The sequence below is a fragment of the Pyrus communis genome, chromosome 4, assembly GCF_041283825.1.
Source record: "Pyrus communis isolate YQ-2024b chromosome 4, ASM4128382v1, whole genome shotgun sequence".
Lineage (NCBI taxonomy): Eukaryota > Viridiplantae > Streptophyta > Magnoliopsida > Rosales > Rosaceae > Pyrus > Pyrus communis.
In genome coordinates, this window is record NC_142568.1 from 18813316 (window position 1) to 18883453 (window position 70138).

The window sequence follows — 70138 nt, forward strand, 5'->3', positions numbered from 1 at the left end:
TGGAAGATATTGTAATCTCTTTTGCTCATGGAATCATTCATCGATGTGTCATCCACTTTGCAAGGAAGTTAAATTTTCTAAACCTTTTGAAGTTTTTGTTTTTTAGTATAGAAACCTTTTGAAGTTGTTTAACTCTAAAAAGTACTATTAGAAAGGTGAAAAAGTAGATTAAGGGATAATCAAACAATAATTAAGATAATGTAGAAAGGAGATTGAGTCGAGAATAACTAAAGAAACAACTTTTGAAGTTGTTTTTGAGTCAGTTTCTATTATATTTGTTATTTACTTAAAAGAGATAGATTTTGCTACTTAGTACTAAGTTGATATTCCTCCTTACTGATAAGTAGAGATTTTAGGTTCGGTTATCACTAAGATGAATTTAAACCATATTATTACTAACCCATTATGAGACGTAGCCCACTTCATCTTCTTAGTGTAGATAACATTATTTGTTCGAAGAAAGAAAACAAGAGATAGATCTTTAAATAATTTTCAATCCCTTTCACCTAGTAGGTACGTAACTAAAATACAAAGGATGAGCCAAGAAAAAACAGAAAACAAATACATACAAAGAAGCTTAGGTGATGATATATATCTCTGTTTGCTTCAAAATTTTAACTAGTTTTTATACTTTATTTTGGGTACGTGATTTTTTATTTCATTTTTTATTTTTTATATTTAATAGACAAAGATAACTCATCACGATTTGCAAGTGACCATTTACCACAATGATAGAAAGATATTAAATTCTTATATGACGACATAAGTTCAAACTACCGACAATCAAAAAATAAAAAAATAAAAGGTTTACACGTGATTCACATGATTTATGTGTCACTTTTTGGTTGAGAAATGTGTCATTAATTTTCATTTCTGCAAAAAACATGGTTTGTGGTAATTGCCTCACACTACGAGTCCAACTCCATCGAGTCTCAATTATGTTTTTCTTAGGAACCTAGGTTGTATGAGAGAATTTTATTAATATGAAAGAAAAAAATTACATCCAGTTGGGGAATGAACATAAATCTTACAAAAACAAAATATAGAAAAAGAGAAACATAAACTTTACTTCTGTCAAAAAAGAAAGTACAAGAAAAATGGGACATAAAGAAAAAGAAAATAGAAGAAAAAGAAGGAGGGGGGACATAGGAGTAGGACCAAACCCCTCTAAAATTAAACATAAAAGATAAAAACCTGCAAGACAAGTTGCAAAACAAAAAAGAAAATCCAAACGAATTAGGTAAAAAAGAAAATCACATATTGGGGAAACAAACTTATAGGCTTGCATGCACAATAAATTTGAATGCAGAAAAAAAAAAAAAAAAATCTCTATAGAAGAAGCAACATGCTAAACAAGTGAAGACAAAAGACACACTAAATTCCCTTTTCTCAATGGCCGCAACGAATCCTCATCAATCTTTATCGGGCCAATATTTTGTAACTTGACACTTAATTTATGATTATTTTAATTTCTGATGTATAATTTTTTGTTTAAATTTGGTATACTTCAATGAAATAAGTGAAAATACATATCATGGTCCAAAGAGAACTAGTGTGTGTGTGTGTTTTTTATTTTTTGTTTTGTTTTGTTTTGTTTTTTTTTTTTTTTTCTGAAACTGAAATGTCTGTATTGTGAAAAAATTAGTTTATGGTAATTGCCTCACGATCACGCATAAGTTCATTTTACGAGTCTGGTCAACTCCATCAAGTCTCGATCAGCTCAAAAAATCTTCATCAATCTTTATCAAGACTGAAATTCTCGTTGTTTAATTTTTAGATGCATTCCAATCATATTCTGCTTAACATGCTATAAGTCGTGAAGTAGTCAAATGGCGACGAAGTTTGAAATATTATCTTAAAATTAGAATTAGTCAAGAGTTCGATTTCGTAACTATCACGGGGGTTCAGTGGTTAAGGATGAATTTCAAATTCTTTTTTCATACGGCACATTCTGAGTTCGATTCTCAATGAATCACATCATGATGATCAGGAGATGCTGAAATGTCTCTTTGAGTCTTCCTAACCTTCAAAAATATGGACTACTATGACCAAATCACTAGCTGGTCTCTCTTTTAAAAAAAAAAAAGAATAGTTCGATGTCATGATCGAAAAACAATTAGTTGTATATGTGGTAAAGATCTATCATTGCATCTTATGCTTGTTTGATTCCATGCACAAGAAATGATTACACAAAAGATGGGTTTGTTGGCAAATGGTGTTGGTATCTGCAGAGGTAATGTCTTTTAAGTTGGGAAAATTCCGATAATATTCCTTTTTTAGACCAACTTCAATGGTGGGCTAAAAGCCAAATTACCCTTCAAAATTTTCCCCTAAAGCCACTCCAACCCAAGGGGAAAATTTTAGCTAAATGCTAAATGCTAAACCAATGTCAAATTTCCTCCAAAATTTAGCCCAGAAATCGGAATGGACTCCACCCAATATTTATCGGAATTTAAATTTTTTTAGATTAAAATGTTCATAAAATTAATTTACGATAGTCTACATATTTATTATTATTTTTAAAAAGTTTAATTTAACAAAAAAAATAGCCTAAGTTCATTCTTCAATAATCCCGGGCTAAAATTTTAGGCTAGAACGGTTGGAGCAGAAAAGTTGTTTCTGGGGTAAAAGCTAAATTTTTCAGGCTCAAATATTTGGCTTTTAGCCCAACCATTAGAGATGGTCTTAGGCAAGAGGGTCAGTGCTAAATGGGATTGCGAATTGGATTCCCTTTGAGCATACGTAGGAATCTAAATTCCTGAATAGTAGAAAGGAAACATGAAGATTGTGAAACAAGGAAGTATATATTAGGGAATTAATAGGAGGGAATTTTTGCAGAAGCACCAAATGGATTTTGTTGAATGGGAAATCGAGCATCTTTTTATGTTGTTAGGAACATAGCTCGATATACCAGGTGTTATACTATTATTGATTGAAGTTTTTTTTATTTCAAGTTTCTAACTAGTTGTGTTGTTACACTTTATGTACCGTGGCTTTTTCATGGCACATAACAAAGATTGATTGAGGGAGAAGGGAGGGAGAGCGAGATTTTGGCATAAGGACCGGCTTATTCTTTTAGGTTTCCATTATATGCTCTGATTGGATCAAAACAGATTTTGATTGATTTTATTTTTAATTGAACTTATTTTTTTTAATATTTTTTTAACAAACGATAGTTAATTAATTGCACTTTCTAGAATTGAGGCAAATGTGAAACCCATCTTATATTTTGCCTCAAAATTAGAAGGCAACCGAGGTGTACATTGGGTCACTCTCTCTACTCATGTGTAGGGATGGGCAACGGTTATGGCGGACGGGTAACTGCGGTTATTTATCCATAATTGTTTATTCTCGTACCCTCATTACCGTTTACCCATTGGGTAATTGCCTAAACGATTATACTCATACTCATAACCATTTATAAACGGTTAACCATACACATAACTACGTACCTATTTAACCGTAACCGTTTAGTACCCGTTTACCCATTTATCCTTTCTTTTTAACCATTTACTCTTTTTTCACCTGTCTACGTGTTTTTTAACAACTTGAAAATTTAAAAAGAAAAATTTGTCATAATTTTCTTTTTCTAATAATATATAAAATAAATGATTTGAACGATTTGAATCGTGCGTATGCAACTTGAGAGAAGGTAATTTGTCCCATATACACACTTTAAAAATTTATCCTGAAATTGTAATTCCAAACTTTTACAGATTCAATCGGGAATATATGTCACAAGTTGCATATCTTTTGTATACAAAATTTGTGTCAAATTTTTACAGTTTGTAATTCCAGAATCTGGAATATATGTGATCGTGTTTATATGTGACAAATTTTTACCGTGTGTATACACAATCTGGAGTATAGCTATCATAATTTGTCACAAATTTTTCATATACAATAAAACCATTTACTCCTTTTTCATACATTAAGAGAAAGTTACAACTTGAAAATTTAAAAAGAAAAATTTGTCATAATTTGTCATAATTTTCTTTTTCATCCGTCTAAGTTTTGTCTGATAGGGAACATGGTTTGTGTTAATTTTACATATATAAAATACATGGGTAAACGATTACTCATTTATAACCACAGTTAATACCCATAACCACCTATTTAAATTTCACGGGTAAAAGGTTGTACCCATAACAGTTTATTTATCCAAACGGTTACCCATAACCGTAATCGTGAAATTTAAATGGACGGTTAACCACGGTTACTCGTAACCGATGGGTATTTGCCCATCCCTACTCATGTGAGATCATGTGAGAAACAATGGTGGCAGAATCAAAATATGTAACAGTGACATCATCGTTTTTTTATTCTTATTTTTTTATCGCAAGTTGAAGATTTTGAGAAGCAAAAGATAATAATAATAATTCTACAGTAATATGAGAATAAGAGAGAGTGATAAGATGGAGATATACAACAGCCACACCTAAATATTTTTTTGGCATAATAAGATCAAATATTTCAAAAGTTTAGTTGAGCGTCGAAGATAATGATAACAATACCAAAGTAAGAGTGCACGACGGAGATATGCAGTTGTGGACCAAAAATATTTTGCATAATAAGATTGGAGGTTTTGGAAGCTAAAGTGACATTCGAAACAATGTTGTAATAATGTAAAGTTACTGAAAAGTAAACTAGCATTATTACTTGTATAATGCAATCATTGTGCAGTCTGCATCCGGAAAGAGATTTTTTCTGAATCTTTTCTTCCAAAACTCAAGGATTAAGTGATTCGAGCTTTTAAAATTTGATCCAACAATAAAAAATTATTATAACTTTTAATTTCTTTTTTACTAATTTCTTTATTTTTAATCGTTGAATTAAATTTTAAAAGTTCAAATCATTTTATTTCTGAATTTTGAACAAAAAGATTTGAAAATGATCACTTTCCGTATGCATCCTTCTATCCTTTTCTTGATTCATTGTTAACACAAAATCCAAAAATCCTTTTGACTCAGGATTCCAAAATCCCGAAAAGTTAGTGGCATGCGAGTAACTTTCTGACAGAGATTTTCTTAACAAATTATGCTCCCTAGTCCCCTATTAGGCTAGTACTTGGTACGTTGAATACAAGTCAGCCTTATTTGGGCTTTATTCTAAATACTGGTTACAGTGGGAGCTCGGCGTAATATGCACGGTCCAATGAGCCCAACTATATTTAGAACTTCACTTTTTGTTTGTGACCCATGGACATCAGAGCAATTCGACCAATTGTCGACCAATTGTGCGAGGATAAGCCAAGTTCAAAGACGGTTATTATTCACCATGTCTGTAGGGACGATTACTATTTATAAATATATATATATATATATATTTTTTTTTTTTTTCACATTTGTTGCACTTTTATCTTATTTTTTGTGAGCGAATCATGAGCAACATGCATCAAAGTCTCATATAATGCAACTTCTTCTCTGATCGACCAATTTGACCTATCACTTTTTTTTTTTTTTTTTTTCTTAATAACAAAAGGTTTTGAAAAGTGAAAATAAATATAGGAGTTTCTAGAAAAAATAAATATTGAGTTGTTGTGTGGTGAATTAACAAAATGGTTGGGAATTTAAAATAACAAAAATTACAAATTTTCTATTTCTCATCCTTTTTTTTTCCTTCCATTTTTACATGTTTGATTAATCCAGAATTTAATTTTTCTTATTATTGAATTCGGCGCACCAGAAAGCTCTACGTGGACTAACGATAAGAATTTTTAAATTTGTTTACCATTTAAATTCAACACCGCAGATCATCAGACTATTGAAATCCAAAAAATCTCATCGCACCAAGTGTCACATCCCGGCCCGGGGTGGATCACTTCCTCGGCCCGCTCCACCACCATAGCACGATATTGTCCGCTTTGGGCTTACCATTCCCTCACGGTTTTGTTTTTGAGAACTCACGAGCAACTTCCCAATGGGTCACCCATCATGGGATTGCTCTAGCCCCCTTCTCGCTTAACTTCGGAGTTCCTACGGAACCCGAAGCCAGTGAACTCCCAAAAGGCCTCGTGCTAAGTAAGGATGGGAATATACATTTAAGGATCACTCCCCTGGACGATGTGGGATGTCACAATCCACCCCCCTTAGGGGCCTGACGTCCTCGTCGGCACACTCGCGACTAGGGTTAGGCTCTGATACCAATTTGTCACATCCCGCCCTGGGGCGGATCACTTCCCGGGCCCGCTCCACCATCGTAGCACTATATTTTTCACTTTGGGCTTACCATTCCCTCACGGTTTTGTTTTTGGGAACTCACGAGCAACTTCCCAGTGGGTCACCCATCATGGGTTTGCTCTAGCCCCCTTCTCGCTTAACTTCGGAGTTCCTACGGAACCCGAAGCCAGTGAGCTCCCAAAAAGCCTCATGCTAAGTAGGGATGGGAATATACATTTAAGGATCACTCCCCTGGACGATGTGGGATGTCACACCATGTCATAGAGTAGTTGGCTCTTCCATTGGGAACCAGATCCCATTCGGATCCCCAAAAACTAAGCATGCTGAGCAACGATCTTGGGCCGTTGAAATTTGATCCAACGGCTACAAACAGGGGGTCCCCCTAAAAGTTATAATAATTGTAGTCGTTAGATCAAATTTCAACAGCCCTAATTTATTGCTCAGCATGCTCAATTTTTTGGGATCTAGAGAGGATCTGGTTCCCTTCCATTGGAGCTGTTGCAATGGGCCCACACTAGCCGGCCTTGTTCGCTCCACGCCCTTGTTCCGCGAGTGTGTTGCAACTAGGGATGGGAAAATACCCATTGGTTATGGGTAACCGCGGTTATGCGTCCATTTAAATTTGACAGTTACGGTTATAGATAACCATTTAGATAAATAAACGGTTATGGGTATAAATGTTTACCCGTGAAATTTAAATGGGCGGTTATGGGTATCCCCCGTGGTTATAAACGGGTGCACATTTAACAGTTTATTTTAATACATGTAAAACTAAAAATAAAAAATAAGTTTCTAACTAGGTTTAGTATCTCGAGATATATTTGATTATAAAGGGTCATATAATATATATATATATATATATATATATATATATATTTATGCCTCACAAAATATAGTTGATAGAACAAGCTAATGTTTAATATATGTGATTGAATGTGCTACAACATTAGAGTGTTCGACATTTTTGTTTTGGAGTCTTTTGTAGCTTTGACCACTTCAAGATAATGATTACCTTGAGCATTTAGAAACATGTTATTATTAGATGATGCGTACCTATATATATTATCAGAGTTGTTAAAGATTGAAGTGAAACGGGAGCCATGTATTATTCTGTTTATTTTCTTCACTAGTATCAGATAAGAGAAATGAACGTAGAGAGGGACAAATGAGGAAAACATAATTATTACTTTCTGCTTTTCATCTTTTTGTACTACCCATACGATACAAGCATACGTCTCTTTTAATGCATGTAAAAGGCTTACACACCAAAACAATAAAAACCAAACTTTTATTATTTAAGCAATATAATTTTGACTTCTATTCTTCCACTTTCCACCCTTAGCCATATGTGGTTGTTTTCTTTATGTGGACATTCACACCAATTTCACAACAGAAATCATTACTTGAGTATTTATAGTCTCAACAACTACTAATGTTAATGAGAAACAATTCAAGAATTAATTACAAAAAACAAAAAGGCACAACTTTGTATTACTTGTAGGGCAAGTAACCCCATTATTTTTCTTAAAAAAGGCACAAGGTACGGAGAAATATTATCATAGTAATTCCTAAGCCTATATTTTCTCTTTATGCAGCTGCACCCCTCTCTCTCCTTCAGTTAAATTTAGGCCACAACGCATTGTTAAACACACTCCTTACACTGAGCTAAGGAACTGAATGTTTGTTTACTACAAAGCCGTTCACAATATTCATTAAGCAATCCAAGTAATCTATAAAACATGGTTTCAATTTCGATATTTTTTTAGCAATGATTGCATGAAACATTCACCATGAAGCATGAACTCTAATTTTACGTTTTTTTTTTTTTTCAAATTATAGATTCAGCTTAAATTTATTGTTCTTATAATTGTGGTGAATTGAATATGCGTGAATAAGAGAAGGAAAAAAAAAAGGATTGTTCCAAAAGTCTCATTCTACACTCCAAACTTTCTATATTTGGAAAAAAAAAATACACTTGTGAGGAGTGTAGAATGAGATTTTTAGAGTGCCAATAACATTTCCCTTTTTCAAACCTTACACGCATGGGAGCCGCATCCTGAAGCTGCGCTGCCCAAGCCACCAAGTCATTCCTGCTCCAAAACTCTAAGGTCCAAAACAAAGCCGTTTTGCATCACCTTTCTTATGAACCTGGGCTGCCTGCAGTCGACTCGCAACCCAATTGGGCATATGCACCAAACCGTCCCACTTGTTTTTTTTTTTTTCTTTTGGGCCTTGTTTTTTTTTTTGGCTCTCATGAAATAACAAGCCCAATAATTGGGTATATAATCTGTTAACCCATTTACTTCTCCTTTGTTGCCCAGCAACCCAACAACCACCCTTTTGGGCCTGTTAGCCATGACAGCTGTGACATCTCGTCCCTAATTTTATGTTTTTACAAATTTTTAAAACGTGATTTTACGAAAATACCCTTAGAGGCGAGGTCTTGACTTTTGTTGATTAACGTATAGTGAGGTGTATGAATTAATCCTTTAGTGTTTTCCTTAAGTACTCGACATTACGGACTCGTAGGCGCAAGTAGAAAAGGATTTGGGGTTACTGTTAAAGTTTTACGGAACTGTAAACTCGAGAAGTACTTTTGTTTTAGTCACTATTTATATATTTTATATATTTTTATAATGTTTATATTTATTTATCATTTAGTTATTTTTTTTTTTAAGTTGAAGAAGAAGAGAAAAAAGAAGTGGGGAATAGGAGAAGACAAGAAAGAGAGGCTAGTGCCCAATCAGAAAGAAGAGGGAGTGAGTGACTAACCAGAAGAAGGAGGTGAGGAGATGGCCAATCGGGAGAATGGAAGAGAAGGCCAAGGATGGAACGAAGAACAGGGGATCAAGAACCATTTCTCCTTGACTCGTTTCGGACCACGACTTGCATGTAGACCCGACGGCTCCAATCCAAATTCTAGGGTCCTCTAGCAATTTTTCAGGCAAAATTCACCGAGCTTTCACCTGGGAACTTGTTCAGGACCCCTCCTTTCCTATTTCTACCAAAAACCTGAGTCAATTGGGGCTCCAATTTGTAGAAATCGAACCGGGAACCCGATGGGTGCACAACGGCGAATCTGCCATTCCTACAACCATTTCCTTCGATGACCACCACAGTTAGCCTTCCCTTGGACCCAGGAATACGACCTAACCGGTGGTTGGGGCGGTGGAGCTTCGGAGACGACGAATTGACAACCACCATTTTCTAGGGTTTCGGTGGGTTTGAGCAAAATTGGAGCTTTTTCCGGCCAAATTAGACTTGGCCGCAGGTATAAATTTTACTTTACTCATTAAGATCTTCAATCCTATAAATTTTGGTAATTTTTGGAAATAGTTGGATTTTCCGGCGAGTCTGGGTGGCTGACCGCCACCCACCGCGGCGCATGGCCAAGGGGCCGTCGATGTTATTCTTAGGCTAAATTAGATGTCTTGAGTTCAGTTTTGGTAATTGTATAATGTAGGTTGATCGTTTGGACCTAAATTCATAAAGATACGTTACTTAGTAAAGATGTGAATCGACGATCTGACCGTTGGATTGTCACCAAACTTTAATACGTTATAGTACGTAATATTTGAAGACCATAGGAACTTACAGATCGGGAATCCGATATACGGATTTTCCTGAATTGGATTTGTAAGTTCATAAAATAACATATTAACCGCCACTTGGTTTTGGCAATTGGCAGAGATCTGACCTTTGGATCGTAATGGAACTTTAGGATGTTGTTCTAGAAGTATAATGTGGATCTTTGGAAGTAATGGATCGGAAATCCGTGATGCGGATCTTCCGAATCGAACTACATAGGGATGTGTGTTATGTAAGTTACGTATTTTATTGATAAGAATTCTAAGTTGTGATTTGATAATTGTTCTAGGCGCCAATCGTTCGTAACGCCTTTATGGTTATGCTAGGGAGTTGTAGCGTGAACTCCAGGTGAGTGGGCTTTTATTTTCAGTATATATATGTGGTAGTTTTAACGAAAAACCCGTTGTATTGTTCACTTTAACGAAAAATCACATTTTTACACTAAAAAGTCAATCCTGGTACTATTCACTTTACCCTTTATTTTGTCCTTATCGTTAAAACTCAAAGTTTTCAAGCTCTTTTCATTAGTTTTCCTTATATATGTATGCTTGGTATTTTTTCCAGAAAATGCGTTTAAATGGAATTATGTTTTGAAATGCTATGCCTGATGATTTATACTTAGATTATTAGTTAGTAAAGTATGCATATTGTGATTTGATGATGTGGACGCTCAGGTAAGTACCATGTGAGTTATAGATTGTTAATCTAAGTTGATGAGTATGTTGTGATGCATTGAGTGCTCATAAACTTGCATCTCGGTGTTAGTGCTCCTGCCCGTGGTTAAGGCACAGTCCTTCACGTGATGTTCACCTCCCGCACCATATGCTCACCTTGGATTCAAGTTAGGTGCACAGACCTATTGTACAGACCACTATAGGTGGTTCCGATTCATAGGTGATCCGCAATTATTCGCACAGTCTTCACGTGATCGTAGCACTTGAGCGTATTTATTTACACCTAGTCTTGTTGTACAGATCACTATAGGTGGTTCTGACTTGTGTACAAGCATACTTGATGAGCTATGGGTTCAACCGTACATGCCACAATAGGTGGATCCGGCTGACATATTACTTTCATTGATTTACTACACCTGGTTTACTCGTTATTGATGCTGAGATATTTGACATGGCATATATGTGGATTTTTCTAATTCGAGTATGGTTTCGATATATGTATATATTATATTTTCTGGGAAATTATACAGGTTTTATGGCGAGGGGTTACTAACTTTGATAATTGAAATGGTTTTTAAAAAGCTTTGTTTTTGCCCATTCACACTTTCTGTTTTGCGCCCCTCCAGGTTTTAATTGCTGAAAGTTCGTATCGACGAGGATTCTTGGCCAATCTCAGGATAAGTGGTTACTTTTGAGGGTATAATTCTTATCCATTCCACTGTACTTACTTATGCTTTAACGTCACGTGTAAAGTTGGTTCATTCTTGCTCTCCAACGCACTTTGGTATTTAGGCACTCTTAGGTTTAAATTTATTCACATTTTTCCACATCATCACACTTTATGGCTTCGACACCTTCCAGGTGTCGGCTAGCATAACTCGATTCGGAGTCTTAGCGGACATTCCGGGTCGGGGTGTGTCAATAGCCCCATGTTTTGGGTCGTCACTCATTCTTTTCACACATAGGTCCCGAAGCTATTCCCGTTCACTACATATGTATATTGTGTTTGTTTGCAGGTATCATGAACCTAGAGTTCGTACTTAAACTCAAACTTGAAGTTTTGAAAATAAGTGCCATAGAAATTCGAAGTTTCATACAACAATACACCCGTAAAAATCCGGAGTTCTTGTAGGTGATTTGTTAGGACTACATATAGATAATGCTTTTAAAAGCAACTGTAAAATTTAGTTTGTGCAAATTACTTTATTGTCCATAATTTTATTTTGTGATAGAAGACAAAAATGTTTTTTCACCCTCTTATAGTTGACAAAAAGAGTTTCATTAATATGTGGTTTAAATTAACTTCTTCCTTACAAATCTGTTATGTGTAAATAAACTAACTTGAAATAGGTCCAATTTTATGGAAAAAGATCATCTCCAAATCCATTCCACCAAATCCACCCAATCAATCAATTCATGCCTTTGAAATTTGATCCAACGACTACAAACATGGAGCCCTTTAAAAGTTATAATAACTTTAGCCGTTGGACTAAATTTCAAGGGTCCAAATTAGATGATTTTGTGGATTTGGTGGAAGAGATCCGGAAATGATCAATTTCCCAATTTTATGGCCTAACAATTAAATTAGTCCAATTTTTAGTTATTTTTTTTATTTAGGTCCATGAATAGGATTCCATGTGTCAGCACTTTTTGTTGTTAGGTTGATACTTTGCATTGTGATTACTATTTTACTCTACTATAGCTATTCAATGGAAAAAGAAAAAAAAGAAAAAAAAAAAAGAAAATGATACGATCGGTACTTTGCTAGCTATTCTACTTGAGAATAATCGGTAAAAAGATAGCGACCAGTACCCCAAAAAGTCGCTATCTTCATACCGATCCCTCCCTTTTCAATTTTTTTTTTTTAGTTTTTTATTTTTATTTTTTATTTTGTTAATGTTTCTTTTATTTCTCTTACCATAACAACAAACTATCATATTCGTGTTTTTCAAAATATATTTTTTCCGTGCAAAATATATTATAATTCATTTTTAAACACTTGTAATCAATGATTTAAAACCTATATTTAAAGATTTTTTTTCTCACTTTAAGAATCAATAAAAAATAGTTTCAGGACCTAATAATCGATATGATCACATCTAAAGGTTTTGCAATATTTTTCTTAACTCCAACGCAAAATATTTCTTAAAGCTAAAAATTTCAATTTTTTTTTTCACAAAAAACTGTGTGTTATAAGCCAAAGCTAGAGTTATTCTATTCGCACCACATATTTCCTAAAATTAATTTAGGACATTTCCAAAATTTCGGACACCTATGAATCTTTTGGGGGGCCTTGCTAATAGTTCTATTATTTTTCTATTTTTTTTTCAACTCAAGTACCCTATTAGTCGGTATAAACCCATATTTCAGCTGATCTTTTACAATCTAAATTACCTATCATATAAGTACTTTTACAGTCTGAACTACATGTCATATAAGTACTTGTACAAGCTAAACTACCTATCATATTATAATATTAGTTGGCATAAACTTAGATTTCAACTGATTTTTTATAATCTAAACTACCTATTATATAAGTACTTTTACAGTCTGAACTACATGCCATATAAGTACTTGTAGAAGCTAAACTACCTATCGTATTATAACTACCTATCATGGTGGAATAAGTAATTTTACATGATTCAAACAGTAAGATGTAGCCCTCCATCTTGGTAATGTTAAAAGCCCCCGAAGCTAACACAATCAATGTCAAAAACCTCTTGAGCAATTACTTACATAAGACAATCAATGTATAATGCTAGCAAATCATGTAACAAATACCAGCAAAAATGAAGCTTACTGTTGTAAATGACTCAACGAAAACATGTAAAATTACTTGTAGTTCTCATAGCTTTATATGAATTCAAATTCAAATTTGGATACTAATCTGCAGGAATCACGAGGAAAATTCAAAATAGGAGTCGGATAGAGTTTTTGATGAAACGACGAGATTTTATGAGTAACCTTTTTTTTTTTTTTTTTTTATAAATACAACGATATATTTTACACTAAAAAAGATGAGAGTTTTTTTTATTTTTTATTTTTATGAAATGATGAGATTTGATGTGTAACTTAAAGTTCCATGTTAATTCTAGAAGAGTCATGATAAAACATTCAACGACAGTCGGTGCAATTTTGTTTTCAAATTATGGACACTTTAATTGCTCTACTTATTAGACCCTACCTATGACTGTGCAATACATTAGACCCATACCAAAACATGCGGATCAGGATCCTCTTCTGAGCAAAAGGTGAGAATCCTCTTGACCAAGCCTATCGAACCGTTGAAATTTTATCCAATGGCTACAAACAGGGGGTCCCTCTAAAAGTTATAATAACTGTAGCCATTGGATAAAATTTCAACGGCACGATGAGCTTAGTCGGGATGATTCTCACTAGGGATGGACAAATACCCATTGGTTATGGGTAACCGCGGTTATCCGCCAATTTAAATTTGATGGTTATGGTTATAGGTAACCGTTTAGATAAATAAACGGTTATGGGTATAACTGTTTACCCGTGAAATTTAAATGGGCGATTATGGGTATTACCCGTAGTTATAAATGGGTACCCATTTAACCATTTATTTAAATATATGTAAAACTATAAAAATAAAAAAAAATTAGTTTCTAACTAGGGTTAGTATCCCAAGATATATTTGTTAGTTGATAGAACGGGCTAATGTTTAATGTATGTGATTGAATGTGCTAAAGCATTAGTGTTCGACAGTTTTGTTTTAGAGTCTTTTGGAGCTTTGACCAATTCGAGATAATGATTATCTTGAGCATTTAGAAACATGTTATTATTAAATGATGGGTACCTATATATATATTTAATTGGCCTCGAGTTTTCAATAAATATTTGACCTCAAAATTAGAAATCGATTAAATGGCTTGAATCGATGAACATATGTTTCTAAATAAAAATCCAAATATTTATCAAATTAGCCTATTACTAGACTGATGCGTACTTACATACATATATATATATATATATATATATTTGTGTATACAAGAGTATTAATTAACCTACAACCATGCATGATTCTTGTAATAGATTGATTGTCAAATAATTGGGGGCATATGTTCATAAATAATATTGCCGTTAATATAAAAATACATGTTAAATGTACTTATAACGATATTTAATAATTAGAAAAAAAGAAAATTATGACAAATTTCATTTTAATTTTCAAGTTCTTAAGAAAATAGGTAGACGGGTAAAAAAAAAAGAAAAAAAAAAAGTAAACGGGTGCGCGATTATGGGTAAATGGATATGGTTAACCATTTATAAATGGTATTAGTATGAGTATACCCATTTAAGTAAATACCGAATAGGTAAACGGTTATGTGGGTAAAAGTTTAAACGGTTATGGGTAAATAATCACGATTACTCGTCCGTTATAACCGTTGTCCATCCCTAGTTGCAACAGTAAATTATAATTTCAATCCAAGAATCCAGCATTGGGATTTACTCTTTTCTGGGATCTTTTCTCTTTTTATTTCCTTTTTATTGTTCTGGGAAAAATTGCTTTAACTATTAACTTTGAGACGACAGAGCGCATCAACGGTTATGGTACTTCGTCCAAGGATTTATTACATCAGCCTCGTTCGATCCGCCACGTGAGCAGTCACAGATAAAACTCCGTACACACATCACACCGGAACTACGCTCTTTTTCTCAGCTTCGACAAACATTTATCACAGGTAGGTAGTAGGTACTAGAGTTATCAGCTAGTCCGTGCAGTAGCTCGTCCGCTTCTTCTCTCTCCGTGCTCCGCCAGTAAGCTCCGTACAGCTCCATCAATGGCGTCCGTACTCAATATGGTGTCGTCTATTAGCCTATCGAACCTCAACGCCGACCGAGTTCGGACTCAGTCCGCCTTCCCGCCGGTTTCGGTTTCGTTTACCAGTGAGTCCACTTGCTATTACGCTTCGTTTGGTTGCCGAGAAATTCAAATTCCCCTATGAACAGCGTTCGAATTGCTTTTCTATCTTTCAATTCAATTGTTCCTAATTTGATTTAACTTCGGTTTATTTTTCCTTTAGCAATCTATTGACAAGTGAGATTTATTGGTTGAGATTTCTAAAATTTTGACATTTTTGAAATTTTCAGGAAGGAGGCTTACGGTTAGGGCTGCGGAGACCGATACCAACGAAGGTTTTTAATGATATTAAACTATTAAGATTCTACATTTCGATTTGTTTTAGTCAAATTTGATAGAATTAAAGTGGATTATAGTGAGATTTTGGTTTAGCAGTTGAATCTTCAGTGCCGGATAAGGCACCGGCTAAAGCCGGTTCGAGCGTCAATCAGCTTCTTGGGATTAAAGGAGCTTCTCAAGAAACTGTAAGTCATCACTGTTAGTTTAGTATACAAGTTCAAAGCTTGAGTCCCTTTTCTCTATGTGCGTTGGTGTTTTTGCATAATGTGGGTTTCCTCAGATGATGCTAGAAGCTTAACTTTGTTGAACCGAGCTCGAAAATAAATTCTTTTCGTTTTATGGTTGCGGTTGGAAATTCGTTTACATGCATTTTGTGTAAGAAGCGGGTGAATGTTTAGAATTTCTTTCGGAAAAGAAAAAAGAAAGTAGAATATGGGTTTTTTGGAATAGTTTGATTAATATTACACAATGGCATATTGTTTGCTGCAATTATGATATCGAATTAGTAAAGTGGATGGTTTGATTTCGGGTTTTAGTTAATGTGCTTTTTTTAGTGGATAGTAAGTTGATAGAATCATAGTGGCAAGAAATGTGAGACAGGAGTTGATCTGTGAGTTAAACTGTGCAGAACAAGTGGAAGATTCGTCTTCAGCTGACAAAGCCTGTAACTTGGCCTCCACTGGTATGGGGAGTAGTTTGCGGAGCTGCTGCTTCTGGTATGCTCGTCTGCAAAAGTGGTCAATGAAAATTTTTTCAGTCTTGTAAAATGTAGGAGATCCGAATCATGTTCTGAAAATTCTAAGATAAAACCAACTCCGAAATTTTCGATAAATTTCGATAATCCTAAATTCCAAAATTGGAACTAATATTTGATTCCGAAAGTTTTTCGGATTGGCATTGGAATGCTTGTTTCCGATCGGATCCGACCGAAAATCACGCCTATATGCTTATACTCTGTCCATGAATTACTTTTGAGAAAATATTTCACGTTGCAGGAAATTTTCATTGGACTTTTGGAGATGTTGCTAAATCAATAATGTGCATGTGTATGTCCGGCCCTTTACTCACTGGCTATACCCAGGTATGGTTTACTTGGGATGGAAAGTTCATTTCGGTTTTTGGTTTTGGTTGATGAGATCTTTATAGTCCAATAACTCCATGGCCTTTTCTTTAGACCCTAAATGACTGGTATGACCGAGAGATCGATGCAATTAATGAACCTTATCGTCCAATTCCCTCAGGGGCAATATCTGAGAATGAGGTAAGGGTACTAGCTGTATTTTGCTTTATTGTATAAAAATTCTTTCATGAAGATTGCATTTTTAATCTGGTTCTTTGTTTTTCTTCAGGTTATTACTCAAATCTGGGTGCTGCTTTTAGGAGGCCTTAGTTTCGCTGGCATATTAGATGTGTGGGTAAGTATTTGCATGATGGACTGGCTCTTTCTTACACCTTCAAATATTTAGATCAGATGTCAATCATGAATAGCTGTCCTTTTCAGGCAGGACATAAATTCCCAATATTATTTTACCTTGCTGTGGGTGGATCCTTGCTATCGTACATTTATTCCGCTCCACCTTTAAAGGTAGTTTTTTACCCCACCTATCAACAAATCAAACGATTTGCTTAGTTTGATGTTTGAGAAGAAACTTTGCTTAAGACTCTGCTTCATGAGTTATTGCTTGCAGCTGAAACAAAACGGATGGATTGGAAATTTTGCCCTGGGTGCAAGTTATATCAGCTTGCCATGGTGCGTATTCCCTGCCTTATCCTTCTTTTGTGAACTTACAAGAATTAGATCTTTCATATAAAGGGTCAAGAACTCTTGATTGAGGGATCCTTCTGTAATTCAGATTGATATTAATTGTATAAGAAATGCATTGACTTAATTGTTTATCATCTTTCCTCGCTCACGTAATTGGATACTTCTTAGGAGTCTTGTTATAACAGTCTTAAAGTCTATTCAAGAACCGTGACCAATAAATTCATATGATTTGGTTGAATGTTAGAAACTGTTTTGATGTCCATAGTGCTGGGTAATGGATTTCAGTTCAATCTCTTATTGATAGGTGGGCTGGTCAGGCATTATTTGGGACCCTTACGCCCGACATAATCGTCCTCACACTCTTGTACAGCATAGCTGGGGTATGTTTCTGAAAGAAGCATCTTAACATGTGCTTACATAGCATGCTCCAGTCCAACTGACTGCATATTTTTTCTTCCCACATTTCAGTTGGGAATTGCTATTGTAAACGACTTTAAAAGTGTTGAAGGAGATAGAGCAATGGGGCTTCAGGTTTTAGTCTTCTCTATTACAATATTGTTAACAATCTTAGTTGCAGCAAACGTAACATTATTTGTGGCAATCCTGTTTGCAGTCACTCCCTGTAGCTTTTGGTTCTGAAACTGCCAAATGGATTTGTGTTGGCGCCATTGACATCACTCAGTTATCGGTCGCTGGTATGTTATCTTCGTTAAGCAGACCGTTGAAGCTGATTGCTGTGACCATCAGACTTTTGGATTGTGTTGTTTATGATAGTTCCGATCGTCCTGTGATAGTTTTGAATACGAATTAGAGTTAATCGTACAAATGAAGACGATTCATCGTGCTGTCTATTGACTGGTTTGCAGGTTATCTGCTATGGGCTGGTAAACCATATTATGCATTAGCTCTCCTTGCTTTGATAGCTCCCCAAGTCTTTTTCCAGGTAGATCTCTTTTTCAAATACTCTTGATTCTGCTGAATGGTGAACGTAATCTTATGCTATTTTTATATTAAATCTTAAATGTTTCTTTTCCCGGTTTTATAAGACAGATTTTGATAGACATCATAGCTCATAAGTACTTTGTTTATGCAATTTGTGCTGTGCAGTTCAAGTACTTTCTCAAAGACCCTGTCAAGTACGATGTTAAATATCAGGTATTCTTTCAAGAGCTTACGTTGCCTTTTAAATGGCTCAGATTCATCCGTTATTTTCATTAGATTCTTGAGCGCATGTTCAGCCGTTAAATTCGACAATTTATGTTATCCATTGATATGTTCTAGGATTTTCATTCCTTCGAACCCCTACTTAAATATCCAATTTTGTACCATCGAAGAATGAGATATTCAAATTTGCTCTGCGTGTATTCCAGGCAAGTGCGCAGCCGTTTCTTGTGCTCGGTCTTTTAGTAACAGCGTTGGCGACAAGTCATTAACATTTTGAAGCACTTGGGCAAAAGATGTGAAGAAAAGAGAGAGAGATCGAAAATTACACGACCACCTGATGCAGTGCTATGCGAGTCAGGTAGAAGAATCAATGTCAAAGTATGTCTTCTTCACTTGTAGTAGCAAAGTTATGCTCACGCCGACGATTAAGAATTATCATCTGTTTTTCGTTACTGCCTTCTCAAATGGAGGTTGCTGCTGTAAATATCCCAAACACAACTTAGGCCTTCTTCGGTAGCACTCTCTTGCTTCTCCCAATCCCCCATGCGGCGCCGATGGTGCTAGCTGTATAGCTGGACAAGCCCAGGTTTAGACACAAAGAGGATGCGTCGTGTTGCATGATTTCCGACACTGAAAACATACTTGGACAACAATCACTCTTACTACAACCACATACGAAGGACAAAGACAGTAGACACCATGCACTCCTACAACCCTGGTGAAACCAAACTTCGTAACCCTAATAAAACTTAGAAACCCTAATAACAAAAACTACAAGTCGGATGCCTTGAGCTTGGAAGCACTGGTTAATGATCCATATTAGCGGCTCTTCGTTTTGTACTTGGGCTCGTTAATTTTGATGCCTTCCTCGGCAGCACGCTCTCCTCCCAACTTGTTCTTGGTGCTGAGCCCTCCCTTTTTGCCCATCCCCTGATACCCTTCCTGTCCAATCTGTCCGAGCTGCTTCTTCCTCGCCTCGCCTGCACGGTGGCCCTTCGCCTGGTACCTTTCATGACCGAGCTGCTCCTTCCTCATCTCGCCTCTGTGGTGACCCATCTCCCGGTACCCTTCATGACAGAGCTGCTCCTTCCTCGCCCCACCTCCGCGGTGGCCCATCTCCTGGTACCCTTCATGACCAAGCTGCTCCTTCCTTGCCTTGCCTCCACGGTGACCCATCTCCTCGTACCCTTCACTTCCCAGCTGCGCCTTCCTCGTCTTGCCTCCGCGGTGGCGTCCTTCAGGGCCATGCACACGCATCATTAGGCAGGTACAAAAAACTACACATAGTAAATGGTAATTTAGGGTGCATGTTTTAAGATTTACCTTCACCAAGGTGCTCCTGAGCGTTGAGGGTTTTGCCGCCGGATCCACCGGGGACAACGGTGGCTCCCTGCCTTGCCTTTTGGTCCAGTTCTTGCCTTATGAGTTAAATTGGATGGAAATGGTGGTTACGGCTGAGCCTAGTACTTCACCATTGGACCGAGCCTCGTAGCCTCATTTCTAGGTTGTTTGAAAGGCTGTCAACCAACTCGAACCAAATCCAGGCCTCAACAGTTTGATGAAATAAGAAGATCGATATATGAAAGATAGGATGTTGGATTCTGCGATTAGATTGTTTCCATTTAGATTTAGAGATTAGAATCTTTTGCTATTATCATAGATACAGATTGTACAACTTTGAACACCAACCCCAACAATCTAATTACACTCTTACGATGGATCGTTAGCTTGATTTAGATACAAAAGACGACGCAGTGGATGTATGATTTCTGGCGCTGGACATGCTTGGACAACCAGCATTCTTTCAACAACCACCTACGAAGAACAAAGACACTAAACGCCGTGCATCCTAAAAACCTAGTTAACCAAACTTAGAAACCCTAATACAAAAACTACAAGTAACGGACATGGAGCTAGAAAAACTGCTTAATGAATAATGATCCATATTAGCGGCTCTTCGTCGTGTAATTGGACTCGTCAATTTCGATGCCTTCCTCGGCAGCACGCGCTCCTCCGGACTTGTCCTGGTACCCTTCCTGTCCAATCTGCTTATTCCTCGCCTCGCCTCCACGGTGGCCCATCTCCTGGTACCCTTCACTTCCCAGCTGCTCCTTCCTTGCCTCGCCTCCACGGTGGCGTCCTTCAACACCATACACACACATCATTGCCCAGGTACAGAGGACTACATATAGTAAATGGAAATTGAGGATGCTTGTTTTTAAGATTTACCTTCAGCAAGGTGCTCCTGAGCGTCGAGGGACTTTTTGGTCCAGTTCTTTCCTTTTCTGAAGGTCTCGCCTTTCCTGTTCGGAGGCCATTACTCTAGTTCACTCTTTTCTTTTTGGTCTCACACTTTTAAGTTAAATTGGATGGCAATGGTGGTTTTTATAGGCGTAGGGATGGAAGGAGAGTGAGAAGGCCAAGGGAAGGAGGAAGTGACACGTAGTGGGGTAAATGCAGTTGATGGGGAGGTTCGGAGCTTTGGGTTTATGCCACGTAGGTGTTTTGGTCAGTGAAGAAGTTGCAGGGAGAATGCCACGATCCATGGCTTGATGGTCATCCCTGCTATAACTCTATATTTTCGTTTCACAGTAACCAATGTGCAGCTACAGTGCACCCACACGCTTGCCTATAGATTCCAAAATGATTATCGTTCTCTCTTTAACGTATCTAGTACTGAGTGAGTAGTAATATAAATAAATGACAGATTAAAAACAAAATATTCAGTTTGTGAATCAAATCTAATGAAGGAACCGAGTCGGCAAAAAATAGTCACGGATATTAGTGCGGATTCAATTTCAATCTGTTTTTTTAGTAACTTGTAAACCTTTATTTATCATCATCATAACAATCAAGCAATTAATCTACGTTTTCATATTCCAATAAACCCTAATTAGAGAAGAAATTAACTTGTAGTTGAAGACATCACAATAAGGTTGAGTGTTTGATCTTCCCTTCTCCAAAATTCTTTAGCATTCCTTGCTCTCAATAGAACTAACAATCATATGAGAACGACATTGATTTTAGAAGAGGGATCAAACTAGTTATACGATGCAACTGCTCTTTCTATTGTAGAGACAGTTGCCATCAGTTTTAGAGAGTTTGTAACCAACTCTAATTCTAAAAATTAATTATATTAATTCATTTTATTAAAACTTTTACATAACCATCTATCACTCTAGTTTAAAAACAAACAAAATTACATGTAACCCAAGTGTTACGTAGCATTGAAGTCATTTTTCAATTGAAACGAATCTGAATCTCCATAAGAACAAATGAAATCATAATCTCAAAACCTTAGACAACCAATAAATTACTTTAAAAAAGTAATTACCAACAACACGGTTCTTTTTATGGATATCGGTTTTCTGATGAATATGAGTAGAGATTTAACCATTTTTGTTCTCCCCCGGACCCCAACTAGTCGTATAGGGTGGGGTGCTTGTGGTAAGCTGCCTTGGATATGAGGAATTCTTAAAAAAGGTATGTGACGAAGATCTTTCTGCTCTCTCTAAAAAGAAAATGGTTAAATCTCTAAAAAGAATTTAGTGTTCGATACAAGGGAGAAGATCCATCTGCTCTCTCTAAAAAGAATGGATGGGCTCTTGATTAACCTTTTGAATGAAAAAAAAAAAAATTAAAAAAAGGTAATGGGCATTGATAAAGAAAATAAACATACAGGTTCATTGCAGATGTGAGTTAAATTTACTGGCTAGTATTTGTTTTCCTGAGCTCCAAGTTCTTTTTCTTCACAAAATAATTTAAAATATCTCATTGCTTTTTCAGAAAATTGAAAAAAATAAACATGTATACGACATAATCTGCAACATATTGTAGTCAACTAAAAGAAAATATCCCTGACATATACCTTTTTAAAGAAAAATTCTATTCGCACAGTCGTCACTATCAAATCCACACTTGTTTAAATAGTGTCGGTTCAATTCCTTTCATCTTCCTCAACGTAAGGATACGCTCTCATATCCATATTTTATGCTGTGTTCTGTGTCTTGTCGCCTGAGTTTGACGAGATAAGAAGAAAGATGTATGAAACATGGACTCATGTGTTCAAATTTCTTCTGCCTTGCCTTTGTAATGCGCTACAAAGGTTTCTTCATCTGCCCTGTACACGATAAATTTTTTGTTGTGACGGGAACATAAATAATACACTACGTGTTTTAATAATAAGAATGATGAGAAATTTTAATTTTTAAGTTATTAAAATTTTAGCACACATATCCCATCATTTGTTTAATGATACATGATATACTATCTCGTATAATGATCACACTGAAAAATCTCTCCTCATACACAATGTTCGTTCAAGAATTCCCCGACAGCTACAAACAAAATTTTGTTGCACACGAAAAAAGGCTCGGACGTATGAAGAAAACATATTATGAAACCATGGAAACATGCCATTAATTAAACAAGAAGGAGATTACAAGAGTGGTCTACTACAAGGGCAAAATAAGCAAAACACCGTTCCTAGCTACAACTTCATGCAAAAAGACACTATCGGTAACACTACTACAAGGGAAAAATAAGCAAAATAGTATAACTTTATGTTACAGACACTGACGCAGCAAGAAATATCAAAAACCAAAGAGGGTTTGGAGTTTTGGGAGCCACCCATGCTGCTCCAAAATCATGATCAGCGATTCTTGGTCTTGAACTTCGACTCGTCAATCTTGATGCCTTCCTCAGCAGCACGCTCTCCTCCGGGCTTGTCAGTGGTGCTCAGCCCGCCTTTCTTTCCCATCTCATGGTACCCCTCTTCCCCTATCTGTTCCTTCCTCGTCTGCCCTCCACGGCTCCGCCCTAATCACCGCACACAAAAAATTCCGACTACGTAACTAAAGTGTCAAAACTTACTTTCACCTGGAATGCAAAGGGAGCAGTACACACACACACACACACACACATAACCCTTATCACTCACTACCACGTAAATTACCATATGTTTTTTACTTTCAGGTCTCGAGATACTGCTACCCTTGCATATAACATACTATGTGCATGAAAAGTTCTCTCTCTCGGGAGAAGTCGAAAGACGAGTAATTTAATGAATTAGTTACCTTCAGCAAGGTGCTCCTGTGCTTCAAGGCTATGGCCACCAGTACCACCGGAAACGACGGTCTCTCCCCGCCTTGCCTTCTCGTCGAGCTCCTTTCTCTTCTGGGGGTCTTGTTTTTCCTGTTCCGATGCCATTTCTTAATTTCCAACCTCTAGTTGTTCTCACAAAGTTTGATGCAATGAAGTAAACACTCTTTTTGGTATTCGGTTTCTGTTTGGAGGGAAATCAGGGTTATATAGAGGGAGGGTTGGAAGGTGAATGAGGAGGCAGAGAGAGGAGGATGTGACATGTGATGGGGTGAACGTGGCTGATGGGGGACTCTAGAGGTTTGGCGTAATGCCACGCATCTGCTTTGCTATGTCAAAACGGTTGTTTAACTTGCAGTAAGAAGGACACGAGTCCATTGCTCAACTCGGTCGCACCGTTGCCAAGGAGATGATCATATGCAAAATCATCGTCTACATGCATATCCACTACACACCTTAAGAATACCAAAGTGATAGGGAGTTACAACAGTTATCCCCAATTCAATGAGTTTTTTTTTTTTAACATGATATTATCTTCATTAAGGAGGAGAGAGTGAGCTGAATCTCACAATAAATTAGTAATAATGTGGTTCAAACTCACATCTCTACTTATAAGAAGAATACCATTAGATTGTAGTACTAAGTGGCACTTAATTCAAATAAGTTTTGCAACAGCTTTGAATTTATGCTGTAATTAGTGTAGGGCTGTTACCATAGTTAAAAGCTGGTTAAGGATAGTTTAAAGTCAATGAATGCATGCATATATTATTTTGTCATTGATGTTGTTATAAGGCCATCATTGTATGTTTCCGTTATGTTGTAAATGTTGAGCCAAAATGCATATAGTTTTCTGTGTAATTTGTGCATCAATAGATTGTAATCTTACTTTGATAAAATATAACGAAAGTCAATTTCTACATAAATATTTAGTATTCTGTTAACGTGCCTTCATGTAGTGCTCGTCCATAGAGCACTATGCCTAACAATGCATGCACAGCACTGCATGCACAGTACTACATTCCTAGCACTGCATGCCTAATCTTCTGCTTAATATTGCGATCTGGTGGTCTAATTAGAGCACTCTTTTGGTGGTTGGTGGTCAAGTTAGAACACCCTTCCAGTGGTCTAGTAGTCTAATTAGAGCATCATTCTCTTGTCGTCTCGGTAGAGCATATCCTCGTCTACCTAGCACTGTGCGCCTAAACATTGTAAAGAAGCTCTATCATGTGCCAAAAGGGTCCCCTCGAACTCCTTCTTGGGCCTTGGTCCTTGGTCCTCCTTTCTTCCTTTGGGCCTTGGTCTTCCCTTCTTCACAAGTCATCAAGTTCTTTTTTGGGTTAACCATAAATCATGAAGTTTGAAAACTCTTGCAGGCTTTTATCATCGGGCCCTAAAACTTCCTGCACACCAAAACAAACGGGCCATCAGACCCAGAAACACAGAGGCGACCTGAATTTAGAGGGCTGCCGAATGTCAAAATATAAATAGTTCGAAACTTCGAAATACTTTTTCTCTTTTAAGGGCTTGTTTTTTTTTTTTTTTTTTTTACTAAACGGTAAATTTTATTAGATTAGAGATTAAGTTAGGGATCAATATGATTTGAATCCATACATTCCCACTATTATAGTAAATGGTCACTTGTGTTTCTCTTCAAATATTAAACCCTTTAGATATAACACTTATTTTTAGCACCCTAAAAAATATCTCATGCATTTGGTCAAATGACGTCTCCAAGTAAAAGATTCCACCCTTTTATTTGACATCTGTTTATGCAGAAAAACACGTGTTTATATTCTAATCCACGCACTTTAACTACTAATTAATTAGCCCCTAATTATTCTGACAATCCCTGCATGTTCACTTTGAAGAAGTGACGTTAGCGCTCATTAGTAAGAAGAAGAAGAAGAGAGGGGAAAGGACTAACTTCTCCTCCTCTTCTCCTTCTTCGCAAAACCCAGATTTCAATATCCAAATCCAGTTCGAAATTTGGAATCCAATTCCCGAAAAGCATGGATGAAAACCCCAACCCGACGAGTCCGCCACCGCCGCCCAAGAAGCCGCCCATTCCGCCGTATGTGAAGGCGCTGTCGGGCTCGCTCGGGGGCATCATGGAGGCCGCATGTCTTCAACCGATCGATGTAATCAAGACCAGGCTCCAGCTCGACCGGACCGGCACCTACAAGGGAATCGTCCACTGCGGCGCCACTGTCGCCCGCACCGAAGGCGTCAGGGCTCTCTGGAAGGGGCTCACCCCATTCGCCACCCACCTGACATTGAAGTACGCGCTCCGGATGGGCTCCAACGCCATGCTGCAGGGCGCGTTTAAGGACGCGAAGACCGGGAAGGTCAGCAACCACGGCCGGCTCATTTCTGGGTTCGGAGCTGGAGTTCTCGAAGCTCTAGTCATTGTTACTCCTTTTGAGGTCTGTGCATTGTTTTGAAGTGTTCAATTGAAAAAGTTGACAACTTTTCTGGAATTTCGTAACGTGGATTGGATTTGTATTTTGGATTTCAGCTGGTATTTTATTCATTTTATACGAGCGATATTCTACTTTAAACTAATCGTAAGTGGACGGGGATTCGGACTCAGGTGCATATGTAGCACATTTGCTAGAGCCATTGTAGCTATGTCAGAATGCCTAAATTTGATTTGTTACTACTTATGGATTTTGTCTACGATTGACAATGGGGTGGTTTAATTTAGTTAATGAAAAGCTAAATTTATAAATTTTGAAGCAAGGCAGTTGGGAGTGCGAGGAGTGCGAGGACTTTGAGATTTTAGTGACTGATAGAGAATTCGGGGAAGATACTGATTCAATTTGTTTACTTTGGGACCGAGCGTCTTTTATGTTTTCAATCGCACATTGCACTTAATTAAGTTGTACTGTTTGTTGTTAGTTTTTGTCCAAACATGTACGAACTCTAAGCATCGATCTGGTATTGTTTAAAATTGTGCTGTTAGGTGCATTTTATACTCGGTTTACAGCTGAAATGGTTGGCTGGTTATATGGCATTGTTGGCTTGAGTCGGTTAGTTATACTCTTGAGAGATCTCCTTTATGAATCTTCGTGTGCAGGCTAACATAGTTCATTCAATACAACAAAGATATCATGCGTGTTCATTGTCGGCATGGTCTTGATTTGGAATTTAATTGATGCAGGTGGTGAAAATTAGACTACAGCAACAAAAAGGATTGAGTCTTGGGCTTCTGAAGTATAAGGGTCCTATTCACTGTGCTCGTACAATCATCCGGGAGGAAGGTCTCCGTGGGCTCTGGTCAGGTGCGGCTCCAACTGTTATGCGCAATGGGACGAACCAGGCCGCAATGTTTACAGCCAAAAATGCGTTTGATGTCCTCTTGTGGAAGAAACATGAAGGAGATGGGAGAGTCCTGCTGCCATGGCAGTCCATGATATCGGGTTTCCTTGCAGGCACAGCCGGCCCAATTTGCACCGGTCCCTTTGATGTTGTGAAAACTAGGTTGATGGCTCAGAGCCGAGGTGTTGATGGCAAGATGAAATACAAGGGCATGGTCCATTGTATTAGGACAATATACGCAGAGGAAGGGCTTCTAGCTTTGTGGAAGGGACTGCTGCCTCGGCTCATGAGGATACCACCCGGGCAGGCCATTATGTGGACTGTGGCTGACCAAGTGATAGGACTGTATGAGAAACGATATCTTCCCAATGCATCCTTATAGGTATCATCATTTAATTGGTTTGCTTGTTCCGGTTTTCAATTCCATTGCAAGAACACATTCCTCAATCATCTTAATTTAGCAGTTAGCGTTTCTTCATTGTGTTTCTTCGGCTTCCCCAAATGTACACCGGTTCTTTAAGACCTTATCAATATTTTTGATGATCGGTAGGAGAATAGGCAACTTCTCATCTCAATAGAAATAAACTCCATATGTAGCAGATATGATTGCAAGGATGTCTCAACCGAATCACAATTTTTGTGTTCTCTGTTCAATTTTTATCAAGAATCGATTGTTATAGAACCATCATCTCCAAAACTTTAGAGAATGTTATGAAATTTTTAATGATTAAGTTCTCTTATTTTTTTGTAATCTTAAAGTAACTGTACTTAGAGTTGATGTGTCGGTGTTAGAGTGGGAGAAATTCTAGGGTTGGGGCATCTAGACCACGTGGCTATATGACCACATTTTTGGTGTCCCTAATCCTCGTTTGTTTTATAATTTATACTATATATAGGCGTCCGAACTCAAGAATTGCTCAATAAAGTAGAGAGTAGTAACTAGGGGAAATTTTCTAGTTGTGACACCTGTTAAATGTTCTCGGAGTAGATTATGAGCATGCGTTAAAGCCACAAAAGCTAAGCAGGAACGTGCTATGTCACATGCTACTTGTTTATATTGTAGCACAAACATGCTATGTATATAATTCACGAAAATGAAATTTCCAGCCTAGGATGGTTAAACGATAAAGTATGAAAGAAATTGGGAAATTGGAGTCCTTTTAATAGATTTCAATCCAATATCCAAGCAATTTTCTAAAATACTAGAGCTTAGGCCATCTCCAACCGAATACTGGTAAGATGGTTCGTTTTAGCCCTTTGGTCATTCAAGAAATTAATATTTTAATGAACAACACATGATCATATTTCTTACCATCTCCAACTAAGGGTCAAATGGCCATAGGGCTCGTTTTAGCCCTGTCACAAAAAATCATCTCCAACTGAGGGCCAAATATAATTTATTATTTAAAGACTACAACTTAAATTTAAATCCAACAGCTAAGTAACATCAGCTAGCCGTTGGATTTGAATTTTTTTGGGCTATAAATATGGTAGATATTGGGCTATAATTCACACACATTTGAATTCAATCTATTTCAAATCAATCTCTTTCAATTCAAGTTTACAATGAATTCCAACTTTGGATCATCTTTGGATTCCAACTGGGGGTCCTCATCCAATTCCAAATTGGAAGAATAATGGACACATATGAGATGAGAAGATAAGGAGTCTAATGAAGACGAGTACCTCCGCGAGCCAAATCAAGAAGATCTGGATCGACTCCTTCGCAAAGTTGAAGATTGTGGGTTTCCGAGCATAATAGGGTCATTACACTGCATGCAGTGGGATTGGAAGAACTGTCCCACTGGATGGCAATGAGGCTTATGCAGAAAGTCTAGAAAGTCAACTGTTGTGTTAGAGGCGGTTGCCTCGTACGACATATGGATATGAGATGCTTTCTTTGGAGTCTTTGGATCCCAAAATGACATTACAGTTCTTGGGCGTTCACCCCTCTTCAATAGTCTGACGGAAGGTAAAACACCTTAACTTAACTACTACATCAACAATTGTCAGTACAATATGGGGTATTACTTGGTATATGACATCTACCCAAAGTGGGCAACACTTGTCTAAGCAATTCCAAACCCTGCGAATGACGTCGAAAAGTTGTTTATTTACACCAAGAGGCATACTAGAAAGATGTTGAGAGAGCTTTCGGTATTCTACAAGCACGGTAGAAGATCATCAGCGAACCGGCAAGAGGGTGGAGTCAAGAAAATTTGGACTCTCATATTCTAAGATGAGAATATAAGCTTGTTTAGAGAATGTTTTAAATAATTGAAATATGGTTTTAGATAAAATATTTTTTGAAATCAATTCTTAGTGAAAATGAAAATTAATACTGAAAATACTTAAACTTCTTTTTGAAAGAAGCACACAAAAAACACTTCATGATACACCTCGACCCGATATCCAAGTGGACACCGATATTGAGGCATGATGGCTGACATCTAGGAGGTGACGAAACTATAACATGCAATGATGTGTAAAAAGTGAAAAAATTAAAACCAAAGTCTTAATCTAAGAGTGAGTATATCGCGAAGAACCATGATTACAAAAGCATGTAGTGTCATAGCACAGATAAAAGTACAATAAAGGTAGGAACATTCATATTTTGGGTAGAATGGATATTACACAACTAACAAGAAATGAATTTCCTGCATTATTAGAAGTAGATGCTAGAATTCGCCAATGAACCATTGCTTGCCACATAATATAGCTACTAAGTTGTGGAGGGGCAAGAAAAAGAAAGTGCGAGTGGACAAAAATACAAATTTATTAAAACCTTTGCTTTTTGTAACATGGTAACCCATCTTTGCAAAATTCAAATGGTTTCCAAAATATATTACAAATAAGTATGAACACTACAATAATAAATATAAAAACAGTTATGCTAAGAATACAATTAAATTACAAATATCTCAAGAAATGTGACACTCTATGCTCATAAAAAATGCAAACATACAACTCTCATGCAAAGAAAGTAGCTATATGAATAAGCTGAGAGTAATAATCTACGCTCGAGTACTACATAGACGTAAAATTAGTTAAGCTAATCAAATACGAGTCCTAAATGCAAAAACATCTAGTACAATACTTTAAAATCTGGAATGGATACACTTTGATTTCTATAGATTTTAACTCTTTTAAAATTTTAATTGAGTAACCATACACTTCTATAAATTTATTTAAAATCTTAATTGAATACAATGGACTTGTAAAGTTTTTTAAACTTCCAACTGAATGTTGCATGCTAAAGTAGGCCAAAAGTCTTTTGACTTTTTTTTTTTTCTAAACAAACAATATTAATTTACTGTAAGAGAGAAAAAGATATAAACTTAACATCATAGTAAACTAGTAATAATGTATTTCAAATTTATTTTTGATGAGAATCGAACTGAAACTCTCACATTACAAGTGGGTTACCCTTCTAAAAAAAGGCAATTTTCCGAGTTTTCCCAAAATAAAACCCTAACATTAGCTGCGACGCGAAATCGTATATAAACAAACGCAGCCGCACGTTGAAACCCTAGCTCTCTCTACCAAGCCACCTTCGTACCGGTTCTATTCGTCCTTTTCTCTGCTATATTAAACCCAAACCCCAAACACTCACCTCACCCCCTGTACTCCGCTCCATCGCACCTCAAATTTTCCCCCAATCAGGTCTCAGATTATCCAATCGGTTTTTTATTTTCGAATTGCCAATGCTAATTTCACAGCAGTTCTTCGACTATGGCTTCTCGATTTCTCATCGGATTTTTGATGTTGTAGGTTTTTGAAGTCGGAGAATTCACAGAGCTTCCGAACGATGTCGGACGATGAGAGAGAGGAGAAGGAGCTGGATCTCACATCTCCAGAAGTCGTTACCAAATACAAGAGCGCCGCTGAAATTGTTAACAGTAATTTTCTAGCTCTTTGTATATTCATGTGCTTTTGTGGATGAATGTATTGATTTGCATTTGGGAAAATTTGCAGAGGCTTTGCAGCTGGTAATATCCGAATGCAAACCGAAGGCGAAGATTGTGGAACTTTGTGAGAAAGGAGATTCATACATCAGAGAGTAAGTAATATATTTAATTTACAGTTTTTAAATAACCCCATAAGTTGATTTTTCTTGTTGGCATTGGAAGCTAATTGTTTTTCTTTTGGAAATTTGTGGGATTGTGCTTATTTTTCTCTCTATTGTAATGCGATGGTTTAATGGGTTGTGTTGTTTTTGTGTATGAAGGCAAACTGGTAACACGTACAAAAATGTGAAGAAGAAGATCGAGCGAGGCGTTGCCTTCCCGACTTGCATCTCTGTGAACAACACTGTTTGCCATTTCTCTCCTCTTGCTAGTGATGAGTCAGTGTTGGAAGAAGGCGATATTCTGAAGATGTAGGTTTTGACATATAACCTAACTTTTGTATGTTCTGACATTTTTGAAAGATAGCTTGTGGATTAGATAATTTGATTCGGACTTTTATATCCCAAGTACCAACATACCGATGGAGTTTTGTTCTCCTGCAGTGATTTGGGCTGTCATATTGATGGGTTCATTGCCATAGTCGCGCATACTCATGTTCTTCAAGCAGGGCCAGTCACAGGAAGGGCAGCTGATGTTATTGCAGCTGCTAATACTGCTGCTGAAGTTGCATTAAGGCTTGTTAGGCCAGGGAGGAAGGTAATTTCTTGGATGGAATTATTACACTTTTTCTGTAATAGGTTACTGGATTGTGTGAGGATGGTTAGTGATTGCATTATTGGTTTGCTTGAATCATTATTGATGTGAAATGGAGTTTATTGGTCATTAGTTAAGCGTTTTCGCTTTGTGGTCTTCTATTTGATGTTGTACACTTTTTTGTTTTCGTAACCTGAAAAGATGTGTTTTATGCTCGTTGCACCCCCTGATGATGAAATGTTAGTATAAGCTATGGACTTTCATCCAAATGAAGCTTTTTGTCATAGTTACACTGAAGGGGAAATCTATGTTATTTAATTGTCAAGTTGTCATAGTTCCACCACTTAGATATTTTATGTATTTTCTTTTTCAGTTTTTGCCTTGTCATATTCTCAGATGGTAGCTGGTAGGCTTAGATCTCCACTAGGTTTCCATCTGTCTTTTAGCTAGTGATGTCAAGTTGTTCTACTGCTGATGTGTGTCAATGTACGGTGATAATAACATGTCTTCCTTATGAATGAGGGTTTGAAGGCAACTTTGCCGAGGTGATCTATGATAATTTGATTTCCTCTTTTTCCCTGTTGCCTATATTATGCTTGGCCATAGATGGGCTGCTCTGGTTGGACATATCTACATTGTTCATCTAGTTGTCCTCTGAGCCTACACCACTTCAATCTCCTGGAATATACTTTCTTCACTTATGCATTTTTTATTGTGTTCCTTGCTTCTATATGATGAATACTTGTCGAAAGCTATGGGCTAACGTCCAAGTGAAGCTTCATGTCATAGTTACTCTGATAGGATTATTATGTGAGCATATTTGATAGTTGTAGGCAACTTTGTAGAGGGAGCGATTATCCTATCGGTTTCCTCCTTTCCTTGTTGCCTATATTGACTTGCTACATTTGGTGCGTAGTGCAGATGTATTTCTTGTCTGTGCAATCATCATTCAAATTAGCTTACATTTAAGGTGTGCCTTTCTTCGAATACTTTACTATATGAAGCAAAAAGAGAAACCTAATTGATCAATCCATTTTTGTAGGCAACTTTGCCGAGGAAATTGAATCTCATTGATTTCCTCTTTTTCCCTGTTGCCTAAACCAACTGGCTACATTTTGGTGCTAGTGCAGATGTATATTGTTGTCTGTGCAATTGTCATTCAACTGAGCCTACATGTCTTCCAATTCATACTGTTTGCAATACTTGTAGTCAATTTAAACATGTACATAGGATTGCTGTTTGGTGTTCAGAAAAGCATAATTTTTCATCTTCTAGTTCTTTTACTATACTATATGAATTTTTATGTTTTTTTCTTTTTGTGGCTGCAGAACAAAGATGTAACAGAAGCAATACAAAAGGTTGCAGCAGCTTACGACTGCAAAATTGTTGAAGGTGTTCTTAGCCATCAGCTCAAGCAGTTTGTGATAGACGGGAACAAGGTCATATTAAGTGCTTCTAATCCAGAGACAAGAGTTGACGAGGCAGAATTTGAGGAGAATGAAGTTTATGCGGTTGATATAGTTGCAAGCACAGGTGAAGGCAAGGTAATAAAGGAGTTACAAAAAGCAAGCCCAACTGTCATTGTTATGTTATATAATTATTTGACTTCTAAATCAACACATTTATGTCGATTTGCAGCCTAAGCTGCTGGATGAGAAGCAGACTACTATCTACAAGAGAGCTGTTGACAAGAGCTACCACTTGAAGATGAAAGCCTCTAGGTTTATTTTCAGCGAAATAAGCCAGAAATTTCCCATCATGCCATTCACTGCTAGGTTTGTTAACTTTATGTTATTTCGGTAATTATTTTGTCGTTAGGTCTTCAGCTTTTACTGGCTTTATTAAAGGTATTTTTCTTTGCATTAGAGCTTTGGAAGAGAAAAGGGCAAGGCTGGGCTTACTCGAATGCGTCAACCACGAGCTTTTGCAGCCATATCCGGTCCTGCATGAGAAGCCTGGTAACAATCTACCCGCTTGACTGGCTTTCAGGAAATCCTAGTTCTATCAGTCTGATTCTATGAATTTGTGATTTGCAGGTGATTTTGTTGCTCATATCAAGTTCACCGTCTTGCTAATGCCAAATGGATCGGACCGGATCACATCTCATCCTGTACAGGAGCTGCAGCCCACTAAACAAGTAGATGATCCCGAAATCAAAGCCTGGTTGTCTTTGGCCACAAAGAAGAAGAAAGGTGGTGGAAAGAAGAAGAAAGGTAAGCTAGATGAATCTATCGATCATGGTTTAAGTACGTCCTGGAGAGATCGTAGGGTCATTTTTTAGACTCTGGATTCTTATGTCTTTGCACGGTGCAGGTAAGAAGAGCGATAAGCCCGAGGAGTCTACGGAAGCTGAACCGATGGATGCAACAGCAAATGGTGCTGAATCTCAAGCATGAGCCTTTGTTTTGTGTTTCAATTTTGGTTCTCCCCACCCACTGTATCTGGTTGGAAGTTGGATATGAATGAATTTAATAGTGTTCAGACGTCGATTCTAGCCGGGTTTTCTCTAATATGCAATTCCGGAACTTGCGGTTTTTTGTATGTTAGATTTTGTAGTAGAGTAACGTCAAATTTAAAGTTACATAAAAATGTATGGCAATTTACGACATTTGGGAGTTTGGTTACCGCATGTTGTCCTCAACTTTGGAACACGCTTCATATCGATTGGGATCTTAATAATTGGCGTACGACATTAGGTAAAGCTTGTGAGTTCGAGGTTCTTTGTGGTTTTCCACTTTTTCAGAGGAAAAAAAAATGAAGATATTGGGGTCCTGTGTGGTTCTCTATTGCTTAGTTCTGAAGTATAATAGTAAAGTGATGAGGACAATATTTTGGGGTGGTGGTAGTCACACCTCTTTTTATGTTTTACAGTCTTCTTAATATTCGGATATCAGAGCGAATGAATTGTAAATCAAATGTTGGAAATTAACAAGGCATGTGTAAGAGGTAAAGATATGTGTGTGAACATCATTGTCCTATTTTTTAACTCTACATTAACTAATGGGAAAAGCATGAGGATGAGGTTTTATTAGCTTTTGAATACTATGAGAGCATGTTTGTTCAACAAAGGAGAGGGATGAAGAACTTAGAAATAGTTTGAACTGAGGAAAGCATGTCTGTTTAACAAAGGAGAAGCATGAAGAACTTAGAAATAGTTGGAACTAAAGAAAGAGAATCTGATCAACTAACTTCTTCTAATTTTTGGTATTTGATTATTTAACGGAGAAACGTACACGTTTCTTTTTGCATATGTTAGTAATACAAGAAATGTAAGTGAAAAATATTCATATTTTAATAAAAACAAGAAACTAAGGGGGCATTTGTTTGCCCTCACTAAGTTGGACTGGACTGGACTGGACTAACTATTAGTCTAATACTGTGTTTGTTCCATGCTGGGACTAACATTAATGAGACTAAAGGGGACTAGCATGGACAAAACCCTTCACTAAGAGGTCTTAGCGAGACCCCCCAATAACCATGGGACTAGCTAAGACTATCTTCTCTTTCTCGTCCTCGTCATGCTCAACGACCACTCTCGACAGACTCCTCGTCATCTCCGGTCACTAGATCAATCATTAACTTTCCGACTCTCTTTCAGATCCATTTCACAACCAACTTTCATACAAAATATACCAAATTGAAGCTGGGAGTGACAAAATTACAATTTTACTTGAATCGAGGCCAAAATGTGGTCGAATGTGGCTGGAAAATGACCTGGAAGTCTCGGCCTGTTTGGGCTTCTTCAAATCCATGACAGATTCGAGCATTCAAAGCTAAGATCTCGGTCCAGGGATGGTGATGAATTTTTTGGCGGTGCTAACTTCATCCAATTTAACGAGGAAATGGTAGGAAAAAATGAAGAAAAAGATAAGATCATAATAAAATATTAATAATTTATATATTAAATAATATAATATTATAATTTGTTATTATCCAGCTTCTTAGTCCAATACTGCACCAAACGCTTCACTAAGTTAGTCCAGTTTAGTCTAGTCTAAGCCAGTCCAGCTTAGTCTTTGAAGCTAATCCAGTCCGAGATAGTCCAGCGCAACAAACGCCCCCTAAAGAATTAAAATGATCTTGCAAGTAAATGTGTTGAAAGTGTTGATTTGATGTTTGCATTATCTTATGAAACGTATGAGATAATCTTGGGTCAACCTGCCTGACTTTATGAATATATACCCGTCTAGTATTTGACCTATTATCTATTTCTAACTTCATGTCTATATGATTGTTATGACTATGTTTGATTTATATTGTCGATATTTTTTTTTTGTGTGAAAATATTGTTGATACTTTAATTACACAGATGTTGATATTTTTTCAATCTATATGTTAACAATAATTAGTTATTCACAAAAACTTTGCAGTATAGCTCTTTGATATAATTTTATGTAAGTGAGTAGGTACAAATTCAACTCTTGTAAAAACCAAGTTAAATACATAAATAAGACTAACCTATTGTGTTTGTGACCCCGTGGTTAATTTCAAATAAAATTAGCCGCTAAAATTGTAAGGGCGCGTATGGCACTCCTCTCCGCTGAATCACCCAAACGCAGAGCGTGGAGAACAAAAGCGCGTGTAGGCGGTGCGTTTCCCTAACATTTAACGCAATCAAGAACGCTGAAATTCCATTGGTCAGTTTGCGTGGGAACAGGTCATACGGCCACGTGTACCTAACGGCCTTATAAACCCCGAAGAATCTGGATTCGTTTGGAACCCGCGAAGCACCTTTATAAGCCCTCCATTTCAATCTCCTCCTCCTCCCTCCGTCGCTCTCAGCCGAAAAATCCAACAAATCGCGAAGCTCGCAGCCGAAAAATCTTTGTAAAATTTCGGATTCTGAAATGGAGAACCGGTTTACAGTTTGGATCTTGGTGTCATTGCTGCTCTTCTTCCTCTTAACCATGGAAGCGAAAACGGTAGACCCTTACAAGGTACGGTTTCCGAAGTCTTCAAATTCTTCATTTTTCTTTGTAATTTGAAACTTTTCCTCATTTTCCCGTCAAATGTGAAAGAATTGAATGTAAATCAATCAGATTTAATTACGAAAAGTCCATATGGATTTTGAAATTGGAAGGAAAGGAAAATTTGACGAAACTGGGATGAAACGGTGCAAAAGGAGCAGAATTTGAAATTAGCTGTTAGTCTTAGCAGATGTTAGGGTTTGTACTTATCTACCCATTTTTTCTGAAATTGGTTTAAAATTGTTATCAGGTACTTGGAGTGGAGCGGAATGCAGGTCAGCGTGAAATTCAGAAAGCGTTCCACAAGTATGTTCCGGCAACTCTGTGTATAATGTACTTCATTAATTGTGCTAAACCAAACCACTGAGAAAGTGAAATATATTTTGTATTTTTTTTTTTTTGGGGTTTTGGGTGGGTATCGAAAGTATTAATAATCAGGCTCGTTTGGGATTGCTTCCGGAGGAAGTGCTTTGATTAGAAGCACGTTGACAGTTTCATTAAAAGTCAGTTCTTGGGCTTAAAAGTCCAAGTGCTTCCTGGAGAAGCATTCGGTTGGTGCTTCTAGGACCTAGGAACACTAGTCGCTTTTTCCGTCAAACGGAATACTTTAAGAGTACTGTTGATCTTCAGAAAGCGCTTTTCGCTCTTCCGAATGCGATCCATAATTGGACCTTATTGTGGCTTCCAAGCTCATTTATCATTTATGATATGTGGGCATATATCATTTAGGATGGATGGTATCTGCGAAGCTCTGTTATTGGTTTGGGACGAGTTGGGGTTGGTTCAAGTGACAAACTATAATTCTTCATGCCTAACATTGGCACTGTGGGCCAGTTTTCATCTGTGGTCTTGTTTGAATACATGGTTAATCGTTCTTAGCCATGAAGGCGCATTAATGGTGCTTTTGGGCTATCAAAAATAGTGGTAGTGAAGCTATTGAGCTGTTGTAGGACTTTAGCTTCAAGACTGACTTTTATTACAGCATTTAAGACTTGTCCTTGTGAGTAAGCAGTGTTTGTTTCCTTTTGTCTAATTTGATACTAGGAGACTAACATATGTTTCTCCTCATGCTATTAAAACGATTAAGAGTTTATCTTTGTAAGTTAGGGTTGCTTTTGCTTAAGGGCATTTTTATTGATTCACATTACGTAAGGTCCTGTTCTGGGATATATAATTGGCTCTCCAGTTGTGCCTGTCTATGTGTTTGTGCGTGTGCTTGTGCATTCGCAATGTAAATGCTGGTGTGACATGCTTTTTACCTTACTCATGCTAATGTGAATAATGCGCTCTAGGCTCTCTCTTCAATATCACCCAGACAAGAATAAAAGCAAGGGAGCTCAAGCAAAGTTTGCTGAGATAAACAACGGTATGACTTCTGCCTTCTCTAGTTTTTCTTCATTTTTTTTATTCCTTTCCTGTTTCATTTTTGGTTGAAGCTACTTCAATTCCTAAATACCTATCTTGTTGTAGTAGCCACATCCACAAAGTTTGTACTTAATGTTGGTTAATTTCTTCTTCTTTGATTAGCATATGAGATTTTATCTGATGAAGAGAAAAGGAAAAATTATGATACCTATGGAGATGAGAAGGGAAATCCTGGATTTGGAGGTGGTTCTCCTGGAGATCATGGTGGATATACCTACTTTACAAATGGTGGACCAGGACAGAACCACTTTACCTACGGACCTGGTGACTGGCAGAGCATGGGTGGGCAGGGAGGTTCCAAGTCATTCTCCTTTTCCTTTGGAGGTCCCAGTGGTCCAAGTTCATTTGGTTTTGGCATGGAAGACATCTTTTCAAACTTTTTTGGGGGTAAACCTGGAGGTGGGGGTCAGTTTGGTGGTTTCAGTGGTTCAACTGGGTCTCGACCCGGGTCTAAGACTTCTCCAGTGACCATTACGACCGTCAGTTCACAGGTGTATAAGAAAGAAATAGTTGACCGAGGGATGACTTGGCTACTGTTATCTTACACTCCTTCATTGAAGGGGAAGCAACACGTTGAAAATATCATGGAGGAAGTTGCTAGTTCCCTGCAGGGAGCCTTAAAGGTATTTTCAGATTCTTATTCATTCCTTACAATATGGCTGCTTTTGATCTCTAGATATACTTATTCTTTCCTTTTATTCTGTCAGGTTGGAAGCATAAACTGTGAGACAGAACCCTCTCTCTGTAAGGACCTTGGCATATATCCCAGCAGAATGCCCAGGGTATTTGTGTACAAAGTGAGTGGAAAGGGTTCTTTGGTTGAGTATGATGGGGATTGGGCTGCAAAACCTTTGAAGACATTTTGCCAAGACAATCTGCCAAGGTTTTCGAAACGGGTTGATTTGAACAGTGTTGAGTCTTCCACTTTCACAACCAATAAATTACGTAGTGTGGTGCTTCTTTCCACCAAGAAAGATACACCTGTTATCTGGCGTGTCCTTAGCGGATTGCATCACAATCACTTCATTTTCTATGATGCAGAGGTATATGGTGATTTTGGTTGGCATAATCTACTCAATTTTCCTTTTCTGAATCTTTTCGATGTATGAAGAATGTGTCTTTACCAATTTCTTGACATTCAACCTGAAAATCCGTTCGAGAGTACAAGGGCAATATGTGTGTGTGTGTGTGTATGAAAAGGGTAGGGTGTAATGACGACCCTGGTACTTCTATGACAAAGTGAATCATATACTTTTCAGTTTCCATGAAAAGATGCTATGGTTGTTTTCGTTCACCTTACGTTTTCTTCATTGATAAATATCTGGCATTTTTGTATTAAAAAATCATTTCACAATGATAATGCAGGTCCATGATGCTTCTGATCCAACAGTGAAGAAGCTGGGAGTTGGTGCACTTCCAGCTATAGTTGGTTGGCTTCCGAACGGGGAGAAGCATGTCTTAAAAGCAGGCATTACCCCCAAAGATATGAAGTTGGCGATTACAGAGCTTAGTGCTTTACTTGAAGGCTTCGAGAAAAAGAGCAAGAAAGCAGCTTCAAGTCAGGCCAAGAAAGAACCGACTGATGTGGGGCAGAATCAGATACCTCTATTGACAGAGTCTAATTTTGACGCTCTTTGTGGTGAGAAAACTCCAGTGTGCATCATTGGTGCATTCAGATCTTCCAAGGAAAGAAATAAGTTGGAATCAATTTTGACCGTGGTGAGTGTGCTTTCTCTTATATAGACTCACCACTACTGTAACGAACATCTGGTTTCTCACATGACAATGATATTCTTATGGAAGTTGAAAGATTAACATTCTGAGTTTTCTATATTTTTGTCTTCAGGTCTCTAGGAAATCGCTATCAAGGCGACAGAATTCAGCTCATGGCAAGGATTCTGTTTCCTACACTCTCTTGGATGCCACCAAGCAGGCGACCTTCTTAAATGCGTTTGAGAAAGCAGGATTCAAATCATCAGATAAGCTCTTGGTTGCCTACAAACCTCGGAGGGGGTCATTTGCATCATTTAATGGTGAAATGACTACAGAAGAAGTGGAGAGGTTCATTAGCTCTGTTCTTAACGGGGACATACGTTTTTCCAAAACACTGCAGAAACCCGTGCTCAGGTGAGAGGAAAGTCCGGATCACGTAGTTCCTGGCTTTCATGGACATAGCTTCACTCCTTTGACTATAGAAAAGATAAACAGTTTTGCGGCTACAGTTAAGAACGAGAATGTGAGTTTGGGTCACCATACATACTTGGAGGAGCATCCATTGTTTTGTAGTCTACAAGAAGTGTTCCTCCTTGAACCCTAGGAAAGTGGTTTTGTCTTTGTAATGCCATGGTAAACGTTTCATACCTTTTCGTTGTATGAATCGTGTAATGTATTTTTCTTTACTTGGTGTAAAAATTAAAGGCCAAATTTTTTTATGGAAATAAGATGGATGAGATTTGAAATTTTAGTTCTTGCTTTAGCACTTGCTACGTTTGTCTTGCTGATTTCTTTGCTTCAAGTCGATTTCATTTGTATATTGTAGCAAGTGGCGGCGATGGTTAGGGACTTCATCGTCTCGGGTTCAAACTTCCCCCACCTCTCAATGTGGAGATTGATGTAGAATGGGAGATTTGGCAGAATACTCTTTTTGAAGGTCTAAGAGCATCTTCAAAGGAGATGTTGAAATATTAAGTAAAATGTCACTGTGTATATTCAACCGAAGCGTTGCTTGCTAATTGAATTTGAAGACTTTTTGATTAGGAGTCAAATTTGACATCAATGTCAAATTTATTTTTAATTAATTTTGAATGGTGGGTCCCATAGTTCACTAATATTTTAACCAATAAAAATTTTGATTCAACCTTTTGGTAATAAATACAACCATTTAGAGCTCTATTTTAATAAGAAAATAACATTTGATAATCTGGTGGGAGAAGTATACAATTTGACATAAGAGCATCTTCAAAAGAGATGTCAAAAAGTCCATATCACCAATAACGGTAAAAAGAAGAAGAAGACATTACTAATGTTTTCCAACTAAAATGCCAATTCCTATGTAACATTACATGGAATGGCAACAAAAGGGAGTTGCTGTCAAATTTGACAGCATCTCCAAATCTATTTTTAGTGGATAATAAATGTTTTTTATAATTTTTGTTATTATCTTTTGTTTTAAAAATACTAAATACAATTATGAAAAGTAAATAATATAATTAATAATAGTTTAAATTTGATATATCGACAACAAAATTTACAAAAGAAAGATCAATGTGCCATATAAGCATTCAAACTTGAATTTTGTGTTTAAAACTTAACATTTCATTTGGAGATGATCTAAGATTTTAGATTACCACATAAGCAATCAATTTTAATTTGACCACTATAATTTGACATTTTCTTTATACATGGTCTAAAAAACTTCTACCTTTGTTTTAATTTTTTTACATTTTTGCTGCTTTTTACATGTAAAAAGACTAATTAACCCAATGGTTTTAATTCTCTGTTCCTTCTCCCTCGAAACCAACGTGGAGAATAACCACGTTCCTGCCATGAATAATGATTTGTATGAATTTGTAATGCGCCGATGTTGTGTGTATAACACAATCTTAAACAGAAGGTGCTCAACATAGAGTCAATTATAACCCTGTAAGATAGTCCTTCTTATTAAATAGAGTCAGGCCGTTTTTATATACCGTCTCTAACGGAAGGAGTTAAACAGCCCCTAGATAATTTATTATTTTAAATTTAATAATTAATTTAATTAAACTACTACTTACAATAGTAAAATAAGGTGATCCAGATATTTTTTGAGTTACACATGTTGCTAAATGGTAAGTCTCTAAATTTCTTAACTTTATGTAATGTCAATAATTTTTTTTTTTTTAATAAAATGTTTGAGAGATACGTGACGCTAAATGAGTAAGTCTCCAAATTTTGTACCCTTATGTAATCTCAATAACTTTTTAGATAGGATTTTCAAGGGACACGTGTTGAGATGTAATTGATTATGCAAATTTGTGATAAGATTCTTGTCAATGTGGCACGTCTTTATCTTCAACTTCCAATGTTAATAAATTGATTGGATATTGGTGTAGAATTCTCACACCTTCATCCTTGCCCTCTTGAATATCTATTTTTTTTTTTCTTTTTCAGGGAAGAACAACTCTCATGGTTTCTTGGGTTTGGCAAAGACGTGCATTCGTAAAACTCATAGTATTTTTTAGATGTACTAGTCTAAAAACTCACACTTGTTTGACTAATACTCTTGATACGATCTTTATCATCTATAAACCTTGCAAAAAACTTCAAATCTGGCCGTTAGATCCAATGGCAAATTGCAGCATCTGCTGTTGGGCCCCAGCAAATGGGCTGGGTATTAAGCCAAGTTTGGCCAGCTCGATGCCCTTTGGATCATCTTTTGGCTTGGTGGGCTCTGTTGATTTTTAGCCCAACTTTTGATTGAAGTTAAGAGTGTTGTCCAAATCAAGCCATTTTTGGAGAGATTTTTTAGCATGCAGAGAATACGGTTTGGTATGAAAAGTACCATAATGGAAGCACATATATCATGACACTTGATGCATCAGACAATGTTCTTGGCACACCAAAAAATTTCTCTCTTTTTAACCCTTTAGCCTTTTAGCCTTCTCCATTAGAGATAGCCCAAATATTAAGAAATTTGGCAAGGCGGTGCCATGGTTCACCGACCAATCTAAATAATAAGGTACTAATATAAATATGTAAACTACATCATAGGATAACTGATCACACAAAACCTATGACTATTGTTACAAATCAATGTATTAGCCAAATTTCCAGACGTGAGTCAGCTTAGCTGGGATGACTGCAAAGTACGTCCACCCACCAATCTCTAAACCATCAATCAAAATGCATAGCTAATTAGCAAAATTAACACAAAAACAGCTAGTTAATCACTGCGTCGTGATGTTTTCCTTTTGCATGTAAAGAGTTCTAACCAGTATATGATGTAAACCGACCCTTCGTTAATCTTGTACATCATAATTAACCACATTTGCGTAAACTTTACCTGAATACTTTATGTCCACAACTTGAGGATTTGGATCAACGTAGTGGAAACAATATTTCTGTTATTAACTGAAAAATTGTGTGTCCAAGTGGTGAATTGTTTTGTTAGTCAGTCTTTTTCTTCAACACATTGCATCATGAGTTCAAACTTCCAACCTCCCTCTTATTAGTGTAAAATATCCCTTCTTCTAAAAAAGAAACCCAATATTTTGTGTGTATATGTATAATCCTCCCTCTTCCGTTTTGTCTCAAAACAATTTTCATAACTAAATACTACTACATTATTTTTTGAGTCGTGATCAAATTTCAAATTAGTTTATTACTTTAAAACTGAACTATTGAATATTCCACGCCCCAATTTTCCAATCCAATTTCGAAACCCAAATCCATTTCCACAAAGATCCCATTTCGAGTTGGATGCAACTTGTAAGTCTCTCCCTAAAATTAGACGTCAGTTCCACCACCATGCAGAAATACTGGGGTCCGTCCAACTTGTCCGGTGCCACAATTGGGAGCTACCTCGCGCATCCAAATACGCTTTACGGACGTGCTCTCTGTGCCTGGTGACTTTAACTTAATCATACTGGACTATCTCATCACCGAGTCGGGGCTCACTAACATTGGCTAGTGCAACGATCTCAACACCGGCTATGCCACCGATGGCTATGCGCATTCACGAGGCGTGGGCGCGTGTTGGTACTTTCACTGTGGGTGGACAGAGTGTTCTGAATGCGATTGCTGGAGCCTGCAGTGATGATTTGCCTGTGATTTGTATGGTTGGAGCCTTGGAGGCCCCAACTCCAATGACCATGGAGCTCATAATAGGATTCTTCACCATACTATTGGGTTGCCTGATTTTAGCCAAGAGCTTAGGTGCTTTCAGAAAGTCACTTGTTATTAGGTAATTAGCATATATATATTTGAAAGCACTTTTAAAATTACTAAAAACGCTTTAACAAAAATACGTACTTGAAATATCGGCAACTTGGCTAAGAAGATTCTTTGAAAAACTAGGCATTTAAAAAAAAAAATGTATTAGTTAAAATAATTATTTATTTTTATTTCCAATAAAAAGTAAACATATGTATAGAATACATGAATTTAATGTGTATTATTGAAAAATGTGTCAAAATAACGTGTATTAAACGTGAAAATGTGTATACGTGTATTATATGTTGGAGTTTAAAACAAATGTGCAATTTAACGAATCATTAAAACATGTACGAAAAACGGAAATATTTTTAGAAAATACACACGTACGTATATAATATACGTATGATACGCGAATTTACTGATTGTCAAGTTAAATTAAAAACGTGTTTTTTCAAAGAGCACTTCAGATTTTATCAAGAACTTTTATGCACTTCTACGAAAAACGTTTATAATGCCTTTTTAACTGTTTCTCAAACAACTCTTAACCATGACATAAGTTTAAACAGAGACTGACATGATCAAATTAGTAACTCAATTTAGACTTTAAAATTGAGCATATATATGCAAATTTCACATCTTTTCTTATTTGGAGAGGGAAAAGATTTGAACTTGGGACATTTTCTTATATGTATTGTTGTACCGGTTGTACCGGAAAAAGGAAAAAAAATGTACAAAATTGTGAATGGTCTAAATATGTGAGAGTCTAACGCTATGCGGTAGGTGCTTACAAGTTTTTCTTTCTCCTTTGCTTTTGTAAATAAAAACTTTTTATTTTTTATTTTTTATTTTTATTTTGTGCAAGTACCCCTTTACCACAGTGGTGGAAAGATGTTGAGCTCTTGCATCACGGAGTGGGTTCAAATCTCGGCAGTGATTAATCTAACATCTAATCTAACCAAATTTATTGTTTGACCAAAAAAAAAAAAAACTTTTTTTTCTCTCCAAGGTTTGCTAATTTCGGTACGTTGGGTTTAATTGGTAGGCTGTGATAAATAATATAGAAGATGCACCTGAATTGATCGACAAGGCAATTTCAACAGCTTGGGAAGAAACGAAAGCAATCATGTTTACATCAGCATAAGTTGCAACTTGATTGGAATTCCTCATCTAGCTTTTATCGTGAGCCTATTCCAATTTCATTGCCTCCAAAGGTAATTTTGGCCTGCATTATATTAACAGTTAATTAGAGCTACGATTCTTTCTCATTTAGGACTACTTTCGTTGTAAGCGATTGTGTTGGAAGTGTTCTATTATAACCATGTTGGGTTTTTTTATTTATTAAAACTCCACGTTCTTAATGAAAAATCACTTGGAAGTGCTTCTACGACCTAGAAGCACTTTTAAGTTTTTCTGCAAAACGTGGCCTGCAGCACTTTTGTTTGTCAAAATATACTTTTAACCCTTATTACATTGTTTGTTCGTTCTGTGATACAGGTTGAGTAATCAAATAGCCTTAGAGGCAGCAGTGGGGCCAGCAGCGGACCAGGCAGTGAACCGGTTATGATAGACGGGCTAAAACTTCGATCTGCAGATGCAGCTGATGCCTTTGTTGAGCTAGCCGATGCTTGTGGTAATGCCCTTGCTGTGTTGCCCACGGCATAGGGAATTTTGCTGAAACACCACCCGCATTTCGTGGGGACATACTGGGTGGCCATAAGCACCGCATTTTGTGTTGGGATTGTGGAGATAGCAGATGCATACGTATTTGCTGGCCCAATTTTCAATGACTACACCGCTCTAGTACTCAACCCTAATCAACCAAGAGAAGGCGATTATTGTGCAACCCGATTGTGTGATCATAGGGAATGCCCCTGCATTCGGTAGTGTATTGCTTAAGAATTTCCTCAAAACTCTAGCGAAGCAGCTCAAGCGCAACACACCTGCTTATGAGAATTACGTACAGCAGGATACTTGTGCCCGATGGGAAGCCTGTGAAAAGTGGACCAAAAGAACATTGGGGGGGGGGGGGGGGTTAATGTTATGTTCCAACGTGTACAAAACATGTTGTCAAGGAAAGCAGCTGTGATTGCTGAGACTGGGGGACTCATGGTTTAACTGCCAAAAACTGAAATTGCCGCCGGGTTGCCAATAAGCCAGGGGAAAGTCTTGTGTTTGATGTTGTTTTTAGGGTTTGGTTTATGGATTGAACTGAAAAATTTGATGATGGGTTTGCAAGTATGAGTTTCAAATGCAATATGGATCAATTGGTTGGTCAGTTGGAGGAACTCTTGGGTATGCTCAAGCTGTTCCTACAAAGCGAGTGCTTGCTTTCATTGGTGATAGCAGCTTTCAGGTAGGTTTAATAAATTTGCTCCCTTTCCTCTAGCGCTTATTAGCATGCTCCTAAACAAACAATAAGCCGGTATATATAATACGATTAAATACATTTCTATTGTCTGCTTAGTGTTTGTTTAGGAGCGTGCAAATAAGTGCTAGAAAGGTATTTAATCATATTATATATACTAACTTATTGTCTGTTTAGGTGCGGGCAAATAAGTGTTAGAGGAAAGGGAGCAAATTATTAAACCTACCTGAAAGCTGCCATAAGCAATGAAAGCAAGCACTTGCATTGTAGGAACAGCTTGAGCATACCCAAGAGGTCCTCCAACTCACCGACCAATTGATCCACATTGCATTTGAAACGCATACCTGCAAACCCATCATCAAAATTTTCATTTCGACTCATAAACCAAACCCTAAAAACAACATCAAACACAAGATTTTTCACCTGGCTTATTGGCAACATGGAGGAAATTTCAGTTTTTGACAGTTAAACCATTAGTCCCCAGTCTCAGCGATCACATTTGTTTTCCTTGACAACATGTTTTGTACATGTTGGAACAGAACCTTAACCCCAAAAGGTTCGTTTGGTCCACATTTCACAGGCTTCCCATCAGGCACAAATATCCTTCTGTACGTAGTTCTCATAAACAGTTGTGTTGTGCTTGAGCCGCTTCGCTAGAGTTTTGAGGAAATCCTTAAGCAACACACTACCGAATGCAGGGCCATTCCCTATGATCACATGGTCGGGTTGCACAATAATCGCCTTCTCTTTGTTGATTAGAGAGGAGTGTCATTTTTCTGGTGAACAATGGTGGATACACAATTGTGGTTGAGATACATGATGGACCTTACAATGTGATAAAAAATTGGAACTACACTGGACTTTTGCATGCCATCCACAATGGGGAAGGCAAACGCTGGACAAACCAAGGTGATGAGTGAGTTAATCATTTGACCAATACTAATCATGTAGGGTTGTGTTTGACAAAACATAAGGGCACCCTTTTGATTTTCTTTCCCTCTTTTCTTGTAGTTCGTTGTGAAGAGGAGTTGATTGAAGCAATTGAGATTGCAAATGGTGATAAGAAGAATTGGTCGTTCTTCATTGACGTGATTGTTCACAGGGAAGATTGTAGCAAAGAGCTGCTTCAATTCGGCTCTAGGGTTGCCGTAGCTGGTGGCTGTCCACCCATACCTAAAGTAGTTTAGTAATTTTTTTTTTTTTTTTTGAAAGCAACGACAGTGAGTTTTAATTGATAAAACGCAATCAGTACAAGGGAGATGCTCGTAAGCACCATTCAGTCAACAACATTACAATCAGACAACAGAGAATGTAAGAGAAAGTATGGAGGCTCTTCGAACCAAGAGCAGGAGATCGAAACCATATGCAGAGCATGGCGGGCCAGCCGGTGGGCTATCGCATTTCCTTGTCGTCAAGTGTGAGTAACAGAGACTCCAGTGATCCTGAGAATAGCTGTTTTGGTGTCCTCAACAATAGGTCCAATAGTCGACATATTGAGAGTACTCTCAAGCAGAGCATTCACAATCTGGAGCGAATCAGCCTCAATAACAATATCTTTAAGACTCATTTCCGATGCCAGGAAAGCACCCACTCTGACAGCCAGGGCTTTCACATGTAGAAGGAAGAGACAAAGGGGAATCTGATGGCTCGAGTTGCCACAAACGCACCTTCATCCCGAATTATAGCACTCACTGCTCCCAATATATTTTTCTCATCCCAGGCACCATCCACATTTAACTTCAGGAAACCCGGCTGAGGGTAAGACCATCGGACGATCGGGGGCTCACTGGGAAGAGGGACTAGGTAGGAAGAGGCATTGAATTCTTGCCAATAGCTAATGGCACGAGCAGCTATAAGGTCGGGTCTCTCAGTTTTTCCATTCCATAGGAGATTGTTTCTGGAAGGCCAAATGGCCCACCATATCATGAGGATTAGCTCGAAGTTCTTCTTTGACAGTGAGGAGGCCAAGAAGAGACCCCAATCGGCTATTGATCAAACATGTGGTTCAGTAGGAAGAGGCCCCAAGGGAGTAGACAACCAGGTGTAGGCGGAGAACAGACACATATGCATAAGATGGAGTGTTGATTCATCGTCGGAATTACAGAAGACACAGGATGAGTCGTGCCCAATATACTTCCGAAGTAGATTAGCACGGGAGGGGATGATATCCCTGCAAATTCTCCAAGTGTAAACCTTGACTTTTAGGAGGACTTGGGCAGCCCAAATCATTTTCCAAAGTACACCAAGACTGCGTCTGAAGAGGAAGAAGATGCCTCATTGGATTTGGATAACACGTAGTTGACGGCTAGATGGTAGGCGCTTTTGACCGTGAATATACCTTTAGGGTCAAGGTGCAAAATCAGCACGGGATAGTAAGGAGAGGAGTAATGAGACATTCCACATGTGAACATCGATAAACTGGTCGACAAATTGGAGGTTGCATTCTGGAGGCTTAGGGGAAAAAATTTGAAATTTAGAAGGGAGGGGGATCTAGCGATCCTTCCAGATGTCGACTTTGTCCCTAGAGCCTATTTGCCAACGGGACCCCAATTTAATGATATGACGAGCAGAACATAAGCTACGCTAATAGGGCGAATGAGAGTTCCCTACCGGAGCCTTTAGAAAAGAGGAGTTCAGGAAGTACCTCGCTTTCAAGACACAGGCAACCAAAGAAGATTGGTCCTAAATGAGCCTCCATCCTTGCTTAGCCAATAAGCTAAGGTTGAAAGCGAAAAGATTTCTGAAACCCAAGCCACCCTCGCTATTCGGATAGTAAAGTTTGTCTTAAGCGATCCAATGTATCTTCCTAGCCTCGTTTGCCCCATTCCACCAAAATTTTGCCACCATACGGTTGAGATCGTTACAAAAGCATTTCGGAAGGAGAAAGCAACTCATGGTGTAAAGGGGGATGGCCTGAGCAACTACTTTGATGAGTAATTCACGCCCAGCCGTGCTTAAGAGTTTGCCTTTCCAGCTTTGTAGGCGTTTCCAAAGTCGCTCCTTTATGTGCCCAAAACAAGCTGTATGGTTCCGTCTGACTAGGGTGGGGAGGCTAAGGTACTTAGGTGTCTGTCTACCAGATCAACGCCTAGAGCAGCAACTATCCTATCTTGTTCTTCCCTTTTAACATTCCTACTAAAGCAAACAACACTCTTTCGGAGATTAACACGCTGGCCCGAGGCTTCCTTATAGTGGTTTAGAATCCGTTTAATCTCCGAGCAATCATTGACAGTGGCACGGGCAAATATCAAGCAATCATCCGCAAACATGAGGTGATGGATTGGCGGTACGTTTCGGCAAATGGAAATCCCTTGGATTAGCCCCATCATTATGGTTTTTCTCAATGATGGCAGAGAGACCTTCCGCAGAGAGTAGGAATAAAAATAGGGATAGGGGGTCTCCTTGTCAGAGACCACAAGAAAGGTAGATGTAGCCACATGGAGAGCCATTTACAATGACGGAATAAGAGACCGTCGAGACGCACGTCATGATCAGATTCACCCAACGGCTGGAGAAGCCCAGTTTAAGTAGTATCCTACATAGATACCCTCATTCGATCGGATCGTAGGCTTTACTCATGTCTAGTTTAATAGCCATCTGTCCTTGTTTGCCCTGTTTCCTCTTGAACAATGAATGGGCCACCTTCGATGCAAGGATGGTATTATCAGATATGAGGCGGTCAGAAATGAAGGCTCTTTGATTTGGTGATATGATCTGGGGCATTACATTTTTAAGACGGTTGACCAGAACTTTTGAAGCAATTTTGTAGATGACATTGCATAAGCTGATGGGGCGTAGCTGTGACATCTCCGTTGGAGTGCTTTGCTTAGGGATCAATGTGATGTGGGTGAAATTAATCTTTTGCAATATTCGTCCAGTCTCCAAGAAAGAAAAAACAGCCGCGGTTACATCGTTGCCGACGATATGCCAGAACCGTTGAAAAAAGATTGGGGGCATGCCGTTGGGTTTTGGAGATGTGGACGGTTTCATTTGGAACACTGCTGCTTTGACTTCCTCCTCTAAGAAAACAGAGTTGAAAGCCTCATTCATGTCGTCAGAGATTCTTTTATTAACAGCCCCAATGATATCATTGAGCTTTCTGCCTTCCCTAGAGAAGATTGATGAGAAGTAGTATGTGACTACTCATTATATTCTGCTCGCATCACTGTGCCATTGTCCCTGGTCATCTAATAGCCCACAGATCCGATTCTTGGACTTCTGGGCATTGGCACGCCTATGGAAGAATTTCGTGTTGCGATCTCATTCTTTCATCCATAGGGCTCTCGAACGTTGGCGCCAAAAGATCTCCTCTTGCGAGAGGAGATTGTCTAGTTCGTGAAGAAGGTTCACCCTTTCCGAGAGAAAGGCATCCGAATAAGGGTGGGCGAGAATGAAGCCAAGTCAATCATGAATCGCATCGATGGCTAGCTGGTGGACCTTGAAGGTGTCTTGATTCCACTTAAGAAGAGCCACACGAACGACCTTAATCTTCCCAGTTACTTGGAACATGGGGACTCCCGAGACTGAAGTGTTCCAAGCAGAGCGAATAACCTTTTCACGGTTTTCATGTCTAATACAGAATTCTTCAAAGCGGAATAGGCGCCTCCATCTGTGAGGAGAAGGCAGATATTCTCTCACATTGGTTTCTTTAACACTGTGAACTAGGGCTGGGCACGGGCCGGGTCGGGCCCAATTTTGAAGGAACCGGACCGGACCGGACCTAGGTTCAAAGGGAACGGGGCGGGCCAGGCCGGGGATTACATTTTCTAATATAAGAACCGGACATTACCCGGCCCGGTTGAAACGGGCTGGTTCGAGCCGGGTCCACAGGTCCTTTTTTTTTTTTTTTTTTTTTTTTGGTTGTTTGAAAAAAAAAAGAAAAAGAATTGTACGGATTGCAGATTGCACAGATTGCAATCTGCACAAAAACTGCACAGATTGCAATCTGCACAAAACTGCACAGATTGCAAAGTGCAAAGTGCAAACTGCACAGATTTGCACAGATTGCAATTGCAGAAAGTCACATACTGCATTTATGCAGATTTTGCACAAATTCACCATTATTCACATCCAATCTAAATACAAAGTCCAACATCCAAGTTCATAGATTAACAATACATCCAAAACAATAATATTACATCTTCCAACATCTAAAAATCAAATCAACATACAAAATAGTATTTGGAGAAATATGCATTTGGATTAGGCTCTGCTCAACCAAAGGCGATTGGATGCTAGGCTACCTCAAAGCTTGAACACAAACCAAGACATAAGATACTCACCAAACTTTTTAAATGGCTCAATTGTTTGCTTAACTTGACAACTTTTTCCTACAATTCATAAATAAGATCATTAGATGTAGTAAAGGGAAAATTAATTCATCTTAAGATTCAAGTGCTTGCATTGCTGATGGCTAAAGGGAAAATTAATAATTGTAATTAGATTCAAAGAAGGCTCCATAAAGATCTGGTAGAAATTGTTTAAGGTGGCTCATTCAAGTTAGGCGGTCCAAAACAAATGTTACGAGGGTCTTATGCAGCTTAAAATCTTGACAAAGACAACGTTGTAAAAAGAGTCAGATCTGCGCATTCAAACTTGATGGGATCAGTTCCTTTGCTGCAAAAAACCCATCCAATCAGAACAAAATCTCTAAACTTTATCCTTCCCAATTTCTCCTCCACCTCCAAACTCAAAACCTCATATTAATGACAACCTAATTAACACTAATTACAATAAAAGATGCTAAATTTAAGCTAAATCAAGATTAGACTGATGAGATGACCTAAAATCCTCCCAAGATGAAAGAGTTACACTTCACACACAAATCTGTTATGTGTAGAAGGGCATGACAGTTTTTTAGATCATATGGATGGAGTTAAACAGAATGAGTTTTTAGGATTATTCAGGGTAGATGAAGTTTTGGATCGATTTAGCTTTTGGTCCCCACCCCCACCCCCGGCGGATTCCTTTCTTGGTTATGCACAGAGTAATTGATTATGATATCCATTGTCACATTACACTTTCAACTTTTAAAACCTAGATATAAATTTGATTGGATAAGATTACCTTTGTTGTCTTTAGCAGAGATAGTCCTTGACCTTCAATCCCAGAAGTCACCCTTAGTGCACCAGATTTCTTTGCGATTTACCTCTGTTATATGCTTCTCAGATCCTAATTTGAAACCTTTAACAAATATGGCAATGAAAATAAATTAAAAATTGAAAAAATGAACAGAAATATAATGGATGTCTCCGGATTGCAAATCAATATGCTTGGAAATACTTCATAATATATGTGAAATACAAGGACTTCTACTCAACATTTGGATGCGAAAACAAGCTAAAAAAATCAGAAAATCCACCAAATCAGCAAGAACAAACATGAACATCCCAATATATTTATTGAGCACAGATTATATACATCAGAGGTTAAAGAACCTATATAAAAAAAATAAAAATAAAAAGGTTCAAGAATTCACCTGAACTGGCAACGGCGATGGAGTGTTGGTGATCGAGACGGCGGTGATGTCGTCAGGAAAGAGAGAACGAGAATCGGGAAGATGGGTGGTGCGAGACTGCGAGTGCCTGGCTCTAGGATGAGATGTCGAGGAGAACGAAGAAGATCAGCCGTGGTGGACCTGGTGGTCGTCACTCGTCAGGGCGAGGTCAGTCGGAAGAGGGGCTCAGGACGAGGTCAATCGGAAGGGAGGTCAGTCGGAAGGGGTGGTCGTCAGGGCGAGATCAGCCGTGGAAGGGAGGGGCTCAGGCCGAGGTCAGTCGGACTTCAGAGACGGAGAGGTCGAGCCGTCGAGGTTGAGGTCGAGTTTGTCGAGAGAGAGTAAAGACTCTCACTGAATCATATTCAATTAGGGTAAAAACCAACGGTCATGATTGGAAGATATGTTTATTTTCAATCTGGGCCGTCCATTTCAATTAAAAACGGGCCGGTTCGGGGCCCCGTTTTTCTATAAATCTGGAACCGGCCCGACCCTAAAATGCCATTACCTAGGCCCGCCCCGCCCCGTTTCCCCTATTTAAAAACAGGACCCGCCCCGTACCCACCCTGAACCGCCTATACCCGCCCCTACCCGCGGGCCCAGGACCTGTTTGCCCAGCCCTACTGTGAACATGTTTTATGTGATCAAGGAGTTTGTAATTTCATTGTCATATTTTCTTTAGATAAATTGCAAAGTCAATTCCCATCCAGCTATGCTATTATATTTGGAAAGTCGCTATGAGGTGAATTTATTATATTAATAGGAAAAAAAATATAATATGTTAAAGAAGACATAAAGTCAAACCCTGACCGTCAAAGAAGTCACAGGACAAGTCAAAACCACTTCTAGCAAAACTTATAACAAAGAAATTGAGAAAGAAATATACGAGGATACACAGCTGCAGAACCAAGAATTTATAATTTTATTTTCATGTTTTATAATGAATGGGTAATTGTTCTTACTTTCACATGCGCAAGTTTCAAAACCGTTGTTCATACTATTTTAACTTGAAATCTCCTACAAATTCAGGGTCGAGTACCATTATACAAAGGATCTTGAATTTTTTCGACTCTCCTTCTTATCCTTTTGTAAAGTTTCACGATGATCTAAACTTGCCTATATTTTATATCACTCTTCAAAAATTAACTAAACTCCAAATTGTTTAGCCATCGAATAATTATCTCAACAAATGGACAAACCGTGTCGTTTAATTAAATACTAATTTTTTAACAAAATTAATTGAACAGTTATGATTTCTAATTTGATTAATATTTTGTAAAACTATTTTTTAAATGGTGAGCTAAAAACTAAAGTGCTTGATTATCACAACAATAGAAGATAAAAGTGAAAAGTCCACGTGGTTGTGAGTTTGGACATGTTATGTACACTAACATTCCCTCGTAAAGAATGTAAAAAATGTTTCTCACACAGCAAATTAAGCAGCAAGTTCAGGAAAGTCATGTGTCTCGGATTGGCGGCAGTGGTGGCGCCACGCATTCTGACTCCCATGTCAAAGACGTGTAGCCTTCTCAATTTAAATAGATCTTTATTAGTATCAAATATTCAAGCGATATTTCACGTCATAATATAAGTAGAAAACGTGATATCATATTTTGCGTCTATACACATATTTTATGATATGTGAAGTATTAACTTTTTATGTGACAAATATGTGATGGATTTGGAGTGAATTTTTAGGAAGAGCATCTTGTGCTCAGACTTGAAAAGTCGTCTAATAAGAAGTTGTTATATTGGTACAAGTATGACGAGATTAATGAAAACATATTGTATGGAATTGTGAGATAATGTGGGACCAGAGAAATAACCTTGGGACCAAAGAAATAACCCTGTGGTTCAGTGTAATTTTTTCTCATTAACTTGAGATACTATCACGGTGCATTGCATGCAAGTTATTCTCATTGTAATGGACAACACATAGAATGCTTCACATAAGTTTTGGTCGTTAGGCTCTTAGCCAATAATCTAATAATCAAGATCTAACGACAAAAAATCTCGATGCCTAAGATAGATCATTCTAGAATCTTGCAGTACACATAATGCTCGGTACCCCAAAGAAATATGATAACCACACATTTTTATTTCTTTCTACACACTCTTAATTAACATATGAGTACGATATTGAATGAATCAAAAAAAAAAAAAAACTAAGATGAAATGTGACAATTTGAGAACAATGTCCCGTGTCAATAAAGAATCAAACCTTGCAAAACCTCAACTTGCTGACTAATTTTATAATAAAATCTCAACTTTAATCATTAATAAAAATAAAATAAGAACATAATGAGTGTTTTTCTCCTTTCTAAAATTTGATCACCTTCAAAGGTGATGTCAAATCTCAGTGGGAGATATGTCTGTGTATATTTGACATAAAAGATCATTTCAACCGAAGTGTTATTTGCTGACTGGATTTGAAGCTTTTCTATATAGGAGTCAAATTTGACATCAATGTCAAATATATTTTTGAGTAGTTCCCTTTATTCCACTAACATTTCAATTAATAAAATTCTATTTCAACAATTTTTTTAATAAAAACAACCATTTAAAGCTCTACATTATTAGTCATTTAGTACTACGGTCTAGTAGTATTCCTCTTCACATATAAGTGAGAGGTTTTAGATTTGATTCTTGCCAAAAGTAAATTTAAATCATATTATTGCTATCCCTCTATGCCTCTATGAGGGTAAGCTCACCATTTCTTCTTTAATATAGGTGATATCATTTCTTCAAAAAAGAAAAATTTTAAACTTGTTTGGAAAAAGATAAAATTTGATGTAAAACTTCACATTGTCACATTAGCTAACAATTATAATTTGATTCTAATAATTTAACATTTTCATTGAAAATAGTAGAACAAGAGCGTAGGGCCCCACAATTTACTACAGAAGAAAATGGCTGCCTGGTCTGTGATGTGACTATATAGTGGAAAAAGGCTCACATTCATGCCTGTGATTGCGTGCCACGTCACTACTATGACACGTTCATTGCGACGTATGTGTTCAATGTTGATTGCAATGTGCATGTATACAACTGGAAGAGGATCCTCTCCTGAGCATAGGATGGGGATCTTCTGACCACGAAATCTGGGTCGTTTAATTTTAATTTAACGGTTGTAATTATTATAACTTTTTAGGAAATCTTCTGTTTAGAGCTGTTGGATTAAAATTAAATGGTCCGGATTTCGTGGTTAGGAGAATCTTCATCCTGAGCTCAGGAGAGGATCCTCTTCCCATACAACTTACTTAATTTAATTAATTAAATCCAAATATCTTCGAGTTTGCAATTACCAGCGGACAAGGATTGACTGCCCTTCCACTTTCCGTGCTTTCTCGTGTTTTTCTATTTGTGTGATCATGATTAAGCTATGTTAATATTTTATATTACTATTTATTTTAATTTTATTATCTTTATAAAAAATAATATAAAATATTAACCCATGATTATACAAAACAAAAGAACACGAAAAATTACGAAAAATAGAAGGGCAGACAATTGTTGTCTATTACCAGCAACTCTTCCGGTTTCCACAAACTGTGGATTTCAGTCCTTTAAAACCTTTGCTCACGGAATTGTCTCCCCTAACAGCGCCGTTTACCCCGCCAACCTTGACGCGTGACGTGTCTTTTCCTTCTATTCTTGTCCTTGTGGTCGTCTTTGTGATTTGAACAATTACGCGCCACTAACCAGAAACCGACAACGCTAGGCTGAAGAGATTATGATTTTTTTTTTTTAACAAATAATATTATTTATATTAAAAGTGAGAAGGTGGGTTTAGCATCTTAGGGAGAAAAGGTATGCTTAGCGTCTTAGCTTTATAATGAATTAGTAATAATGTTGTTCAAATTCGTCTTTGGCGATAATCAAACTTAAGATTTCTTACTTCCAAGTGAAAAAGAATATTACTAGACTATAGTAGATTATGATTTAATTTTGTTGTTTTTGGGAATTAGGAAAAACTGGATTAAAGCTAATAATTAGTTGATGCTTTTTCTTCAAAACCAAGAAAATGCGTCCACTGCCGATTGTCGAATTTACCTTTTGAGAAATGCTAGGAAGACTCTTAAATGTGAAATGGTATAAATTATTATACTAAAAACATGAAGCGTCAGAGAGTTTTTGAAGAGTCCTATATTGAGAGTCTCCTTAACATTTCTCTTACCATTTTGAGCTAACGGTTACAATTACTACACTAATATTTTTTTTTTTTGTGAACAAAACTGCTCTAATGTTTTGAATTCCCTTTGCATGTTACATAATATTAAATGTAACAAGTATTGGATGGTCTGAATATATGGAGCCACAACAAAAATACCAATACAAATCAATTTAGGTAATCCAATGCTCTTAAGATTTTATTCTACATAGCACAAAAAAAATTTCTTAATATTTTTTTTGTTTACAGTACGTTCATCTTATTGATGCACGTTCTGAATATTGGTGTCCACAATATTAGAATTCAACGCAGTCCTGCTAATTTGACTTTGCCACTAAACTAAGCCACACAAAACTACGACATTTCCAACCCAAAACACAAAGGAAAAAAGAAAAGGAAGATTAGGACATGATGCCATGATGGTGATCATTTGACCTCAAAATACAAAGTGTTCAACTTATGTGATGAGAATCAAAACTACAATTTTGTAAATGGTTTCGAACATGGATTTGCCAAATCAAGAGTTTTTACGAAACATGATATAGTGCGTTCATTCCATATAATCAAACTATATATATTGGATTAGTTCCACATAAAAAAATAGAATATATCACACACATTACAAAAGTTGTATCTTATTTGCACAAAATAATTTTAGTAATATTAATATACTAAGCATAAAACACATCACACAATGTATATTTTATTTACGAAAATAATTTCTAGAAAATAAATCAAAATCAAGGATATGATACAACCAAAATCAAGAATTAGTAGGATCACTTAGGAAAAAAACAGGATTGTATTTTGAGTGTGTTGATTCTAAAAATTATAAAGCCTATATGGCGCGCAGTCCGAGTAACTACTGAGCTAACTATGTCATTTTGTTGATGCATGAGTGCCAATTCACAATTGAACTCGGTTGGGTGAATGAGATGAAAATGTGGTAGTGTACACTAGCGGAGCCACATTAAGGGCTACCATGGGCTACAACCTAGTTAGCTTTTGGGAAAAAATAAAATTTTACATGTACTCTTCATTGATTTCCGAATGTAGCTCACCATATATTTAGTCACTAATCTTAGTTGTCTCAGCTTAATTATATAAAATTATATAATACAATTTATAAATCATCTATTTTTCGTACATCCTTTTTCTCATGACTTCTTGTACATATATGTTTCAAGTTTGGATTTGTTTGAATTTTAACATGTATTTTTGAATAACAAAAAATTATTGGCTCACTTTGTGAAAATTTTCTTAAGCTAGCTGATACTATGAAAAATATAGTATCAAGTTTCTTTTGTTTATAAAGATTGCAATCTTTAAGCTAGCCCACCTTGTGAAAAGTTCCTTGCTCCGCTATTGGTGGTGTGGTGATGAAATTGACTATTGACTTATGCACTGAGCGACTTGGTTGAGGAAGGAACACTCTCGACCTTGGGTTCTGAAACATGAAGATAAAGTTATGCGTTATGGTTACAAAATTCAATCTTCTGCACGTGGTTCGACTGCTTCAACTATATTTGTGAAAATATAAGTTCGCCGAATTGGTATCAAGATGTAGGGACAATGATACTCAAAAGAAATGATTGTCTTTACGATGAAAGTAGTTCGACCATCTAAATGACGAACTCTGAAATGCAGTTGTTAATAACTAATCATAGAACACCTAACTTTACTAGGAATAGACCTGTTATTTTGGATCCGACCCGTTAACCCGACCCGTTAATATTGGTATTTGAATGGATGCTTAACGGGTCGGGTTGCTAATGGGTGAACCCGTTAACAACCCGTTAAATAACAGGTCACTTTGGGTAGACTCGTTATAACCCGTTATAAATTATATTGGAATGCTCCCACGAGCTGCTTTGGGTCACTTTGGGTTCTCCATTCCCTCCACCATCTCTCCTAAGAAATCTTCTCCCTCGAGCCGCTCCATGATCTGCAAGTCAACCCTCATCTCCATCATTTTCGAAGCCATTATCCGCAGCTCCACCACCGTCTTCTCCTACTCCACCATCCTTTGCTTCCAGGAGCTCTACATCCTGCTCCAGAGGATCCAGACCTTTCTGGAAGACTCCTCCAACCGCAACCGGATGTGGCTCCTCCTCCAGACCGAGTTTCTAGCGAACAACCTCCACGAGCTCACCCTCGACCTCTCCACCTTACTCGATTGACATCATTCCGTCAAGGAGCTACAATTAAATGACGACGTAGAAGAAGTCATCTCCCTTCTCCACACCCAGTGCTCCTGCAACACCATGACGTCTTTTGTCGATCCAAGAGACGACGGCCTCCGCCTCAAGGTCTGCTCCATACTCAACCGCCTTAGGAGTGAGATCATCCCAACCACTCCTAGCTCTCTGATATTTTCCTGCAATTAGGGATTGACGACGCTTCAAATTGCAGAGAGGAGCTTAAGAACCTCCATGAAGAGTTCCAGAACCAGACGGAGGAGAAATCCAAGTCTCAACTCCTTGTATTGGAAATTGGAATGCAAAAAAAGAACAAAAAAAAAAAAAAGGTTAACGGGTGACCTAGATTAACAGGTTGGGTTCGGGTGACTCGTTAGTTTAACGGGTTGGATTGAACTCGACCCAAACTCGATAAACCCGACCCGTTTACAGGTCTAACTAGGATTGATGAATCTTCGACGCTTGAATCTTGGTATAGATAATCAACTGAACTAGTAATAGTGTTGTTTAACCAAACTGAATATGTTGCTGGTTTGTTAACCCAGTGATGTTAAACTAAACTGAATATGTGCTGGCAGAGGGGTTAGTGGAGCAATTAGTTAGTATTTTCCTCAAGACATGAGAAGATTTCCTGTAGAGCAAGGATTCCACGTAAAGCGTTTGTTTGTGTGGGTTGAAGATTGCAAAACCACTTATATTTATAAAGGTGAGTTTCGTGATGTCCAAATTTGCCGAGTGGTATAATTTTGGTTACATTTCAATTCCTCAGTATATACTTCAAAATACAAAATTATCTTCACAATTTCCTTCACCAAAACTCATCACCACCAAGTTTCATTTGCACTAGGGTTCTTAATCTAGTTGCATGAAGTGATAAAGTCAACCCTGATTTAAAAACCAATCATGATTCTTAAATAAATAACTCAAACCTCATCAGAAACTGATTTTAATCTCAAGACAATCATACTTTGTCCAGTATCTAGTCGAATCATTAGCATCTCTCCACTGGATTGAGACTTGCAGGCACCCTTCTGAGCTAACTTCAATTAAGTCAAAAATGTGAATTTCAGGCCCAACAAAGTGATATCAATGTACTAAGCATAACACACATTACACAAGGTGTATTTTATAACAAAAATGACTTATTTCAGAATACAAACAAAATCAAGCCTTAGTAGGATCATCAAGGAAAAAAAATTAGGATTATAATTTGAGTAATATTAATATACTAAGCATAACACACATTACAAAAGGTTATATTTTATTAACAAAGTAATTTATTCCATAATACAAATCAACATCAAGGTTTAGTAAGTAGGATATTTAAGGAGAAAAAAAATTAGAGAGTTTTAATTGAGTAATTAGAAATATCTATGTCCTTTCCCATCTAAGATTTTTGAACCAAAAATTAATATTATAATACTTGCGCGCCACTCATTCACCCAGTATTTAGAATCGACTGCAACGGTCCAAACACCGTCTCTCATGAAAAAACGCCCCTAGTATCTTCCTCTCACTTCCCCTATAAAAACTCACCTCCTTCCAAACCATTTTCCCAAACCAAATTCCATAAACCCCAGAAAAACCCTAATACCAATTTTCAAATCCCATCGCGAAGTTCCCATCTTTTCTGTTTTCCGAGTAGTTTTCAAGTACGGTTTTTGAGTACGATCAAAACCCAGTTCAGAAACCCATGGACACCAAAATCGGTTCCCTCGACGTTTGCAAGCCGGCGTGCACCGACGTCGGCAGCCTCCCAAACGGCGCCGCTTCGGCAATCCAAAGCACTGCCCCCTCCACCGTCAATTCCTCTGACGCCACTCTGGGTCGCCACATCGCCCGCCGACTCGTCCAAATCGGCGTCACTGACGTGTTCACTGTCCCCGGTGACTTTAACTTGACCCTCCTCGACCACCTCATCGCCGAGCCCGGGCTCACCAACATCGGCTGCTGCAACGAACTCAACGCCGGGTACGCTGCTGACGGCTACGCTCGGTCGCGGGGAGTCGGGGCGTGTGCTGTTACTTTCACTGTGGGTGGGCTCAGTGTTCTCAATGCTATCGCCGGAGCTTACAGTGAGAATCTGCCATTGATTTGTATAGTTGGAGGACCCAACTCGAACGATCACGGGACGCACAGGATTCTTCACCACACTATTGGGTTACCGGATTTTAGCCAAGAGCTGAGATGCTTCCAGACCGTGACTTGCTATCAGGTTTGCATGAAATCAAGATTCTGGTTTTTTAATTTATTTTTTATGTTGAATTTTGATGTTGGGTTATTGATGGGTTTTGTGAAAGATTTGTAGTGAGTTTGGTTTTGCTAAATTTGGTATTGTTTTGCTCTTTTTTGGTTCGTTTTGAAAGTTTGCTAATTTTCATATGGTGGGTTTTTACTAGGCTGTGGTAAATAATCTGGAAGATGCTCATGAAATGATTGATACCGCAATTTCAACCGCCTTGAAAGAAAGCAAGCCTGTTTATATCAGCATAAGCTGCAACTTGGCTGGAATTCCTCATCCTACTTTTAGCCGGGATCCTGTTCCGTTCTCATTGTCTCCAAGGTACACATTTTTGGGTTTCTGTTCCATTTAGTTGAAGTGTCTGGAAATGTTTTGTAACTTTTTAGGTGTGAAATTTATATATTTGTTTGTTTTGGTCCGCAGATTGAGCAATCATTTGGGCTTAGAGGCTGCCGTGGAGGCGGCTGCAGAGTTCTTGAACAAGGCAGTGAAGCCGGTTATGGTAGGGGGGCCTAAACTTCGAGTTGCACATGCTGGCAATGCCTTTGTTGAACTAGCTGATGCTAGTGGTTATGCTCTTGCTGTCATGCCATCTGCAAAGGGCCTTGTGCCAGAGCACCACCCCCATTTCATTGGAACATACTGGGGTGCTGTGAGCACTGCCTTTTGCGCCGAGATTGTGGAGTCTGCAGATGCATACTTGTTTGCTGGACCGATTTTCAACGACTACAGCTCCGTTGGATACTCTCTGCTTCTCAAGAAAGAGAAGGCAATTGTGGTGCAGCCCGATCGCGTGACGATAGGAAATGGCCCTTCATTTGGTTGTGTTCTGATGAAGGATTTCCTCCGAGCTCTGGCAAAGAGGCTCAAGCACAACAAAACTGCTCATGAGAACTACAGCAGGATCTTTGTTCCCAATGGACACCCTCTAAAGTCTGCACCGAAAGAACCTTTGAGGGTTAATGTTCTGTTCCAACACATCCAGAATTTGCTGTCAAGTGAAACTGCTGTGATTGCTGAGACAGGGGACTCATGGTTTAACTGCCAGAAACTGAAATTGCCGGCTGGTTGCGGGTAAGCCAAGGAGAGAATGCGGTTTTTCATGTTTCTTTCTATGTTATGGTTTTTTATTCAATTGGGAAGTTGAAATCGGGTTTGCAGGTATGAGTTCCAGATGCAGTATGGATCAATTGGTTGGTCAGTTGGAGCAACTCTTGGGTATGCTCAAGCTGTTCCTGAGAAGCGTGTGATTGCTTTCATCGGCGATGGGAGTTTCCAGGTACATTTAGTTCTTTTCTCTAGCACGCTGTAAATTGTGAAGTACCCATTACGAACCTTATCAAATTTTCTCGGTTAACATTACCGGATTTGCAGCCTAACATTTCATAAATATCGCGAAACACCCATCTTTTGAATTTAATTTAAATTATGCGCTGTATTTGAAAGAGCTTGTTTGAACTTTTCCATTTTTCGCTCACTAATAGGTGACTGTTCAAGATGTGTCCACCATGATCCGAAATTGGCAGAAGAACATCATCTTCCTGATAAACAACGGCGGATACACAATTGAGGTGGAGATCCATGACGGACCCTACAATGTGATTAAGAACTGGAACTACACTGGACTAGTTGATGCCATCCACAACGGGGAGGGCAAGTGCTGGACAACCAAGGTAATTAGTTTGTTAATGCATTCTAATCTAATCTGTTCCAACTAATCAGTCAAAGGGTTTCCTGGATCGTGAAACTCCTTGTAACCGAATCTATCAATTCTGCAGGTCCGTTGCGAAGAGGAGCTGATTGAAGCGATTGAGACTGCAACCGGGGCGAAGAAGGATAGCTTGTGCTTCATTGAGGTGATAGCCCACAAGGACGATACCAGCAAAGAGTTGCTTGAGTGGGGGTCTAGGGTTTCTGCTGCCAACAGCCGCCCACCCAACCCTCAGTAAAGTCTTCCATCTCATTTCCTTTCATCAACGTAGCGTCATTCGATCTGGAAGAAAGAAAAAAAAATTAGTATTTGTTCCTTCTTGTGAAGGGTTTCTTATGTTTTGTATTTAATATTTTTCCATGAAAAAGGGTTTCTCAAGTACATTCCCCTTTGAATTACGAGTATCTTCTCATATTTTAATTAGTTTATGATCTAGTTTGTGTATTACATATTAATGCAAAAACTTGCATTTCAAGTCTGACTCTCAACGTATCCTTTTACATGTTGCGCATGAATATTTTTTACTTAACACGTGCATACTTTTATAAAATGTAATGTGAATATCCAACATTGCCTAAACTATTAATTTAATAATAAATATATTTTATTTTCCAACTGATATAATATATTGAAATGTCAAAGTCATATAATTTCTGGTTAAATTAATTGTCAATTTTGTACTTATGGAGTGGTCATAATCCGTCGTAGTACTTTGTCACTGCGTTATGAGAAGGAAGGACAAAAGAGGGCTATAACAAAATGAGCTCCGACATCATTGGTTTTTTCGCGATGTTGTTTGTCGATTTGATTGTATAACAAGAATATAAAACGACAGTTTACCTCTGAGCTTTCACCCCAAGTGAAATGGTTTTTTAAAGCGAAACTTTTTTGAACTATCTACAACTAAATATTTTTTGCATAATATTTTATGATGCGAGCACGAAAATTTTGTCAAAACATGAGGTATCGAAGAGTACATAGAATTCAACTTTCAAGAGAGTCTGCTTAATATTTCCCTTCGTCCTAATATTAATCCTAAACTTCAATCTAGTTTAGATTTAATTCATGATCACATATTTAGATATATGACACCTACGTGGATGGCGAATTATTATATTAAGAAATCTTAATGAAAATTAGCGACATGGACAAAAATAGTGCACATTTGTTAAATTCAACAACCTCAATCAAAAAAATTTTTGTTCACGAATCAGTTATATATTATAGCGAAAGTTCAAAGACAAAATATAAATTTTCCTATTGCAAACATGTTTCCCAATTTTAATTTTCTAGAGATACTAACAATCTTACGGTTGACAAGTTTGTGGAGAAACATTTTAGTATGCCCGTAACACGAGGCATTACATCCATGTCATCATACAATTAGAGGAAAGTTTAGGATAGCTTGTGCTTCATTGAGGTGATAGCCCACAAGGACCAGCAAAGAGTTGCTTGAGTGGGGGTCTAGGGTTTCTGCTGCCAACAGCCGCCCACCCAACCCTCAGTAAAGTCTTCCATTTCATTTCCTTTCATCAACGTAGCGTCTTTGGATCTGGAAGAAAAGAAAAAAAAAAAAATAGTATTTGTTCCTTCTTGTGAAGGGTTTCTTATGTTCTGTTTTTAATATTTTTCCATGAAAAAGGATTTCTCAAGGGAGACAGATTGTCTACCCTCCTATATGGGTGCCCTTCTCATTCCCTCATTTTTTTGCGGTTACGGTTAAGCCACGTCAACATTTTATCTTGATTTTTTTTTATAAAGATAATAAGACAAAAAAGCAATAGGAATATAAAATGTTGATATGACTTAACCGTAACCACACAAATAGGAGGGGATGGGAAGAACATCCAAACATGAGAGTAGACAATTTGCCTCCTTTCTCAAGTACATTCCCCTTTGAACTATGAGCATCTACTCATATTTTAATTAGTTTATGATCTAGTTTGCGTATTACATACTAATGGAAAAACTTGCAATTCAAGTCTTACTTTCAACATGTCTTTTTATGTGTTACGTGTGAATCTTTTTTACGTGACACATGCATACTTTTTATTGGATGATGCGGTACAATAATATTATTGGGCCCATTATGTGAATAGCATTCTTTACTACCATCTTATGGTGTGTATCTAATCAAAACTAACCGATCGAGAAAATAAGTATTCTTGACAAATCCGCTTGTTTGAGGAACAACGTTATTGATTGTAATTTGTAACTAAGCATAATGCTGGGTGGTCTAATTTTTTAAATCATGTTTACAAACTATGTGATGTACTAATAAAAAATAAACACATTAATTAATACATAAATAATAATTTGATTATTAACTATATTTATAATTTTAAAATGTAATGTGAATCAAGATTCTAAAAATCGCTAGGCGATAGTCGGGCGGTAGGTAGGGGCCTAGCGCCTAGGTTGCTAGGCAGGGGTCTAGACGGATTTGTATTTTTTTAAATAAATTTATTATATAACATATTAACATATATATATGTATACATATATTCACACTTAGAAAAACCATGTATAGAGAAATTAGAAGAAAAAAAATGTAAATTAAAAAAATACATAAAAAAATATTTATTATAAAGAATAGTGGGCTTAGTTTTAAATCAAAATGGACCTAACTTGAAAGAAAAACCCGTTTTTCAATTAAACCACCTCGATTCCTTCTCCACAGCTTTCTCTGAGGCCAAGGCCAGTCTCGACTCCCAAGTTCCCAACCATCATTTGGTTAGTGGAAAAGTGGCTCTAACATTTATGCCTTTTTTTCCTCCTTTTTCTTTTGACTCTCTCTCTCTCTCTCTCTCTCTCTCTCTTCTCTTCTCTGTAGCAGATCCCCTTTTCTCTGCAGCAAAACCCATAATCTTCTCAATCTACTTGAGGCGTCGTGAATTCTAGTTTTGTTCTTCATTTTTTTTTTCAATTTCAGTGGGTTTATCGATTGATTTTGGGTGTAGGAGTGCTAGTTTGAAGATTTGGGTTGTTGGTGATGGATCGTGTGAATGTGAGGCAAGATTTGCAGCGAGATTGGGAGTTGCTTCGACTGCCACCTAGGCAACCACTTAGGGCCGCCTAGACCACCTAGGCGGCTGCCTAAATTCTCCCTGCTTCACCTGAAAGCCTTAGCCTAAATTGGGTCGGGACTCCACCGCCGAGCGCCTAGGCACCACGTAGGCTGATTTTTAGAACATTGATGTGAATATCCAACATTGCCTAAACTATTAATTTAATAATAGATATGTTTTATTTTCCAACTGATATAATATATTGGAATGTCAATGTCATATAATTTCTGGTTAAATTAATTGTCAATTTTGTACTGATGGAGTGGTCATAATCTGTCGTGGTACCTTTTTACTGCATTATGAGAAGGAAGGGACAAAAGAGAACTGTAACAGAATGAGCACCGACATCGTTGGTTTTTTCACGATGTTGTTTGTCGTTTTGATTGTATGACAAGAATATAAACGATAGTTTACCTCTTAGCTTTCACCCTAAGGTCATCTCCAACCAAAGGCTGACCAGATGGCTCGTTTTCGCCCTTTGGCCCTCTAAGAAATTAATATTTTAATGAACAATGCATGGTCATATTTCTTACCATCTCCAACCGTGGGCCAAAGGGCCATAGGGCTCGTTTTAGCATTGTCACAAAAAACCATCTCTAACTGTGGGCCAAAGGGCCATAAAGCCAAACATAATTTATTATTTAAAAACTACAACTTAAATTCAAATCCAACGGCTAAATGACGTCAGCTAGCCATTGGATTTGATTTTTTTTTGGGGCTATAAATAGGGTGGATATTGGGTTATAATTCACACACCTTTGAATTCAATCTATTTCAATTCAAGTTTGCAAATCAACTTGACTACTATATCAATGGCCGTCAGTACAATATGGGGTATTACTTGGCAGATGACATCTACCCAAAGTGGGCGACACTTGTCCAAGCAATTCCAAACCCTGCGAATGACGCCGAAAAGTTGTTTACCTTACACCAAGAGGCATACCGGAAATATGTTGAGAGAGCTTTCGGTATTCTACAAGCATGGTGGAAGATCATTAACGAACCGGCAAGAGGGTGGAGTCGAGAAAATTTGGACTCCATCATGATGTCTTGCATCATATTACACAATATGATTGTGGAGGATGAGCGAGATGGGTATATTGATGGAGAGTCTAATGACGACCAAGGCAATCCAAATAGGTCAAGAAGGGCTCGTGCAAAAATATATGATGGGCCTAATTTGCCTTTCAATCCAAGAACTAATAGTATTTCTATAAATGAGTACATGAGGCGTTATAGAATGATACGTTCCCATGCCACAAACAAGTACCTACAACAGGATCTTGTTGCACATCTTTGGGCCAAAAATAGCATGGAGTGGGCGTTTAAGTTTTATGTTGTTATATGTTTTTGAAAATGTTGTTTAAGTTTCATGTTGTTAAATGTTTTTTTTTTTTGTTGTATAATTTTTACGTTGTTTAATGTTATTTAATATTGTTTAATATTGTTTAATGTTGTTTCATCTTATTAATGTTATGTAATGTTGAATGGTTTAGGAGGTATAGGGTAAAATAAAGAGTTTTTAAAATTTTTTAAACAAATTTTGTAAAAAAAAAAATGTTAAAAAAAAAACTGTAAAAATATAAAAAAATAAAAAATAACGGCTAGTTAATGTCAATATGACGTCTACTAGCTGACCGTTACTTTTGAATTCCAGCTTGATCTTGGGTCGGCTGACTATCTCATTTGGGCCGACCGGTTGGCTCTTTGGCCCTTTTTTGTCCAATGGGGCCCACGAGCCCTTTAGCCTGGCCTTCGGTTGAAGACGGTTTTAGGGCTATTTTCGGCCCTCTGGCCTTCTGGACCCTTCGATTGGAGATAGCCTTAGGGTCTTTCAAAGCAAAACTTTTTATGAACTATCTGCAACTAAATATTTTTGACATAATATTTTATGATATGGGTACGAAAATTTTGTCAAAACATGAGATGTTATAAAGTGCATATAATTCAACTTTTAAGAGAGTTTGCTTAATATTTCCCTTCACCCTAATATTGATACTAAACTTCAATCTAGTTAAATTTAATTCATGATCACATATTTATATATATGACACCCATGTGGATGGCAAATTATTATATCAAGAAATCTTAATGAAAATTAGCGATATGGACAAAAATAGTGCAAGTTGGTTAAATTCAAGGACCTCAATCAAGAAATTTTTCGTTCAGGAATCGGTTATATATTATAGCGAAAGTTCAAAGACAAAATATAAATTTTCCTATTGCAAACATGTTTCCCAATTTTAATTTTTTAGAGATACTAACGAGATTGATTGGGATCTTATTAGTATCAAAATTGGATTTGCATTTGGCTTGGCAGTTGATGTTGGGTCACTTGTGTTCTTCAAGAGATGGAGTAAATTGTATTACAGGGCTATGTATAAAATCCTCGTGAAGATATTCCCTCAACTTGAAGAAAGAATTGGTCCTCATCGAAGACATGTTCACATAAATCAGAGGTGGAGACGTTGAAATGGTTATGAGAAGCAATGCAGCTGGACTCCATGTTATGCTTAGGGTAAGATCTAACAAATAAAAACTATGCTTTATGGTTTCACATTTTAATTTATAACTTGTGTTGTAGTTAGTTTTGGAAGTTATTTTGTATCTTTCTGCGTTATGGTTAATAAATTTTCTTGTACCGTCGATGTTTCTTAAAATGGAATTCATTCTTATTGTTTTTTTAGCTCTGTTCTTAACGGGGACATACATTTTTCCAAAACACGGCAGAAACCCGTGCTCAGGTGAGAGTAAGGTCCAGATCACGTAGTTCCTGGCTTTAGTGTACATAGCTTCACTACTTTGACTATAGAAAAGATATACAGTTTTTCGGCTACAGTTAAGAAGGAGAATGAGAGTTTTGGCCCTGGTCGCGACATCGGGTCACCATACATACTTGGAGGAGCATCCATTGTTTCGTAGTCTACAAGAAGTGTTCCTCCTCGAACCCTAGGAAAGTGCTTTTGTCTTTGTAATGCCATGGTAAACTCATAACTTTTCGTTGTATGAATCGTGTAATGTATTTTCTTTACTCGGTGTAAAAGTTAGAGGCCAAATTTTTCTATGGAAATACGATGGATGAGATTTGAAATTTTAGTTCTTGCTTTAGCACTAGCTACGTTTGTCTTGCTGTTTTCTTTGCTTCAACTCGATTTCGTTTGTTGTATTGGAGGGAAAGAGATCATTTCCGGATCTCTTCCTCCAAAACCATCAATTCAAGTGATTTGGACCCTTGAAATTTGATCTAATGGCAAAAAATTATTATGACTTTTAAAAGTTTTTACTAATTTCTCTGTTTTTAGCCGTTTGATCAAATTTTAATTAAGGTCCTGGATTGCCTCGAGTTCAAACTTCCCCCACCTCTCAATGTGGAGATTGATGTAGAATGGGAGATTTGGCCGAATACTCTTTTTTGAAGGACTAAAAGCATCTTCAAATGAGATGTCAAAATACTAGATGGAATGTCACTGTGCATATTCAACTGAAGTGTTACTTGCTGACTGAATTTGAAGACTTTGTGATTTGTAGTCAAATTTGACATCAATGTCAAATTTATTTTGAATGATGGGTCCCAAATTTATTTTAACCAATAAATTTTGATTCAACCTTTTGGTAACAAATACAACCATTTAGAGCCCTATTTCAATAAGAAAATAATATTTGATAATTCGGTTGGAAAAGTATAAAATTTGACATAAGAGCATCTTCAAAGGAGATGTCAAAAAGTCAACATCGCCAATAACGGTAAAAAAAAAAAAAATCAGTTGTTTTTTTCCAACCAAAATGTCAATTTCTATGTGACATTACATGGAATGGCAACTAAGGGGAGTTGTTTTCAAATTTGACAGCATCTTCAAATCTATTTTTAGTGGATAATAAATGCTTTTTATAATTTTTTGTTATTATGTTTTGTTTTAAAAATACTAAATGCAATTATGAAAAGCAAATGATGCAATTAATAATAGTTTA

At 37.5% G+C, this 70138-nt stretch overlaps 7 protein-coding genes and 2 pseudogenes across 10 annotated transcripts; 6 read left to right on the forward strand and 3 right to left on the reverse strand.

The window, feature by feature from the left end:
• Positions 1-15114: 15114 nt before the first annotated feature.
• On the forward strand, positions 15115-18986 carry LOC137722379 (chlorophyll synthase, chloroplastic). Of its 2 annotated transcripts, none has more exons than XM_068461368.2 (15): positions 15115-15352; positions 15557-15601; positions 15702-15790; positions 16234-16321; positions 16601-16686; positions 16780-16866; positions 16955-17020; positions 17107-17190; positions 17294-17355; positions 17675-17750; positions 17839-17901; positions 17984-18065; positions 18237-18313; positions 18478-18525; positions 18741-18986. In XM_068461368.2, the coding sequence occupies exons 1-15, from the start codon at positions 15247-15249 to the stop codon at positions 18801-18803; spliced, it is 1122 nt and encodes a 373-aa protein (XP_068317469.1). In that variant the 5' UTR covers positions 15115-15246; the 3' UTR covers positions 18804-18986. The 2 variants fall into 2 exon arrangements, with proteins under 2 accessions (XP_068317469.1, XP_068317468.1); XM_068461367.2 differs by having other exon boundaries at positions 15131-15352; positions 15699-15790.
• Positions 18987-19220: 234 nt separating this feature from the next.
• Positions 19221-19928, reverse strand: LOC137722380 (uncharacterized). The gene has a single exon (XM_068461369.2). It carries the CDS (start codon positions 19792-19794, stop codon positions 19354-19356), a length of 441 nt encoding a protein of 146 aa, XP_068317470.1. The 5' UTR covers positions 19795-19928; the 3' UTR covers positions 19221-19353.
• A 316-nt stretch (positions 19929-20244) lies between these two features.
• On the reverse strand, positions 20245-20875 carry LOC148697584 (em protein H5-like; annotated as a pseudogene). The gene is made up of 2 exons (XR_015961753.1): positions 20764-20875; positions 20245-20674 (listed from the first exon to the last, which is right to left on the reverse strand). The product of XR_015961753.1 is annotated as an em protein H5-like (transcript).
• A 2053-nt stretch (positions 20876-22928) lies between these two features.
• LOC137722381 (em-like protein GEA6) lies at positions 22929-23813 on the reverse strand. Its single transcript, XM_068461370.2, has 2 exons — positions 23610-23813; positions 22929-23352 (listed from the first exon to the last, which is right to left on the reverse strand). The coding sequence occupies exons 1-2, from the start codon at positions 23740-23742 to the stop codon at positions 23186-23188; spliced, it is 300 nt and encodes a 99-aa protein (XP_068317471.1). The 5' UTR covers positions 23743-23813; the 3' UTR covers positions 22929-23185.
• A 1666-nt stretch (positions 23814-25479) lies between these two features.
• LOC137723416 (mitochondrial succinate-fumarate transporter 1) lies at positions 25480-27703 on the forward strand. The gene is made up of 2 exons (XM_068462610.2): positions 25480-26057; positions 26795-27703. The coding sequence occupies exons 1-2, from the start codon at positions 25644-25646 to the stop codon at positions 27332-27334; spliced, it is 954 nt and encodes a 317-aa protein (XP_068318711.1). The 5' UTR covers positions 25480-25643; the 3' UTR covers positions 27335-27703.
• A 2671-nt stretch (positions 27704-30374) lies between these two features.
• On the forward strand, positions 30375-34237 carry LOC137722555 (ERBB-3 BINDING PROTEIN 1). Its single transcript, XM_068461587.2, has 10 exons — positions 30375-30615; positions 30724-30851; positions 30928-31012; positions 31181-31330; positions 31463-31616; positions 32942-33157; positions 33252-33388; positions 33480-33571; positions 33650-33826; positions 33927-34237. Exons 2-10 carry the CDS (start codon positions 30761-30763, stop codon positions 34007-34009), a joined length of 1185 nt encoding a protein of 394 aa, XP_068317688.1. The 5' UTR covers positions 30375-30615; positions 30724-30760; the 3' UTR covers positions 34010-34237.
• A 2087-nt stretch (positions 34238-36324) lies between these two features.
• LOC137723746 (dnaJ protein ERDJ3A-like) lies at positions 36325-40830 on the forward strand. Of its 2 annotated transcripts, XR_015961754.1 has the most exons (8): positions 36325-36550; positions 36831-36886; positions 37873-37946; positions 38108-38628; positions 38713-39048; positions 39371-39724; positions 39852-40351; positions 40545-40830. XR_015961754.1 is itself a non-coding variant. In XM_068462938.2 (7 exons), exons 1-7 carry the CDS (start codon positions 36461-36463, stop codon positions 40134-40136), a joined length of 1716 nt encoding a protein of 571 aa, XP_068319039.1. In that variant the 5' UTR covers positions 36325-36460; the 3' UTR covers positions 40137-40469. The 2 variants fall into 2 exon arrangements, 1 of the variants encoding a protein (XP_068319039.1); XM_068462938.2 differs by lacking the exon at positions 40545-40830 and having other exon boundaries at positions 39852-40469.
• Positions 40831-42328: 1498 nt separating this feature from the next.
• Positions 42329-47470, forward strand: LOC137722092 (pyruvate decarboxylase 1-like; annotated as a pseudogene).
• Positions 47471-60592: 13122 nt separating this feature from the next.
• LOC137723666 (pyruvate decarboxylase 2) lies at positions 60593-63582 on the forward strand. Its single transcript, XM_068462865.2, has 6 exons — positions 60593-61363; positions 61548-61711; positions 61814-62464; positions 62552-62669; positions 62875-63063; positions 63169-63582. Exons 1-6 carry the CDS (start codon positions 60842-60844, stop codon positions 63337-63339), a joined length of 1815 nt encoding a protein of 604 aa, XP_068318966.1. The 5' UTR covers positions 60593-60841; the 3' UTR covers positions 63340-63582.
• The last annotated feature ends 6556 nt before the right edge of the window (positions 63583-70138 follow it).

Coding starts and splice junctions, on each gene's coding strand:
- LOC137722379 (XM_068461367.2), top strand. CDS start 15,247: ATGGCGTCCGTACTCAATATGGTGTCGTCTATTAGCCTATCGAACCTC. Junction 16,322..16,600: donor TTGCGGAGCTGCTGCTTCTG/GTATGCTCGTCT, acceptor TTCACGTTGCAG/GAAATTTTCATTGGACTTTT. Junction 18,066..18,236: donor CACTCAGTTATCGGTCGCTG/GTATGTTATCTT, acceptor ACTGGTTTGCAG/GTTATCTGCTATGGGCTGGT.
- LOC137722380 (XM_068461369.2), bottom strand. CDS start 19,794: ATGATGCGTGTGCATGGCCCTGAAGGACGCCACCGCGGAGGCAAGACG.
- LOC137722381 (XM_068461370.2), bottom strand. CDS start 23,742: ATGGCATCGGAACAGGAAAAACAAGACCCCCAGAAGAGAAAGGAGCTC. Junction 23,353..23,609: donor ACAGGAGCACCTTGCTGAAG/GTAACTAATTCA, acceptor TGCGGTGATTAG/GGCGGAGCCGTGGAGGGCAG.
- LOC137723416 (XM_068462610.2), top strand. CDS start 25,644: ATGGATGAAAACCCCAACCCGACGAGTCCGCCACCGCCGCCCAAGAAG. Junction 26,058..26,794: donor TCATTGTTACTCCTTTTGAG/GTCTGTGCATTG, acceptor TAATTGATGCAG/GTGGTGAAAATTAGACTACA.
- LOC137722555 (XM_068461587.2), top strand. CDS start 30,761: ATGTCGGACGATGAGAGAGAGGAGAAGGAGCTGGATCTCACATCTCCA. Junction 31,013..31,180: donor GGAGATTCATACATCAGAGA/GTAAGTAATATA, acceptor TTGTGTATGAAG/GCAAACTGGTAACACGTACA. Junction 33,572..33,649: donor GGTCCTGCATGAGAAGCCTG/GTAACAATCTAC, acceptor TGTGATTTGCAG/GTGATTTTGTTGCTCATATC.
- LOC137723746 (XM_068462938.2), top strand. CDS start 36,461: ATGGAGAACCGGTTTACAGTTTGGATCTTGGTGTCATTGCTGCTCTTC. Junction 38,629..38,712: donor CCCTGCAGGGAGCCTTAAAG/GTATTTTCAGAT, acceptor TTATTCTGTCAG/GTTGGAAGCATAAACTGTGA. Junction 39,725..39,851: donor TGGAATCAATTTTGACCGTG/GTGAGTGTGCTT, acceptor TTTTGTCTTCAG/GTCTCTAGGAAATCGCTATC.
- LOC137723666 (XM_068462865.2), top strand. CDS start 60,842: ATGGACACCAAAATCGGTTCCCTCGACGTTTGCAAGCCGGCGTGCACC. Junction 61,712..61,813: donor CCGTTCTCATTGTCTCCAAG/GTACACATTTTT, acceptor TTTGGTCCGCAG/ATTGAGCAATCATTTGGGCT. Junction 63,064..63,168: donor GCAAGTGCTGGACAACCAAG/GTAATTAGTTTG, acceptor TCAATTCTGCAG/GTCCGTTGCGAAGAGGAGCT.